This window comes from Anopheles ziemanni, chromosome 3 (assembly GCF_943734765.1).
Source record: "Anopheles ziemanni chromosome 3, idAnoZiCoDA_A2_x.2, whole genome shotgun sequence".
In the NCBI taxonomy this organism is placed as follows: domain Eukaryota; kingdom Metazoa; phylum Arthropoda; class Insecta; order Diptera; family Culicidae; genus Anopheles; species Anopheles ziemanni.
Window position 1 is genome coordinate 87,473,295 of NC_080706.1, and position 71,139 is coordinate 87,544,433.

The 71,139-nt window shown below is 43.5% G+C and overlaps 6 protein-coding genes across 6 annotated transcripts; 2 read left to right on the forward strand and 4 right to left on the reverse strand.

Moving 5' to 3' along the window:
* The first annotated feature begins 13,839 nt into the window (after positions 1 to 13,839).
* Positions 13,840 to 15,132, forward strand: LOC131285729 (uncharacterized). Its single transcript, XM_058314585.1, has one exon. The coding sequence runs from the start codon at positions 13,840 to 13,842 to the stop codon at positions 15,130 to 15,132; it is 1,293 nt and encodes a 430-aa protein (XP_058170568.1).
* A 713-nt stretch (positions 15,133 to 15,845) lies between these two features.
* LOC131285730 (uncharacterized) lies at positions 15,846 to 17,138 on the reverse strand. Its single transcript, XM_058314586.1, has one exon. It carries the CDS (start codon positions 17,136 to 17,138, stop codon positions 15,846 to 15,848), a length of 1,293 nt encoding a protein of 430 aa, XP_058170569.1.
* Positions 17,139 to 18,991: 1,853 nt separating this feature from the next.
* On the reverse strand, positions 18,992 to 20,209 carry LOC131285731 (general odorant-binding protein 45-like). The gene has a single exon (XM_058314588.1). The coding sequence runs from the start codon at positions 20,207 to 20,209 to the stop codon at positions 18,992 to 18,994; it is 1,218 nt and encodes a 405-aa protein (XP_058170571.1).
* Positions 20,210 to 23,039: 2,830 nt separating this feature from the next.
* On the forward strand, positions 23,040 to 35,392 carry LOC131285732 (reversion-inducing cysteine-rich protein with Kazal motifs). Its single transcript, XM_058314589.1, has 7 exons — positions 23,040 to 23,175; positions 24,057 to 24,112; positions 31,341 to 31,824; positions 31,892 to 32,302; positions 33,405 to 33,826; positions 33,881 to 34,529; positions 34,602 to 35,392. Exons 1-7 carry the CDS (start codon positions 23,040 to 23,042, stop codon positions 35,390 to 35,392), a joined length of 2,949 nt encoding a protein of 982 aa, XP_058170572.1.
* An 815-nt stretch (positions 35,393 to 36,207) lies between these two features.
* Positions 36,208 to 38,707, reverse strand: LOC131287547 (digestive cysteine proteinase 1). The gene is made up of 4 exons (XM_058316605.1): positions 38,548 to 38,707; positions 37,766 to 38,086; positions 37,419 to 37,676; positions 36,208 to 37,341 (listed from the first exon to the last, which is right to left on the reverse strand). Exons 1-4 carry the CDS (start codon positions 38,588 to 38,590, stop codon positions 36,320 to 36,322), a joined length of 1,644 nt encoding a protein of 547 aa, XP_058172588.1. The 5' UTR covers positions 38,591 to 38,707; the 3' UTR covers positions 36,208 to 36,319.
* A 1,292-nt stretch (positions 38,708 to 39,999) lies between these two features.
* LOC131287565 (large ribosomal subunit protein mL39) lies at positions 40,000 to 41,343 on the reverse strand. The gene is made up of 5 exons (XM_058316625.1): positions 41,207 to 41,343; positions 40,956 to 41,138; positions 40,642 to 40,884; positions 40,132 to 40,577; positions 40,000 to 40,059 (listed from the first exon to the last, which is right to left on the reverse strand). Exons 1-5 carry the CDS (start codon positions 41,265 to 41,267, stop codon positions 40,000 to 40,002), a joined length of 993 nt encoding a protein of 330 aa, XP_058172608.1. The 5' UTR covers positions 41,268 to 41,343.
* Positions 41,344 to 71,139: the final 29,796 nt, after the last annotated feature.

Sequence of the window (71,139 nt, forward strand, 5' to 3'; positions counted from 1 at the left end):
TAAATAAAGTCACTTCTACCGTCCCTCCGTGGAGGCTTGATTTCAGATCACTAAACAAGTATGTTACTTTCCAGTACGCGTTCCAGGATGAGTGAATCGGACAACGCAATGCGTTGAAGTGTCCGAAACAATGTGCCATAAAAAATATTTGAAATAGTTTCCACTGGAAACGCCAGCTGAATCACAACGACGACTTGTGCCTAGTTTTGCTTGCATATACACGCTGACCATCGCGAAAAAAGGTGGAGTAGAATGATCGCATGTACGTGTGTTGGAAATTTGAAACATAAAATTCCAAAACCAGTTAATTCAAGTGCCGTAAATCAAATGGCTGTTGGTGCATTGATTGCGTGAAGGGTGGTAAAAAGTGCACGTTTCCATTGTGTGTGTGTGTTGGGTGGTGCAATCGGGAGCCAAAGTGCAAAAGGAAAAAGGAAGGCCCATCCCACCTCCGGTCCGAAGCTGAATTGTTAAATCATTAGTAAATACGGCACGCCATCATTGTGAAGCTACCTCCGATTTTGTTGCTTGTTGTTGTTTTTTTATGACCAAAGGATTTCCGTCCCGTTTGCGAATTTGTGTCCTCTGCGCTTTTTGCGCTTTCGGGTCGGTCGTAAATCTTTTTCCTTGACGCGCGTCCGTGTGTATGTAGCTGAGTTCCCGGAGGCTCCCCGAAAAACACACCGAGATGGCGATGGCGACGTGCCGGTGGCGTTATCGGCTGACCATTGTTTGCGGATTATTGCTGTTCCGGTCCGATCAGCCACTGGTTTATGCAAATCAACACCCACCGACGCTGGACCCGGCCAGCCAGCAGCATAACCTTGTAGACGGCGCAAATGGCGGCGCCACCGTTGAGTTCGAAGTAAACGGTAAGGATGGCATATTCGTTCGATTGAGTGGTATAATCACCCCGAAAAGGTGTTCGATTGAAAAGACGCGGTATTAAAAGCTTAGCATTTGTTTTCCTTTCTTACCCTTTCTTTCGAATATTACCTTCCTGAATAAACATCAGCAACTATTAAAACCGGGTGATTCCATCGATAGAGTTATAAAGTCAGATAATTCCACGAAGGTAAAAAATAAATAAACCATAAAATTTCGTACGCATCCTTTGATTCGGTTTTTGTTTCCGATTGTACGCTTTTGGGTGAAGATTGTAAATCGAACACGAGTGTACCAGTTTCTTGCCGTGACTCAACCTGAACTAAAGCTGTTCGTACCCTTCCCCATCCGTAAAAGATCATCATGTATGCATTATCCGAGCTTTCCTAGTTCTAGCATGCCGGACCGGTTTTATGGCAGTTTAAAATAAAAGGAAAAAACGTGTCTCCGGGTGGACAGATTTATGCTTTAATAGAGCGTAATTAATAGCCAGCGTTAGGCAAAGCTGTCAAACGTGCGGAGGCGCTTTGTCTTTCTCTAGGTGATGAGTGTTAACAACCAGTTAAGCCACATGGTAAATAGTGTTGCGATGTAATTAATGAATCTTAAAAAAAAAAACATTTGTATAAAAAGCATTTTTTCCTTGGCTATCCATATACAAATCTTCTGTTTTTTACCCTGTTTGATAGAGCATTCTTTTCATCAATTCTACTGTATCTATTAAAAATAAACCGATTTAGCTTCTAGGTGGATAGATTCGATTGTCTGTGGTAAAACTAAATTGTACCACGGTGCTGTTTTTCTTCCACCAGCTACAAAAAAGGCGAATGCTGTCCGGATCATATTTGCATAACACGTCGATTAGTGGACGAATTTTGTTTCCCATGCGTGCGCCTTTCCTACGGGGTGATCGTCATCTTTATTTATTCATTATGTATTCTCATAGTCCTTGTTTCTCTTTTTTTCCATCTCTCTTTTCCACATTGGATGAGTTTCAATACTTTTTTTGGTAAGGATTTTTTTTTTCATATTTTTTCTCCTCGATCCCCGCAAAATAGGTGCGTTATATGTTTACCTTCACGAGCACGAGCATTTATTGCGGGTAGAAGTCGAAGGAAGCGGCCGGCAAGAGAGAACTGACATTTTGCCGCCCGTCCGTGGTGTGGTTTGCTATCGGTTTCGTAATTAATACAAAACTGAATTAATTTACCCATGCGTTGGATGCGAAAGGATGTTCGGTGTGTGACACCAGGTTCGAAACTTTTTCGAATCGTACCGATCATTTCTTTGATGTTCCGCCGTACGCAGTTCGGTTTCAGTCCACCGGACCACATCGTAGCATGAACTATCCAATTGGCATAAAACTTATCTCTTCGGGCACCATTTTGGAGCATCGGCGACGGTCGATAAGAAACTGATACCGTGCACGATCCCGGTCGATCGAGATTGCCTGTTGATCCTATTTGATTGCAAATTAATTTCGCCTTTATTGGCGTCCCGTGGATTTGGCGCACAACTTTTCGGCTATTAATTAAGTCCCCTCGCCTCATCGGCATCGGTAGGTTATCTTTTATAGGCTTTTCGGCAAAAGATTTTATGATCATTTTTATCACAGAAAAAACTAAGATAATTTTTTTACTGTAAAATGTTTGCCCGGGGAATTTTTATATGCATTTTATTTATAGTTTGCTCAGCGTCATTGGTATGCAGTTATAGAGGAGAAATAAAAGACAGGATACGATAAAGCAGATCTTTGGCAGGATGTAACAAAAGGTAAAACTGGTTATAAGAAATTCAGTTCAGAAACTTATTCCTGTATGGATATTAATAGAATTTTGCAGGAAGATAACCAGTTGTTCAATGTTGATCCGGTTGTTAAATTTGCTACATATTTTTCTCCCGTAAATAAGGCAACATAATCTACATCGTTAACCATAAGTTCGATTGCGTTTGATTTGATTAAAATACATTTCAATTATTAATGAAACCACACTAAGGACAGTAATGAGAGCGATGAGCATCGGTATTAGCATATATTTTAAACCACCTTAGGACCTGTAGGCTTTGTTTTGATCGCATTATAATCATGTGTTTAATAAAGCCACCGCAAAGCGCCTTACGTGGTGGATTATTTAAACAAACACCTGTGAATGATTCCAATCCTATTAGATTGCATGGAAAGGGTAAAACCCTGGCCGTAAAGGCTGCCAGCCTAAAACGCTACAGCAGCATAAATTGGAAACCCATGTCGTTTGGCTCAACAACGGCGTTCATGGAGGAGTGTGATCTACCCACACGGCCGGAATCGGACTCCCACAGCTTACGCATATTGCTTCTTCAGCTTTGTTTTCCTTCTCCTATTTGGTTTGGCTTCCAAGCGCCTAATCCGGTTCCGACGACGACATTTACATACCGCTCCGTTGTGGTCGGATAACGTATCGGCATCTTATCCGTCGGCACGGCACTCAAAACAACAAACCTTCATCATTAGGTCGCGTGAGCATAGTTTGTGATTTGCATGTCTTTCTTTTTCTCGAGAGTTCTATGCGGCGTGGAGGTGCGTTGTTTGGGGCAGGATCCGGCAGGCTTATACTGTTTTGGGAGGAATTTTTGGAACATGCCATCATCTAAATATTTAGGCGCAATTTTGTCACGGAGAGCATCGTTGTTGTTGAACGGCTTCAAAAGAAGATTTATTTCTATATTTATGAAACCTGAAAGTGTCCTAATGAATCGCCTTGAACAGGTTCATCTTAAAACTCTGTTCAGAAAAGAGGCCCCACTAACGACCACCGCTACGTAAAGCGCAACAGCTTTTGCTCGGATGCCAACCAGGAACATAAACAACTCGAAAAACAGGTTGCATTAAGTTATCATTTATCTTAAACACCCGTCGATATACGGGCACGCCGAGGCACGCACATCTCGCGTTATGCAAATACCTTCCGCCGCGGGGCGCTAGGGAATCGGCGGCGCTAATGTACTTATCAGCTTAGTTGACAAATGAACGTCCTGCGGTGGTCCGAGAGCAAGGGTTGATCGTGATGGGTTCCGGCGAGCGTGGTGCAGCTCAGCCGTCAGCAGGGTGATTAGAACGTCGCCGAAAGCGGGCGTTTGCCGCCTAATGATCCGAAACCGGATCAATGAGAATGATCCCGACCCGAATGATGGCGAATGATGAAGGTTGGCTTAATTATGAGCTTAGAGGGTTCGCACGCAAAGCCGACCGAGAATGATGTTGTTTGTTAAAGCAATTTGTGAATGACCAATTTTTGTTTTTTACTAAAAACATGCTGTTCAACTATGTTTTGGTCCTAATTATAGCTATCAACTATCTACTACAACTGAAAATCTGTCAAAAGTAGTTTTTCAAATGTTTTCTAATGTGTAGTTTGCAGCTAATGGACAGTTTTTTAAAACAATCTTTGGATTTAAGCATGTTTTATTGTTAAACACAACCAGGTTTCGAGATCTCTTGTACTTTTCGTTTATTTAAAAATGGCTTACTTGTTATTTTCATCGTATAAACTCGAAATTAAGAAAAAAAAAGTAAGAAAATAGTGTTCAAAGTGATACCCAACTCGACTAAGAGAATTGGGTTCTATATTTTTAATTTAACATTAATTTTGTTACATCCATATACATTTTAATTTTGTATAACCAATTTTAAAGACAAGGAAAATAATAGCTGGCAAGTCCTGACTTTATTAAACGTTGTTTTTTTTTCTAACGTACAATTTACATTTTATCGAATTTAACATTAATGTAATGCACAAATTGAACAAATATTATCAACATTATCATTATCATTATTACCATGGTGCAAAATATCATTTACAAATTAAAAAATGTTGTACCTAGTGTTCTGCGTTATGAATTTTAATGCGAGATTCATTCATCTGTATCTTTCACATAAGATTTATTCAGATTGATACATGAATGTTTTGGGTTTTTGAATCGTCGATGAATCTTTTGAAAACTTAATGGTTTTTTCTGGAATCATCATGATTTTATGATTGGCGTGGATCAAGCGACCAAAAATAAGAATATCTCTCTTCCTAGTTTGTAGGTTTTACTTTTTTAGTTATTTTTTTTACTTCCATTATTTTATTGAAACTTTCAGAATCATAAATCCTTTATTAGAAGATTACATAACTCTAGTTGTATCTTCTTCCCGATAACCCCGAGAGCTTACACATCAGTTTTTTGTGAACCTCCACTATGAATAAATCAAATTACTACGTAGAATAAACTAGTTCTTTTTGATCGTTTCTATTAATTTCTAAAGTGTCAGTCTAGCAGTTGGCTCACGCAAAACAAGTTGTGCTTCTTTTCAGTGTTTTTTTTTACCATTTTGTGTGTGTTGTTTTATTGTTCGGTCCTTACACTTTTGCGAAAATTGAACAATAATAATAAAATCAAGCCATAAAATAAACATAAGTAAACGATTACCACTCAGATTACCACTTTTGTCTTCTGCCTACACAAGTCGGGCATTCGCACACGCATCAGAGAAAAGCCCAGCCCGTTCGACGCAACGGAAAAAATGTGCATGAACGCCCATCTTGGACCGACCCGGGCCAATCCTTCCTTACCCCGCTACCCCCGGCCGCATACTAATGGTGCACATTTCTTTTGTTTCACTTCGGATGACACGCGTCACGATAGGCTATTGGCATGGGTTTTACATTAATAAGCCATTCATATTCCTATCGACGCCTAGGAATGCACTCCACGTCCCCGTCGGAGCCGGAGTTGCGTTTCGCTGGCCACTTGTTTGCCGATGGTGTCGGCTTGCTGTTTTTTTGTTGTGTGTGTATGGCGTATTTGTTGTGCTGATGGTGCCCGTTCCTGTTGCATGGTTCAGCGGAAGGTTATCGGTGTTGTCTGGCCATCGCCCATCGGCAGGAAGCGACAGTCACTTCGTTCGAGAATGCGGCCTCAAAGAGTCCGTCCGATGGGAAACGTTATGAGTGGAAAAAAACAAAACAAGAAACATCTCGAGAAATAACGGTAGCCATTTGATAAGGGCGTTAGGCAAAACGGCAACCTACAGATAGCTTGGTTAGGTCGTAAAATTTGAAAGTAATTGTCGAGCTCCGAGACAAAAAGTGGAATAAAACGAGTCTTAAACCTTGTTTTCAGGCCTGAAATAAATAAAACTCCTGCTCTTCTGTCAATTAGAGCCTTCCTCTAGACAGCTAGATTTATATATTCACTTACAACATAAAATCCAAACTGGTCGGCAGATCAAACTCCCGGTGCCAACGGTTCGATTGGCAGCCGAGAAACCGATTTGTTAAACTGGAAAATCTGGCCCCGGAGCAAAACAAAAAACCCGTTGAAAGGACCACATGCTGGGGGGCTCACATGTTTATCCGGTGCTACCGGAATTTTGCCCAAGCCAAACTCGACGTTTTAGTGCAATCCAGTTGCAACCACCGGTGCCATCAATTGGCAGATTGGAGGCTCTTAAATGCTATCGACCAACACCCGGTCGAACAGGTTTATTTCCGCACCACAACCAAGTGAGTGGGTTTTGCGCAATGGAGTGGATTTATTTTCTTAAGTGAACAGATTTCTGGTCCGGCTTCGAACCGGCGATCGACGTAGGCGAACGTACAAAAGCGCGATCGAAGCAATCCGGCGAAAACGGTTGGCAATTTTGACACATCTTTAGTTGCCATTAAATTGTTGCTGCTGGCCCCCGAAGTGAAATGTTGTTTGCCATTTGTCGGCCATTGTCGGTGCGATGTAATCAAGGATGTCAGGAGTGGAGCCGCGGGACAAAGTGGTGCAAGTTTTCCAACGATTTACTTGAAATTGAAGTAATGCGGTGTGTCCTTACCGGGTGCTACTTCTTGCCGGACTCGTGAAGCTTTCGTCAGCTGACAACCAAACGAGGAGTAAAGCTCTGGCGGGAGGTTGAAACTTTAATTAAGCTGTCAAGGAAACGGCTTGGTTCGCGTAATCCAACGTGAAGCGCTTAGCTCCGGCTTAGGCTCCGGTAAAATTAGGTTTCTGCGCAATATCAGCAATACTTCTTCGGTTGGTTTTCGTGTGAAGATGAAGTGTAATGTGGGGCAAAGTTGCGCACTTTGATGTGCATTCGTAAAAGGTAATTTTAATTTGAATAAAAATGGCTATAGTTTTTGCTAGCGTTTGAAGCTTTTTTTTCTAATCTTATTTTAAATTAATATGATACGCTGGAAACCTCAGGGAATCTGAATAATGTTTCGGTATGTTTTAAAGTGGTATTCTACGTAAAGCTTATTTACCGAAATATTTCCCACTTGCAGCGTTTTATTTTAATTTTTCAAGAAGCCTTCCATTTTTTTTAGTTGATATAAAATCATAATATTTTACGATGACACTCTGGGATAAATACTTTTTTTTGAGTGATTGTTTTGAATTTTGCTTAAAGGGGTAACATCTCTTAAATTGTTACTTTATTAATTTATTTGCTAAATAAAAAAAAATACGGAAAAATCTAGGAACATAAAATTTTGATAACGGAACGATGGGATCGACAGATAGTAATGTTTTTAAATCAATAAAAACTTTAACCTTTTCTGAACATTTGTTTCATTTTTGTTAGACAGACAACTGATTAAGAGGTTTGATTTATGCACAGGAAAAAAAAAACTATGAGCAAGTAAGGTTTTATATCTACTCACAGAGCTTTCTGTTAACTTTTCTCAACGAAGAAAGATTGCTTTCAAAAGTTGCTAAAACTGCAGAACTTCACCTCAATATTCACTAAATTTCTTCACCCAATGAAGCCTGCTTCCCACACCGTTGTGTTCGCGTGTGCGAATCGTTCCATTTACGCCGGAAACCGACCGAGAAGCAGGGTTTTATGATTGTTTACGCCACATTTTGCGGGCTGGTGACGGTCTTTTATTTACTATCGTTCTTTTTTTTTCTTCCCTGACCCCCCTTCATCCACTGGAAGCAAGCGGCGTGCCTCCGAGGGATCAAACGCCAACGTTCGCGGACGATTGCGCGCCGGTCGTGGTAAATCACACCTTCGGATAAAAGTCGGACCGGTCCGAATGGGCTGGGGGAAACAAATTACTCTTCCCAGGTCCAGAGTTTGGAGCATGCGAAAAGAAGAAAATAAAAACGCTTAAGAGAAGCTGTGTGCATAAGAGACGACGAAATTGGGGCACGGAATGGATGGTTTGAGCTAATTTCTACGCGAAAAACCCTTCGACCAATGGACCGCTACAGTTTGAAAAGGGGCCTGACACTCAACGAGGCGACTGACGGAAATAGAAGTTGATCTCCGCTTTGACTCCTTCAGCTGGCCGTGGTAGAAGTGCTGTTTTAATTGCAATTGTAGCCCGTGCTTTCCAAAGTAATCCTATGATTTCTGTCCAACTTTTAATGCATAAGAAATGCGAACAAGTAAAAAGTCAACTGGAGCCAGTCGTCAGCCAACTTCTTGTGATAAAAGGAAAACATTATGAATGAATTAGCTGCTCATATTTTTTGTACTTTATGAAGTAAAAGCTATGTCTCTATGTTACTTTAAACTGATGTCCATATATCTATGCAAGAAAACGTATATTTAAAAAAAAAACATAAAATGAATAAAATAAAATAAAATATACGGAACAGAAATATTTCTGCAAATATGGAAAACAATTAGTCAAACTTATAAGTAAATTGAATGTCAATAAATCAAAGGTTTTTATATGAATAGATGATAAGCACACGCTACTTTAGCTGTTAAGCTGAACACGTTTCAGCTAAAACCCGTACGCACTACGGGAATTTCAATAAGGTACACAGTGTCTTTTTTTAAATAAACTAGACACAAAATAAATTGCTTCTGACACGCGTCATAACGATGGCTGCCTTTTCTTCCCGTCATAATCCCACGACAGGATGACGCGTGGGCATGTGTTTGTGCGAAAATCATTTTAGTCCGAGACCCCCATTTATAGCTGTCACGATGAATTGGATTCACTTACGGCATTCATGTTTCCATCTGCCTGGTTCGATTGTGCGACCGGCCGGCAGATTGCATTAGCCACCCTTGGAGCGACCTCCGAAACACCCCCTCCCACTACACAGGCCCAGTTTTCCTCCACGGGGTGGGAGGAGGTTTTAATCCGGCTTAGGGCTTCGCGCGTTTTCGGTGCATTGTAGAACATTGTGTGGAAGGTTTACTTATCGCTTTTTCTTTGAAATCATCCTCCGTCCCCGGGGTTCGGATACAGGTTGGAGGCTTTTCCCTTGGTGAAGGTTTACTTTTCTCTCCCACCAACCGGTGCACATTTGACAGGCGATTTATTTTAGATTTCTCTACCACCAGCAGACCCCTCGTATGAGCATGTGCTAAAAACGCAGTCCGTCTCCGATCATCGGGAGTGCAGCGCGCAACGAACACGACGGTGTTCTGATGATGATTTTCCCATGGGGAAAGTTAAAACTGCGTGCCGTTGCGAAGAGCTAAAGGAGGTAAAAAACCAACAAGAACACACAACAAAAAAACCCCAGGAGAAAGAATCCTTCGCAAATCGCAAAAACGCACGTTGATGAGAGTTTATAGGGGATGGTAGGGGCATACGCACTTAAGAAGGAAAACTATTGAGTTTTCAATTATTACAAATTTTAACACAAAAAAAAACATGAAGTTTAATTTAAGATAAATCTGTATCTAAATGAGACAAAATTCACCAGTGTTGGGTTAAAATTCACCACAGCAAAGTGGGTAATTAGCATCAAAACAAAGAAGCAAAATACACCACTCCTAAAATAAACAAATTTCGGGCAATGGAAAAGATAAAACATTTCATGTGATTAGACCGGAAGTGAATGCATTTGATAAGAATTCGTTTTAGTTTGTTTACAAACTGATGCATTTTGCCTCCGATTATAGTTGAACATATTTTTGATTACGAATTCGAATTAAACTGTATATTTACCGAGATTTTTGTATACAGTGTGAATTTAAGTTAAATTTGCAGCTTGGATTTTAATTAACAGAACTATGTAAGACATGTGTAAAAACTATGATTTTTGCACTATTGATTCTTTAGTAGAGTGGTCAGCAACATTACATCAGAACATGTCCGAACCGATTATGTTTTGGTTCTGTTTTTATTTCACTTTCTGCTGATGAAGAACTGTCAAACTCACAGGGGATTCATACTTTAGTTCACTGTTGAAGGGTCACTTCTTTTTTGTGACCAAAGCGTGTTTTTGATAATAAAATAGAAAAGGTACATTTTTCCTCAGGGATGCATTTTACCCCAGCCACCCCTATGATGCCGTACTCTCCCGATGCTTGTACTCGGGACGAACGTCTCCCGATGCACCGCGATAAAGCGCGACGTAGACGAGGGCTCATAAATTATTTTTGTGCCTTACAAAAATAAATCCCAAACCGCACCACCGCAAGTAATCTCTTTTCTCAAGTCGTTTTTTGATTCTGCTCCCGATGCGAAGGAAGGGACCGTCCGTCGTGCCGGGAACCACATGGTGACAAATGTGGTAAGATTCCATAGGGCCCGATTGTTGCGAAGTGTTTTTTTTCTGTTGCAACGTGTTGGCCTCCACACTTCCTGTTGATTTTTGAAGTTTCTTTACTCAGTCAGCATGGAGCAGGTTTGAAAGCGTGCGAAATAACACCCCGTTGGAACTGGAGTATGTTCGTCTTTGAAGACGACTGTGATTGTTAATGAATTAAAACACGAAAACCTTTGATCCCAAATCAAGCTTGCCGAACGAAACCTCAAACAATCAAACCCGCTCGTCCGGTAGAAGTAGCTTAAGCTGGCGAATGGCAAGCAGATGAGATTAAAACAAACTCCTTGAACAAACTCCTACCAGATTCCGGCTGGCTGGCGAACATGTGTGATAAATTAATGTTTTGCTTCATAAAAATATGACTCGGCGGTGTTGCTGCCCTGCAGACATAACCTACGCGGGATCGTTTTTCTTCTGTCCGGACCACGAAACGGTGTGTTTAATGTGACAGAAGATCGAGATCGTGAGACCGAGCGTCTCTACGACTTGGCGAATAAATTTACGACACTTCCGATTGGAGAATTTTCTCGTCTCTTTAGAATGGTGTTAAAAATAAACCGAAGAACGGGATGTTGGAGACTCCTTCGCGTGGTAGAGGTTAAGTTTTACGAACGATCGTTTGTTTTACCATCGTTTATGAGTTTATGTTGACGACCCGTGGCATCCTAACTAATCCCGTGTTGCCCACGGTTCAGTTTCTAAACAAATGGGAAACGTGCGTGCACAGTGTTCGCCTTCCGAGGAGGATCACCGGGAACCTGCTTGACACTTCACTCAAGTTGATCTCTTCCCATCCGACTTCGTCCACCGGTCCAGTGAAACACGTTCGGCACGGTGTTCCCTGTGGTGGAGGTGGCGGTGGTTATTTATTCTCCTGAAGTTAATGACGGTTCATTAGGCGAACGCGCGTGGAGTGGCCAGTTTTTGCTTTGTTTTAACGCTCGATTTCAATCAGCGGTAATAAAATAAAGCGCTTCATTAAGTGCGTGATCCTGGCGCGCGATGATCGTGATGATCGTCCAAGGGTCCAGGGCCCCCCGTTTTTTTCTTCCTTTTTCGCATTCCGTTTTTCCCTTCCAACGGTCCTGTCGCTCACGCCTCGCGCGGAGATCTCTTCTGGGCGGAGATGTAAATTATAGGGGATGGCCAGTTTCCGTTTTGCTCTTTCTTTGCACTGTTTCAGCTTTTGTTCGGCCCGTTACCTTAACGAGCCCGTGGGTTCGCGGTGGTGAAACGACGCACTTCTCGCATGTGGTGTGCAGTTGCAACGGACGGAAATATTGTCCACAGTGCGTGTTCGTTTTGTTTGCACTTTTCCATTCCGTTCTTCGGCTCCGATCCGGGGTGGATTTAGCTGAGTGATTTTTATTTCCCGCTGTCACCGCACATTTCATGGCCATTGGTTTATGATGAGAATTTAATTAACTGAACCATCGGTTTGGTTGCTGCGCGTGTGTGTATACAATTTAAGCTGCATATAGTTATGAGCTTTTTCCACACGGCCCGACACGGTTAAAAGAGCAAAACAATATTGGAAAATAAAAACCTCCGGAAAGTTGCACCGGAGGCATTCAGTTGCAATCAGCAGGCAATGTAATAAAGTTGTCACAGAATCACTGCACCGAAATTAATGGGAATAAGTAATAACATTATTACGACGAGCTTCACATGGAAGTCGTAAAACAGCATCGGTAATTTTTCTGGATACATGTTTCGAAGAACAGCCTTGTTTTTTTTAAGTCAACGCGAGTTGGAATTAAATGAATCACGAATCGACCGAAGCGTACGTAGGTGTTTAATGAGCAAACTCCATGTTTCGACTGAACAAGCAGAAATTAACGAAATTGCTTCGCATGTACTGCGACTTTTTATGATTTTCGTTCCTCGCCAACCATGCGCCAGTCGATGGAAGTAAAAACAACAATATATCTGTATGTTTTGACGACGGTTTGTTTGAAACAATGTGAAAAAGGTGGTTTCCTATTGATAACTTTACTCTTTTTTTTAAGGGAAATGTATCACCTGAAAAACGTGTGTGAATGTATCAGGGGCAGCTTCAAAGAACTGCCATTTCATACAAAAACAGAATTAAGGAAAAACGATAATATCGTCGTCAAAAGCAATGACAACTATTTTGTTACAATGTAGTAAATGGATGTGGAATTTCGAAAAACAAAAAACATGTCTGCGTGAAAACATGTAACAATTAAACAAATAATGTAGCCAACACTAAAGTGGACGGGGACTAACATTTAGCATCATAAATTAAATTAGGAAATGATTTCAATAATGAAAATAATTACTCTTGACGATATACAAAGTTGTCAACTGGTAAATGTTAAGCCGAGATAAAGAGAATGAGAACCATACAGTCTGAATGCAAGCAAAACTTTATATTTTTAAATTTCAATAAACATAAAAACATCACTAATTTTACTCATTGCTTTGCTAATAATATTTACTTTATGCAGAGCAAACATTTTCAAAGGACTAGCAAAGAGATTTAATAGAATCTGAAAAAGAGAAGAATCTAAGAATATTCAATTAATATTTTAACTGTTGAAATTTCCTAATTTTACTTCTACAAAAGTAAAGATTTAATTTTTCCGATTAATTTACTAACTACGCTGATACGTTTAGTTATACAAATTTGAAAGCGTAGTTTTCATTAATTATACTTTTTACGGGATTTACGAATAAATATTTCATACCTCAAGTGATATTTTTCATCCATTTTCTCAGCGTTTTATAACTTTGAAACTAAAATTCTAACTTCACAAACTTTCGCATTCTTGTGCGTTAGAATAAGTAAGTGTACGCTCTCTATCGAGCGGGATGTCCTGCCGATTGGAAAATGCTTTCTTGGCGAAAAACTCTTTCCCACGGTTAATGTCAGTCTCGGTAGCCGGGCCGACCTCGTGTCGCTTCTTGGCGCGATTATGTCACATCGCGCAGGCACGTGCAATTTGGAATCAACATACCAGCACAGGCAGACGCGGCCTTTCAGGCTGGCTGGCTGGCTGGCTAACTGATCAGCGATCGGACACGAGCCTACCTTTGACGATGGGCTGCCGGCGGACCGCTCCGGAGTGGCCTCGCAACTTTTGTGCGCAAAAATGGATAGATAAATGGATGCAAAAGGACCACGGTCGAGCACGGTGCATGCCGTGAAGCGGTGTATAAAAGCTCATCCATATGCATGGCCAGCGTATCAGTACCGAGGTTTGCGTCGGGCCAGTGAGAGAGAGTGACAGTACACCGAGAGAACGGGCTTGAAGCGGTCGCGTCGGAAACTTGTCTTTAGCGCCTCAGGGTGAGCGGAACGTCCCGTGGTGTGTTCGTGTGTGTGCGCGTGTAATTGGTGTACAATTATTGGTAATTTCTCATAATTTCCTGCGTGTGACACATCTCCACATGGGGTGCGCGAAGCTGCTGACACTGGTGCTGGCACTGGCGGGCTTTGCTGTGGTGAACAGTGCGTCTCAAGATGGCGCCCATCTGTACCTCGAGAAAAGCCTCACGCAGGCGATGCAAGAGTGCATGGACTATCTGCGGATACCGGCGAACCGGTACGACGATTACGCCTCCCACCGGTTTCCGTGCGATGCGGAAACGAAGTGTCTGGTACGGTGCGTCGGACTGAACCTACGCTGGTGGAACGACACGACTGGCGTGCAGACGGCCTTGATGGCCAACTTCTTCCGCCCGGACCCGACCGACACGGACTACGCACGGCGTACGGCCAAGTGTCTCGAGCTGCGTCTAGCGCAGAGCGATCCCTCCGAGTGCTGCAGTTTGGCGTACGAAAGCTTCATGTGCTACCTGCAACACTACGGCAATCTGGTGCCCAGTCCGCAATACCTCCCGGAGGATCACTCGCGGTACGTCCGGATGGCGCACGATTGCATCAACATGCTGCAAGTTCCGGAGGCGCTCCTACAAAGCTACAGCACCGGGTTCATCCGGGACGCGCCGGAAACGCGCTGTCTTCTGCGCTGCTTCTACCTTCGCTCCGGGGTCTTCCAGAGCGACACCGGGTTCGATCTGAAGCGGTTCTACACGCGCGACTACCAGGATGCCGACGACGTGCGATACTTAGCACCGGATACCTACACCAAACTTGCCAACCTCCGGGCAACCGGTTGTGACGAATGTACCGAAGTGTTCCTAGCCTACCGAGATCTGCTGGGTGAGATGGGCAACGCCTACTACGAGGATGGAGTGCTACGGGATGCCGCTGTTCTCGCGCTGAACGATGGATACTGCGGCAAGCGGAAAGAGGAAAAGAAACAAATGCCTAAGAAGTACCACGAGAAGACCCCCACGAAGGCGCCCTATCCGAAGCAAGATGATGAGGATGAGCCGACGATGCGCTATCCTGAGAAGACGTACGAAGAGGCCACAGCTACTCCAAAGTACTACGAACAAGCAACGACTACTCCCTGTCCAGCGAAGGACCATGAAAAGTCCGAGACTTCTTACCCGGAACCTAGGACGACTGCGCACTACGAGGAGCCTAGAACAACGCAAGCCTTACCTCGTGAAGAACCTACAACGACCACCATGGAAACCACGACTCCGGTTGTGTTTAACTATAAACAGAGAAACTGTGAGAACTGTGGCAAAATGTTCCAACCGGGCGGTTGCAAATTTAACTGTCCGAATTGTAGCAAGTCCTTCACGAAGTACGGCCGATTCTTCTTCTAACGTTGATACCGTCAGTCCGTTGGTTATTTATTTGTTTCCCGTAGTTTTGTTTTCTATACCTAATATTTATCCAATAAAAAACCTGTTCGTTGACAAACCACAACCTCCGCTTACTATGTTTAAAGTGTTCCGACCTGCCAATGAACCTGAACGGTCGATCTTAACCGCGATTTATGTAATCCACGGCTCAGATGTTCCTCAGGTGCCATAACTTCAAGCGCTTTGCATCACACACGCCAAAAAATTGCGTGCTCTAAAGGCATTAAAATGTTTTGTGTTTATTTGTTGCCGCCCAAACGGTCGTGGTATGTTACGCGGCTTTTTGCCTCTGCGTGACTTCGTCACGTACCGCCGTTGGCGTTCGAGCTGTTTATGAAATGGTCCATACCACCGAGGGGGTTTTTGTTTATTTAACAAACAAAAAACAAAACATGTGAAAGCATGCCGTTAGTTTCTTTTTTTGTTTATGTTCGAGAAGTAATAAAAGTATTGCACGTTCAAGCAATTTCGCGACGATGCAGAATTTTTTTAATCACGTTTCAATATTTTTGTGGAGTAAAAGAATAACCTCATCGATTGACAAAGAGAGTCATTAGATGTAGACAAAAAAAAAACACTAAGCGTCTTTCACTTATTTTCCATTTCGATTTAATAAATAAAGATCGCAACGTGTACATCTATTCTAGGGACTATACACTAAACAAAGGTTCAGACTATAGGGATTTCGGTTTATACGAACCGGAGAGATAAGGTCCATGGGGTCTCTGACCCATCGGTCGACCGGAGAACGTAGAGAACATGGGCTTCTGAGGGGATGGTGTCTGCGGGCAGGGAGTCACTTCTGGCGCGGGGTAGTACACCATCTGCTGCCTATGGTTAGCCGGTGGACGCTTGGCGAAGGGATCTGGTTTGAACGATTCCATCTCCGATGTCGGATAGAGTCTGGATTGTAGGACAGTGTTCAGTGGTTTGTCTTTACAGGAACAGGGTTGTTTCGGAGTGGGTTTGAAGGTCGTATGTTCCGGCGGTGGAGGAACGATAGCTACTGGAGCTTGCGAAGCACAGGCTTGGCAGGGAACCTCAACTCTTTGGTATGACGCGTAGCTGTAACCCTGCTCCGGACTCGGTTCAACATGCCCAGCACAGCAGACACCAAGGTTCGTTAGGGCGATCTTGGCCGCCTCGGTGATCAGGCCGGATGTGTAGCCGTTCTCGCCCAACCCTGCCAGACACTCCTGGTGCGTCTGGTATACTTCCGAGCAGACGTCACACCCGGACTGGCGGATGCGATCGCGACAGACTTTCGTCTCCTTGCTCAGATAGCGCAGATCGTCGGAGGCCAAATCGCGCACATAGAACCGAGGGAGCTGCAGGCCCGTCTCGGAGTTGTAGAGACCCGTGCGTAGGTCGATGCAGTGGTACATACAGCGTGTTTCGGGCACATCGGGTACGTTCCCACGGCTATAGCACTGAAGCAGATCGACCGGAACCCGGAGCATGGTCAGACAGTCCAGGGCGGCCTGGGTGGCCTGTAGCTTCGTTGCCGGGACGTACTGTGGGCAGGTGACCAGGTTCCCAAACTCCTTGAAGTAGCACTGGAACGTTTCGTACGCCTGGCAGCAATTGTTCAGTACTCTGCCCGAGCGCATCGTCCGCTCCACGCACTCCCTGGTGCGCTTCTCGTACTGCCTATCGCCCAGCACCGGTTGGAAGTAGTTCACGATGGCCGGAAACTGCAGCCCGCAGGTGTTGTTCCACCAGCGCAGATCCGTTCCGACGCAGTAGATCAGACACTTGGTTTCCTCGTCGGGCGGGAACTCGTAGGCGAGATACTGCGCCATCCGGTGTCGGGGAATGCGCAGATACTCCACGCAATCTTGCACCGACTGCAGGAAGCTCTTCTCGATGACGACCCCCTTGGTGTCGTTGGCGTGGGCGGGCACGGTACCCATCACCACCACCCCCACCACCACCAGCACGCAGCTCAGCAGCAATCGTTGTCTCATTGTGTCTTCCGCTGTTAGCTCCTCAGAGGTGGGTTCTGCAATCGGACCGGAATACTACTACCGAGTGGCGCCGTGGAACGCTCGCTAGTGATGTCCGGTGCAGCGTGATAAACGGTTTTTATATGGGCGTGTATCTCGCTTCCGACCGAGCGGTGTTGTACCGGCACGTATTGCCGTTCCCTGCCGACTGCTTGGTTGTGGAAACCGTTTTCTCAAACATATGATGACGAAAAAATCAACCAACACGCCGTGTACACCGTGTGCGGATCGGGTGGAAGATCATGCGAACACGAACGTCCTCGGTTCTTATCAGGGTTGGGATGTTTGTGGACAGAAAAAAACAGATCCTACACCAAGCGACCCTTCATCCTCGAGAGCAGTTAATCTTACTGTCGCCAATCGCTCGATTTCTTCTGTTGTGGTTGATGATGCACGGCTTGGTGTCAAGTTCGGCATCACGATCAGCCCAACACTACGTTGTACAAACACCGGGACGTGGATGATAACGATTGAACTCGGCATAATACGATGTTTACGCGTTTTTTTTAACGAAAATTGTTGGAAACAAAACACCATCAGATTCAAAGCGAGCACGTCGTCACCCGGTTGTATAGTGTCCGCGTACTAATTTCGCCACTTGATACTTTTTTTGTGCGACCTTCTCACTGAAGGGGATTACAATTTCTTGGACGTTTGAAATAATTTAATTTATAAACTTTTATCGAAAACTTGTACTGTTTAACATTTATCATTGCTTTGAATATTAATTATTCGTCAATTTTAGTTGGACTTTTTTGATTTTCCAATCTCCTCTTCTTATGTACAGTTTATGTTCCGGTTTTCATTTCATTCTTATTCCATACTATACCATTCAATTTTAGTTAGACTTTTTAAACATGTCAATCTCTTGTCCTTGTACAGTTTATGTTCAGGTTTATTTTCCGTTCTCATTCCATTCAATACACCTGAATGTATTTATTACTTTATTTAACGACTATTATGATTTATTTGAAGACTATTTTGATTTATAATCAACTTACATTTATTAGCTTGCTTACTAAACTTGACGCTACATCTGCCTTGCGGTCTAGGCGAGACGAAACCCCATTCGAAACCGCTCACGATCGCTCGCTAAACTGATCCAAATCTAGATCAAATTATTGGCGTTCGCTTTTCTTCCACCTCAATTTTGGCCTACCACACCTTCACTGTCATATTGGACATGGTAAAAGAAATTAACGAGCTGTTTCTAATTTGCTGTAAGACAGTAGAGTCTTTATATAACTCATAAAGTTCGCTGTTATCTCCTTACATACGAAGCCAATACTGCTGCTGAGCATCTTCCTCTCGAACACGGCTAAAATGGTTTCATTATATTTGGACAGACTCAATGTCTCGGAGGCGTATGTGAGCAATGGAACAATACATTTTTCAGCATAATCCCTGGTTCGACTGCCTTGACGCTGAATATTACATTCGAAAAGCTCACAGTTACTCTCATTCGAGTGAGGCTAAGTCCCGCAAGGAGAACTTCAATGCAGAATAAATAATATTCTGAAAATGATGCGATGATCTGCAAAACTCCTACAGTTCAATATTTATACTGTGCAGTATTTATAGAACAACTTTAATCAAGTGTACCTTGGCCACTTGGACAAACAATTCATTTTTCAATTCTTCAATAACTGTCGATTGGTACAAACTTTGCAGTGAATGAAAAAAGCAGATGATTTGGAATCGATACCATTGGTTTTATGTTTGCTTCTTTTCTTATACAAAAATTACGATTAGCTCAGGTGTTGGTTGGTTCATGAGATCTGCGCCGGTTGGAGTGAAAGGTCCCAATGATCTTATTAGTAAGACGACCGTGAGCATGCTTTGCAGCCACAACTGCTGCCGCGGCGGTAGCCATGAACCACCGGTTTGTTGTACATTCGGTCGACGGCGCCACAGCTACTGCAGGTCGATGGCCGAACATGGGAATAGGAAAGTGCTACTGAGGGAACGACGCCAGCAGCTGGCGATGGATAGGGGGATGCTGAAGAGCCTTGGTTGCCGCACACCGAGCAGCTGTGCTTTGGCACCGGAGGATGCGGCTTGGGAACGTAGACGTGGTTTGGTGGACTGGTCGGGTGGTAGGATCCCGGGCAGGGGGTGGTACATGGTACGTGCGTTGGAGGAGGATGAGGCTTATAGCAGGGCTTCTGTTCATGCGGTTGGGCGCAGCACACGCCAAGGTTGGCTAGGGCGAGCTTGGCCGCCTCGGTGATCAGACCGGACGTGTAACCGTTCTCGCCCAACCCCGACAGACACTCCTGGTGCGTCTGGTAGACCTCGGTGCACTTGTCACAGCCGGACTGGCGGATGCGATCCCGACATGCCTTCGTCTCCTTGCTCAGGTAGCGGCGATCGTTGAAGGCAGCATCGCGTATGAAGAAGTTTTGCAAACTGATGCCGTGCTCGTGCGTGTACAGTCCGGTACGCAGGTCGATGCAATGGTACAGACAACGGGTCTCCGGACAATCCTCCACCTGGCCACGAGCGTACACCTTGAGCAGATCCTCGGGGTACCGCAGCATCACCAAGCAGTCCAGGGCGGCCTGGGTGGCCTGGAGTTTGGTCAACCGGACGTACTGTGGGCAGGTGACCAGATTTCCGAACTCCTGGAAGTAGCACTGGAACGTCTCGAACGCCTGACAGCAGCTGTTTGGGGACTCGATGGCACCCACCCGGCGATCCAGACATTCTTTCGTGCGCCTCTCGTACTGCTTATCTCCCTGCACCGGCTGGAAGTAGCTCACGATGGCCGGCTCCTGCAGCCCGCAGGTGTTGTTCCACCAGCCTAGGTCGACACCGACGCAGTACACCAGACACTTGGTCTCATCGTCCGGCGGAAATTCGTTCGAGAGGTACTGCATCAAGCGCTCCTTCGGGATCTGCAGATACTCCACGCAATCGTGCACCGACTGCAGGAAGCTCTTCTCGATGATGACGCCCTTGGTGTCGCAGCCACTGGCGAGCAGCTGGTGGGGAGCCACCAGCGCCAGAAGTACAATGACCAGCTGTCTCATGTTCGCTACTGCTGGAGTGTGCGGATTGCGGTGTTGTGATGGTCAGCTGGACGGTGACGTGAGCTTTTATACACAGTCCCGTGTTTACGGTGAACAACCTGCGAGGAATGGCACGTTTTGCCGTCCGTACACCAGCGTCGGTTACGCTCGTTGCTTATCACCAGAAAGAAAGCATCAAATGTCCACTCCCCCGCTTATGTAACGTGATGGAGTTTTGATCTTTTTTACCATTCTTAATATTGTTATATGCTCCTTTTACTAGATGGTGAAGATCAATGAACCTCGTATATGTTTCGATCACACTACTTATAGTATTTCTTTCAAAAACCGCGTAATTTTAATCAATTCTCTATTTTAATCCATTTTAAGCGATAGAGACTCTTGGTTTCCCATGTTATCAAAGTAAAACAAAACATTCCCGATAAGCAAAAAATTAACAAAATACTTCACATCGTCAATGACTGAAACTTCCGAGCTCAATTTTTTTTAAATTAAAGACAACTCTGTGTTGTGACATTTTTTTGATTTTGAAACCAATTCTAAAGTTACAAAATCTTTCTTCTTGGTTGTAAGACTGTTCTTAAGCTTTAAGATAAAATGTTGTGTTTTGGGTGTTTTGGGGAACATAAGCCATAACGCCCGTTCTTGTTCCGTTTGTTTTATAACTGTGTTTGTTACTTTTTTAAATAGTGGAATTATTTACAAACGTAAACCTAATACCGACATTAGGTTCAACTACATTTTTTGTTAATTTTTGCTTCCAACTATTGAGTTGAGTATGTTACATTCTATACGTTTGAGTTGTACAGAATTTTACCTAGTTTTTGTAGCTCAGCTTTACCAATTAACATTATAAGTTGTTAAACTTTACAGAAATTATCATTAACGTTTTAAGAAATATATTTTCGTTATCTAAGAAATCGTTATAACACACTACGGCTATGTTAATGCACATTTTATTCTTTAAGGACATAGTGGTGCCTAATATGATGTTCAAGAATCATTTTTAAATGTGCTATTCTACTTTTTAAAATTATTGTCACATTGTTTTGAGGAATTGGGGGAAAACGGCTTCCTACTGAGTGTTTAGGTGAATTTGATTGGTTGATCATTTTCCTCACAACACACATTTTTCTCAACAACCTTGAGCCGTTTGTCGGCTACCGAGTGTATTGACGGGGCGTGTATTTCCCCCACCACCTGGTGGAAAACTCTGGGACGGCAATGCCGCTTGTTTAGCAAAACAACATATCCACCGACGGCATTATTTTCGCACTTTCGCTGATGGAAGTCAGATGTGACCGCGCCGGGTTTGGTTGATGAGTGTTTTACTTTTCGTGAACCGCTGGTGGGATGGTAGGACGCCAACTCCAGGGCCACTGTCACCGTCGCCAAGCGTGAAGGGAAGGCGAAAAACAAGGAATCCCATGGCATCCCTACCCTACCCGAGGAGGACCCCAAGAAGTGGGACGCCAAGATTTTTCGAGATGATAGATGACGGGCGTCAGAACCGACGGAGCTGACGGAGGACACATTCTAATTTTAGCGTCCTGTGTACGGTTGGCCGTTTCGTTTTTGGAACGTTGTTCCGTTCGCGCAGAGGAGACTTTTCGCGTCCCATCCGGTCGGATGGATATAGCGTTACCCAACGATAATAATCGCACCCGAGGCGGCTCGTAAGCTGTGAACATTTGATTGGGGAAGAGATTTGCGACACGAGCCGGCGCTACCATAACAAACAAAGGTGCGGTAAATAAACACGCCGGCGTTTATGGTGCCAAACTGTTTTCTTTTGGTTTCTACGCTTAATTTAAAATCCTCATTAAAAATCCAATCTACTGCCGGGCTTGTAACTTGTCAAATTTTGCTAATATTTTTTAACTTTATTCGTATACATACTGTCCATAATCGCATATCAGTCCCATTTGACTTTTCATCACTTTTGAGTTAATGTTCATTTTCAATATATTTTCAAAAAAAATATCTCAAAGTGGCCATCGCATGCAGTGCATGCTAATATGAAATGTTTTTCTTATTTTATTTGATATTTTTAAATTTTTCTTATTTTATTATAATTTTTTTTTATTTTAGAATTAAATTCTTTTATTTAATATGAAATGTCGCTCTCAACGAAATGTTTATGTAACAATACAAAAATTGCGATCAACCAATCATAAATGTTGTATTACTTATAGCAGCAAAACATAATCTTATGTAAACATTTTTAATCATTATTTTCTCAATATCGTGATTTTTCAAATAGGTCTCATATGCGAGTATAGGAAGTATAGTTCTTAATAAGGGGGGTCCGCGACAGCCGAGCGGTAGCGCCGGTTAGAAAATCGGCCCATGAGCGCCGGGGCTCACCACCTCGACGGCGTGGGTTCGAATCCCAACCGAGACCGGACCCTCCCCTGTACGAGAGGACTGACTATCCACGTACACATAGGGTAAAAAAGTCTCGTAAGCCCTTTACAGGGCAGGCATGACCAACAAGGTCGTTACGCCAAGAAGAAGAAGAAGAAGTTCTTAATAAACCTGACAAATTACATTTTCATTCATGTACACACTTCTGTTCATTCTGTTCTAGACATTATTGATAAAATTCGTTGATGTTTTTAGAACCTTCACGCTTTCATTTGGCACGTCTGCGATTTTCTTCTTCCTTCACAACATTAAAAACGTCTCTCTAGCGAAGTTAAGTAGAAAACAACACCTTACTCCCGCCCTTTATCTTATCTGCGCAGGATGTCGCAAAGGTAAAACGAACGAAACGTGATGGGGAAGCAAAAAAAACACAACCGTGTTTGTCTCGTCCACCCGTTTGACAATGGCGTTTGACCTGCCTCAACAGCAGCTTTTCCTTGCCCGACACCGAGTGGAAAACACTAAACCTGGTAATCTGAAACCGGTAACCGAAAAACTACGCGTCGGTAGTACGGTATGGCACGAGCTGGTGCAGACATGTGACTTGGATTCCGCTGATATCGTCCATGTCGGGGGTTATGTTTTCGACGGACGCGTCGATGCCTTTTTGTCTTATCGTTGGTTGGATGGAGTTTTGTTTCGCTACTGTGACTTACGAAAAGCAAAACTTCAGTTATAGGAGTGTGAAGCGTGCCTTTCCGTTCGTGTTCGACATCTAACATGAGTCCAACATACACGATTCAGTAGAAAATAGGAACAACGCGCTCCCAAAAACGACTACAAACTGTCCCACAACAAAGGGTTGATGTGGGTAGAGCCATCATAAATCTAACATTGCCGCATCTTGTGTATTGTTCGAAACAAATCGAAACCGGAGCACAATCGGGTGAGAAAAGGGTACGATCTTTCAAAAGCCATCGCCATCGCCCGTGTGTTGATGCTCATAATTGATTCGGTGTGCGTAGGCTCACCCACCCCACCCGAACCTCCCGATAGGTATGATACCTTTGGGCCCCCAAAAGGGAAGGGATTTAACAGGGCTGAATTTGCATAATAAATTTCCACCTTTTCGCGCAAACTGCCTCCTCGAGTCTCGGATCGGGGCAAGGGTTTCGCTTCAGTTCTCCACTGTTCGGAACCCACGCAATGGTGTCTCACGCGACGACCTGCAACCGACCTGCATCTCGTTGGAGCATCGTTCTACAGCAAAGGCCAAGAGGACTGAGGGAGAGACGGATGTCACGGCAGGGTGCCGGAGCGCTATACTAGTTCTGCACCTCTTGCCGCGTTTAATTCATTATCTTTCATCTGCGCCTGTCATGTTGCTTTATCTTTTCGACTTGTTAAGCACTTTCCGATCTTCTCCTGCCCCGAACGTGTCTAATCCGGTTTCTTCCGCTTGTTTTCTTCCCCCTTCCAGACGGCTTCACGTGCTGCACCGACGTCCAGGGATCCTGCAAGGCGGCCTGCGAGAATGTAAGTTCTCCTTTTCAGACAGCGTCCGTATCAATCAAACTCTCCGAAGGCTCTCCGAACCTCCCGGAGTCCCTGTTCCCGAGCGGGTATCCGCCTCGGTTTGCCTTCCGACTGCAGCTGTTGGTTCGACCCACTGCTGAGTTCCCGGACGGACTCCGAAATCCCAATCCCTTAGGCACCCCCTTAGACACCACGTATGATCGCATGAGATACGGTGAGCTCGGGCCAGGAGTTGGGCTGGAACATGCCATCAACGATCCCGACATCGATCGTTTTCCCCCTCCACGACTCTACGACTTACTTAAGACATACGTACGTACATATCCCAACCGCAGGGAGTTCTTGGGTTGTCCTCTCTGGTCCGACTCCCCACGGACCGGAGATCCAGACGGACCTTGGCGGTGTCGGAATCATTATCGCGAATAGCCATCTGTCATTTTATTAATTTTCAAAACCGAATCCCCCCGTCCCCCACCGCTACCCGCGACATCCCTCCAAGTGCGCATGAGGTGAATTGTGTTTTTAATTCCAGTTTTACGAACGTGAAAATGCAAATTAATACGCACGGATATTGGCTGCTGCTGTTGGGTGCTTTCGTGTGAATTGTATCGGGTCGAATGGGTGGAATATTAAAACTAAATGGCAAGACAAGGAACAAACAAACAAAACAAAAAACAACCCCGCACACAATTTGATTGTGATCCCCTCTCCCGAGATTCCGAAGCCCTCCAACCGGGGGACAATCAAACGGAAACTGCGCGCTTCCCAGAAGACGCGTATGTATGAATATGAATATGATTTATTTTGGTGTCCGCATGTTTTTTTTTTGCGGGCGCTGTAAACTGTCGGGGAGTTGCGCGTTCTCGGTATTCCAAAGAACTTCCTGCATACATGGTGATGTACCATGGAACTCCGTTGTAGTTTTTCTGTTGTTTTTTTTCCTCTTTTGCCACCACATGAGACAGTGCTGGCAAAGAATGTGTTAACCGAACCAGAAGGGGTAGCCACGGCAGTTTCGGCGGATTATCTTGATCTTCCCCCGCCCGACTTTGGCCGTTTCCTCCGCACCCGACTTCCCCGGCATCTAAAAACAACCTCAATAATTGAACGCTTCGCTGGGACATTTCGGGGCTTTCGGGTTTTGGCCCGGCGAGGTGGGAGTGTCATTTGAATAATTCGGCGGCAAAGTCATCAACGTTATTAATTTTTTTTAAGCCCGCACACTTATGGTTGCGTGAGCACGTTGAATATCGTTTCCAATAACTTTAACGGCGCAACATTGATCATTGTTAATGTCGTCGTTTATAAGTTGTCTGCTTCCCGGTAGGTGATAGAAATATTTATTTTAAATCGTCATTTTAGTCCATACTTTATATGCAGTTTTGCTAGCTTAGCCAAACTTGTTTTTCGTTTTTTTTTTTTACGAAGCCAAGATGGCAATCATGTTCTATCGTTTTTTCTTGCTTCCAACGCTGGACGTTTATTGCTTCCATAAGCCAGGATTATTTTTTGTTAATTAAACAATAAATTATGTCCCTTCGATCGGGGCCTTTATTAGTTAGCTAGCATGAATTTATCCTGTTGATTGCAACAAACCAAATATCTGCAATAAAGTTTTAGGATTCTGTTTGTAGTAAAGCGATGGTCGATGCTAAGCCATATTTATGGTGCACTAAAACAGATAATGCCAACAAATATAAATCGACTTAGTTTATCTTATCCACCCAGACATGTTTTCCTTTAGGCGTTTCTCTAAAAAAAGTCATATTTAAAACTTCGAACACTGAACGACTGATCACATTCCGACATTGATTTTTTACTTCCTCTCGGTTTTAGTCTGCAATTTGATTTGCTTATCCTAATGGTCCGCTTTTTTTAACTGCAAATGAGTACCATTTGTCAAGCGGAATAAAGTCGGGCAAAATTTCGTTTCGATTCCAACGGTGCAGAAAAATGTCTTCTTCGAAGGTCCAGATCGTGCTTTGCGGTTTTAGTTTGGCAAAGGATGGGAAGAACCAAAACGATTTCGCTACGACAACGACATTTCCTAAGACCTTTTGTCAGCGAAATCTTCCTCACGCCATCGAAAATAAATTATGAAACATAATTTAAAGCCTCTCTCGGTTCATTCTTGGCGTTTTTCAATCGATGTTTCTCCTCTCATTCCACAATCAACCAGCTGTTTGCCGATCTTCAAGCTATGCTCCCCTTTTTTTGCTACTTTTCTCTATTCGTTTTGGTTCACTAACGTCCTGCTCATGAGATTTGGTCGTTGTTTTGATTTTCCGCTGCTTTGTTGACAAAACGGATTTTCCCCAAGGTTTTTGATTATTCTAAAATCCTTTTTTTTATAAGTTAAGGATCCATCCTGGTTGAGGGTAAGGATAGGGTGAAAAAAACGTTAAACAAATCGGTTACCAAAACCACCGAAATACGAGTCGGGCCCAGGGGTGGGAAAAGGTGGGCCCGATAAGAATCGTTTGTTTTGCATAACTTTGAATTTTAATTGGTGACCGTTTGGGACCGTGGCGTCGGAGGGTCGATGTTTTGTACGAGGTGCGCTTAGGCTTGCACAATTAGTTGAGCTGACAGCGGAGACGAAATCCGATAGCCTTTCGACCGTTTTGGAGGGTTTGGAGAGGCACCGGGTCTTGTCCACTTCGATTGGGTTTCCTTTTTCCCAAAAAAAAACCTTCGTTTTGGGTCAGGTTATTATTATTACGCCTTTTTCCATCTCTCTTCCCGGGGATAAATTATCTGGGATCTAAATGTTGGGCACCTGACGGAAAGACTTGAGAAAGTAAGAGTAAAAAATGCGTCCACAGAAGAATCTACGCCTCGTGTAATTAATATGTATGCTAAGTTAAATGATCCGTTCGTTTTCGTTTACGATCGCAAACCGTTACATCAAGATGCGGTCGGTGTATATCGCGCCATGTGTACAATTTTAGCACGGATTTACTTTCTCCAGTGGTGGGTGCATTTCTGATGCACTGAAAACCTCGAATGGAAATCAACACACCTCGCGCGGGATGAAAATTGATTCATTAACGCATGCTGCAAACCCGTTTCCCTTTTCGAACCGAGGTAAACACATCATCGTCGCGTTGCCATGCGATAGCTTACATCCTCCAAGAGTTGACCGCAAATTGACCGCATCACGCCCAACGTGGGCCGAAATCCCCGGGCCGGGTCTGTGTGCCGCCAAAACGATGGGCGAAACGTGAAAACGCTCCCGATGACGGTTTAATGGTGCAGCTACCAATTAATTAACACATGCCGACGATCCGCGCCGTCCGTGTACCATCCGGACGAAAAGATCCAGGACGATGCAGCCCTCGTCCGTCCGTCCCGGGCGGAATGCAATTAGTCACTGACGACGACGACGACGGCGACTCGAGGACGAGAAATGGTCTATGCGTTCATGGTGTCGCCTACGAAACCGGTTCACCATCGGGGTTTGGATTAATTATGCCAAAAGAGAAAACGCAGCTAGCAAAAACGGTTTTAAAAAAATGCTAACCCGTTCAAGGTTGTACGAGCCGACGCAAAATAAATATTACCTTTGAATTTATGGTTATGCGTGCGTTGAAGGTTTTAGTAATAAAATTCCAAATCTAGTTCTTAAGAGATCGTGGGTATATTTTTAATAATTATTACCCCCGTTTCATTGTCCTCGAGGGTGGGATTCTGGTTGTTGTTAAAAGTTATGGCGTTTTAAATCAACATTGTTTGTTCATCCGGATGCTCGGAAAATAGTCAATAATAAAAAAAAATTTAGCTTTTCCCAATGAAGCGAAGCTCAACAGTAAGACGCATTCGACATTTGATTGAACTGTGGTTGCTGAACAAAATATACAGAAAATTGAAGAAAAAGATTTCTCACAAATTCAACAACTAGCCAGAATGTATTCAGTACGAAATGAAACATTAAAACCATGTAAAACCATGTAAAAAATTTCATTACACATTTTTTTAAAGTAAATTCACCAGCACAAAAATCTTTATCGAAATATCATGAAGAATTCCTGGTAGTGAGACAATAAAACGTAGCAAAGCTTATGTGAAGATAAAATGTCTAGAGAAAACGAGAAGAAAGAATTAAAAGAAAATTAAAGTGTCTAATATTGTGTTGAAGTATAAACTGAAACATATTTAAAAGCACTAAACGCAAACAAAGATGATCAAAAAAAGCTTAAAAATTGATGACGACATTAAATTAAAACCATAATTTAAAAAAGTAAAGTTGTTAAATATTCTGAACAGGGAGAAGAAGTAAATATTTTCTCTTAGTTTCTGGATAATGTTTTGAAATTTGTATTTGAATGCAATCACGTTTGTTATATCAAATAACTTTAAATTTATGAAACTTTCAACTCATACCTAATTTTAAATGTATAAAAGAAAGAAAGCTAGAATATTTCGATAGTTTGGTTACCGAAAGAATTTTAAATAATAATTTTAAACTTTTCTTAGCAAATGGAATCCGTGCGAAAGCAAAGGGTTTATTGATTCTTACTTGATTTCTTTTCTGTCCCAACAATGTAACAAGAACATGAACGTCGCTTGGACAAGCAGTAAAACTAAACGATCGACAATCGACGCATATTGCAAAGGCACATCCAGTGAGGGACCTCAGCAAGACCCAAGCTGTGCAAAGTGTAGATGTTTGCGGTCGTTGTTTTATTTTCCTCTTCACGGACTGCCCTTCGTTCCGTCCGCAACTTTGAGTTCGCCATCGATCTTTGCTGTCGTTGTCACCCGGTGCGTGCGGAAGAGGCGAACTGTCCACCCAGTCGCTGCAATTACTGTTTGCCGTTGGCAAATCGATAAATCAAACCTCCCCGCTCGGCCCGACGCCAGGGTTCCCCGGCAGGATCAGGTGCGATCTAGGGTTGGTCACTGCGCTCCGAGTAACGCCGTCAACGAAGGCTAGTTAAAGATCGTTCGCAAGCCGAAAGAGGAGCATATTCGTATCGACGCAGCATGTCCGGCGGAGCATCAGTCAGTCGGCGCATCGTTATCGCGAGTGCGATCGGGCCCTTGCTGTGGCTGGCAACACTGTCGGCGGCCGGCACTAAATCACGTCCGGTATCGAGCGCAGATTTCGTTGCAATTCGGACGGTGCCGAATCGGACCGTGCTCTGCTGGGCCATAAAGCTGTCCCCGACGGCGTACGTCGCCGATGCCGCGTGTGTCCGGCGATATCGCCGGCACCAAATTGCGATGATTTACGGTGACGGCGTCCCGCGAGAGCCCGAACTCGGATGTTTGCGGGGCAGGTTGGTGAGCCTGCGAACACCGCAGTGTCGCCACGGTGTACCCTCGCTGGCCCTGGTCACTGCCCCGGCCGGTAGCAATCGGTCCAGCTTGAGCGAGACGGTGCGGAACTTCATTGCCGCCTACGGAATAGCACAAGAGCCCGGGACTGAGTGTCGCGAGTGCGAGATCCTTGCCATTCGTCGTGTACTGCCCTGCCGGACGGTCGAGCCCGGCACGGTGGTACTGTACAACGACTGCCGCAAACAGGTGCCGTATGGGGTCGCCGGGTTCGAAGTCGTAATCTTTCCATGCAACTCCACACATATCCACACGTCCTCCACTTGCAGATCGAAGCCATCGAGCGCGCGGCCATGAATAGACAAACGGCGGAACTGGATGGCTGGACGTGGCAGCTACGGCGAACCCTGCAGAAGACGTTGTACGCACGGCTGGAGCAGCGGGGCAGGCAGCAGCTGGAGTGGCTCAAGTTTATCACCTCGCCACGCCGCTGAACCGGTCCCCGGGAACGGCGCAACGCTGGTCATTATACGTTTTTCGCATAAAATGTTGCAGATCCGTAGGATAGGGTGCAATAAAAACACGCTGCGTGCATGTTCGTCTTTCGTGGGGTTGTTCTGTGGGGGTGTGGGGTGTCGGTGCTGTCTTCCCTCCTCGCCCACCATAAGGATCACAGTTTGCCAAAGACAGGTGGAGAGGCTCTCAACAGCACGGGGTTTTATGGTTCAAGAATTAAGACGGCGGAATTAATGCCGGTTAGTTGAATGTTGACGGCTTTTCAAATCACTTTACGGCCCGGACTATAAACACGGTCTTCGATGGAGGCTACCTTAGCCGGTGGAGAATCTCCCAGTATTTAGCACCGAAGACCCGATGGGCAGAAACTTGCGAATTATCACAGATTTTCACAGAGGAGGGAAGAATTTTATACCCTCGCTAATGCGTGTTCGACCTTTATCTAACCTACCTCTAAACCTCTTGGTGAGTTCGCCATTGGCTTGCTCGGGATTACAGCTCCCGCTCGAAACTGCTTACCATTTTGCGCACGAATAATTCATAAAACCGGGCCCGTTCGGCGACCAGGCTACTGTTTGCGAACCCGTACGACAGTATTCCGGCGAGGCTACCGTCGCGTGCCACCACACCAGCCCCCGGTAGACCCTGGTCCAAGGAGAAGAACAAGAAGAAGGGAGACTTTTAATTCACATTCCTTTGATGGCACTCCTTCATTTGTTGTTTGCTGTCCACTCACATCGAGATTGTTACGGTCGATCGATCGATATTTCCCGACGGGCCGTAGACAAATCTGCTCCGCGCAATTGAACGAGGCATATTCTACCAGGCACACCGAACACTGTTGCACTAACACCGGGGTAATAACTTTACGGCGGGACGTCGGGGACGATATTCCAACCAGTGTGAGACGTTCTCCAACGGTGACGTCGTGGACTGCCCAGTTTGACGCTTGGGTACTACGACTACAGCTTACTTGGATCAGGCCGATGTTGTCGCTAAGGAAGTGGTGACTTGGATGTGGCTCAAATCTTTTCACCTGGCACCTTTGAGGATGCATTGATGTGGGGTTAGAACGGGTTGGTAAGACCACAGAGTAGTTTTTGATGTGGTGAGTCTCCCGAATGCATCCAGCTGGGAGAATGGCGACATCGGAAGTGATACTTAAAGCGTTACAAAGATGTTTGCCATCGTATACTACTGATCCAATGCTCGGAATCCCGGTAAAGTCCGCCATGGAGAACTTCACAATCACCAGACTGCACAGGGTGACTCCTAGAGCTGAAAACCTCATCGTTAATCGAGGATTGATCGGGAGGAACTGTCGCCTAGGACGCCGATTGAGCGCGTCTTTATAACCTAAACCGTTTGACATTGTTGTACTGACTCGCACGCATTTGTCTTTCTCTCTGTTTCGTCCTTCCTGCTGCCATAGCTGTCACTGGCACGCATCGCCTCCGAACCGGGCTCGCGGGAGGCCAAGCTGGCGGACGTGCGCAAGTACTGCCCACTGCAGCAGCAGGCCCCATTCTGGCAGTGCATGAACGAGACGCTCGCAGCGATCCAGCGCGGTGCGGCGTGGCCAGGTCGCGTCTGCTGCCCGCTGGCGATGTCCGTCAGGTGTCAGAACGTGTGCGCCACGGGGTCATCGCGGGATGAGCTGGTGACCGGATGCCGCGCGAGCGACGAACAGAGCCTGTTCGGGTGTCTGAAGCGCCAGGAAGACGGCCATCGATGCTGCAGCAGTGCGCGGACGTCGGAGTGTGTGCACGCGTGCAGCGAGGTGTTCCAGCGCTACCGAACACCATCGAAGGCGCAGCGGGAGGAAGTGCTAGCCGCCTGCCGCACCAACAACAGCAACGTGATGCAGTGCATCAAGGGATTCATCGATGTGACCTTCACGCCGAACCTGAAGCGCTGTAAGTGACACCTACTAACGAGACGTGGTGACCCTTTCTATTTCCCTCTTAACGCTCTCTTACCCAGATGTGCCGTGCTGTGACAGCTCACCGGAGCCCAAGTGCCGGAAGGTATGCCGGGAGACGCTCACCGCCGGCGGCCCAGACTCGGAGCCGTACACGGTCGAGGAGATCATAGACCTGCTGCAGCACCGGGGTGGCTGTGGGGCGCTGATGCCCACGCTGCCCCTCTGGAAGTGCTTCATCGAGGCGGACAAGCAGCGGACGGCCGGGCAGCAGGTCAACTCGAACGAGGTGTCACGTATCAACCAGATCGGCATGGACTCGGCCAAGCAGCACTGCTGCATGAAGGCCGAATCGCTCCGCTGCCGGCTTCTCTGCTCAACGACCTTCGCCAACGAGTGGACGCTGGACGACTTGGAGCAGGAGTGTCTGGGGGCGCCCGAGGAGCACGCGCTCCGCCAGTGCATCGACGAAGGTAAGGTGTGCGAGGTGCCGGGGCTACCGGATACCGAACGACTACGCTGCAGTGCGGTCGTTCACTGAACCTCGTCAGTATTTTCGGAGGTACTCGCAATTGAAATGCGAACCATCCGACCGTCCCCTTCCGTACCGTCCTTTTGCGAACCCTTGTGTGTGCGTGTGTGATGTATCCTCTGTTGTGATTTTGTTTATTTTTTTGTCTATATAACAAAAAGGAAATAATATACACTCATGCATGAAAACAGTTTACGCTCAATTGTGTTTTATTTCGCGCCGAGGAAGATTAACTGCATGTCAGCTGGCCATAAAAGTAAAGAAAAGATAACATGCACGAAATAGACATTTTTGCGTTGCTGCAAGGATATTTCAACTCTAGAAGTTAGTGACATAAAGTATTTCAATCGTCAATGTTCTGTAATGCGAACTCGTATGCTAGTTACCACGAATTCCTTATTTCTGGTTGCTTGTCTTCTTAGTATCTATAAGAGCAATTTTTTTTTTGAATTTTTTGATGAATTTCAATTGCTTATTTGCGAAATATTCCTTCTTCTGTATTTATTCAAAGATTTAATAATGTTCGAGTGATAAATTGACTTTGGAGAACAAGACATAACATCGCGTCAGGAGTTCGTGAATAATGCAAATCGTCGATCTTCAAGAATGTATGAATATTTTACGATAAAACTATGAGCCTTTCGGTAATCGTAATAAGGACCATTCCTTTGATGATTTGCAAATATCAAAATAGAGTACTGTGGATCGTCCTTCTACGAACTTACCCGCATGTAGCTTTGGAGAAATTCATCCTTGGAATTATCAGTTATCATTTCAATCATTTGTCTTAAATAAGTCAACTACTTGATAATTATTAAATCATTCCGTAAAGATGCAGAATATCGTAGACAGGCATATGGAAGCTATGGTTAGTGTTGGTTATTTGTAAGTTCACTCCTAAGTCGTTTGATCATTCATTTTGGTCTCATGGGCATCAAGGTCTCCCGAGTTGCTTCCCGTTCCTCCGCAATGAGGTTCCGAAAGGTTACCAACCCATACCATGTTTCTGCTTTGCTCCCTTTTCCCCACCGGTCCCGTTGCAGTGGACGAACCGTGCGAGCTCGGGTGCGACGGGCTGTCGTTTTGCAGTAACTTCAACAACCGGCCGACGGAGCTGTTCCGCAGCTGCCGGGCGCAGTCGGACATGGCGGCCCGGAGTGACGTACAGCAGTGGCGCCAGCAGGGCTACATCCCGTTCCCGGGCGGCGTTCAGCTGCCGATCCGCAACCAGACCGAGTGTTCGTTCGAGATCTGGCGCTCGATCGCGTGCGCCGCCCAGATCAAGCCGTGCACCAAGGACTACCACACGAACCACATCTGCCGGCAGGACTGCGCGGAGGTGCTGAAGAACTGCGTCGACTGGATGCGCATGCCGGAGGGTCACTCGGTGTCGTCTCTGTGCCAGCGTCTGTCGCCCCAGAACAGTTCCATGCCGTGCATCTCGATGGGTACGTTCCAGCTGGGCGTTCCGGCTGGTGGGACCGGGTCGCTGGTGATGCCATCGATGGCCGCGGGAGAGCCCACGGGTGAGGTTGTGCTGGTGTCACCGTGTAAGGGAAATCCGTGTAACTCCACTCAGGTGTGCGTCGCGAACCGTGACGGTACGCACGGGTATCGGTGTGTCGACGGGTGTCCGCTGGGTGAAGCATCGTCCTACCTGGTTCCGGTTGGGACATTCGTGCGCATCCCGGTGTCGGCCACGCAGAAGGGTTGCCTCAAAGTGTGCCGCTGCGGAGAGTCAGGCCGGATCGAGAAGTGTCAACCGCTTCCGTGCATCAGCTACAACGCGTGCAGTCTGGCCGGGCGTCGCTTTCCGCATCTCTCGCACTTCTACGTTGAGTGCAATGTGTGCAGCTGTTACGCCGAAGAGATCACCTGCACCAAGAGACAGTGCCGCGTGCCGGGTCTGACGGAGGATCGTGCCTTCACCACGCTGCCCTGCAACTGTCCGCCACACTACGTGCCGGTCTGCGGTCGAAATGGGGCCACCTATCCATCGGCTTGTGTGGCTAAGTGTGCCGGACTGTCGGATGACGATATCCAGTTTGGACCGTGCCGGGCGAGGAACGGCTGCTATCAGGTCGATTGTGGACCACTGAGTGTCTGCCTGCCCGAGTGGAACGTGTGCCTCTCGGGGATGCACAAACCGTGTCCGCAGTATCGATGTGGTAAGATCACTCCTTCCAAATAGTTGATGACCTCCTTCAGTTCAACTCCTACCTGTATTTGTCTATCCACAGTGAACCATACTACCACGAATTGCTCCTCGATCACCAACATTCGCGATACGGATCTCGTGTACCATGCGAACCTCTGCGAGATGGTACATGCGGGAGCCACCTACGCCTACCAGGAGAAGTACCGGAAGCACTGCGACACGTCCCCGCGCCGGAACCAGGTGTGCGCCGTCAACGGGATCACCTACCGGAGCGAGTGTGAAGCATGGAGCGACTACTCCACCGTCGACTACAACGGTCCCTGCCAGGAGGTTGGCCTCATCAACCCCCAGCTCGATGCGCGCTGTTCGTCGGTCAAGTGTCCGAAGCGAAAAGCGCACGGTTGCAACCCTGTCCTTCCACCGGGTGCCTGCTGTCCCGTGTGTGGCATCGCCATCCGGATCGTGTACTCCCGCAAACAGATCGACCGTGGGCTGTACGCCCTGAAAGGCACCTCGCCGGAGTACCTCACGCTCCGGTCGATCCTCCGCTCGCTCGAGGCACTCCTGCAGACGGTCGAGTGCCGGCTGGCCGGCCAGCTGACGTTTGAGAACGACATCTACGTGATCGTGGAGACGCTGGTGAAAAACCCTTCCCGGTTGCAGACGCAAATATGCGCCCGGGAAGCCGAACGACTGGTGACGCTCGTGCGCACCCAAAGCCACCGTATTACGAGTGAGCTAAACCTCAGTGCGCTCACGGTGGCCACCCTGGCAACGGCCGGGAACGCTGGCCGCACGCTGTACAGTAGCATAGTGGTAGTAGTAGTAGCAGCAGCATTAGGATACTTGGTCGGTGGTGCCCGCGGGCACTAACGACACGAAGGTGAATTCGCATGTGCCAAACTATAGGATTTGTTAGGTTAGGACTGCACGGAGGACTTGCTCGGGCGGCTCGTATCCCACGCAGGATGTGTTTGTCTGTGATAGTTTACGCTCCTTTGTTTTTAACTCAATCCGCAATTCTACGCTCAGTTCGTTGAGTTCGTTGCCAAAGCATAAAACCACTAGAAATGGGAGACACAAGATGGCAATACTCTCTACGGTCTAGTCTAGTAAAGAATGAGCCAGCAATATCCGTACGTGCCAATGTGCTTCCACAAAGCAAGTTGAAAGACATTGTAAGGTTTTGTTAAGATTACAAATAAACGACATACTTTAACAATAAATTAAACAACATATGTGAAAAAGTTTATGGTAATAAGTGAGAAATCAAATAACGAACTTAAATTCAATATCTTGGTATTAAACGGTAGAAAAGGTGCTGTAAGTTAAAAATTCCATTTATTCGCCAGAACTGAAAATCCGATTACAAAATTTGTCTTGACAAGAGTGGAGTGAATGAATTTATTTAAAAACAAATAAAAACATTCCAATACAGGCGAATCTAGGAAACAGGTTGTTGCCACCACTTGCCTTGTATCCTCAGGGCAATCGTCGCGTTCATTTGAATAAGCTTTATCCAGCATGCATGCAAGATCATCTACAAACGAACGGAAAAACAAACAGACAATGGAGACATTGGTTTATGGATCAGTTCCTGACATGCAAAATGGGCATTGCGAGATCATTTCAATATTTGCATTTCTTATGTTTACACGAAGCAGGTTGAAAAAGTACACACACAACGCTTAAGACTGAGCATTTTTTATTGAGAGTTCATACAAAAATTCATACACAAAAAACACACTAAAACGGAAACCATCTCGAATGGTTCCCGAAGGGAACTTGCCCCGTTCCGTTTCACATCAACACGTACGTGGCGTCGGTGGTAAGACCACAGTTGTTGTCCTTTACCGCCATCAGCGCGTACCCATCGTTGCCCCAGTAGTTCGACCACGAGTTCTTGATCAACCAGTAGTCCTCACCGTTCAGCTTGCCGTACCCGACGGCCAGCACGGCATGATCGAGCCCGTCCAGCGTGTTCTTGCACTCCGGCTCGTAGTACACGCCGTTCGAGTAGAAGCTGAACGACTTGTGGCCCGCATCGATCGCGATCGATAGCGGTCCGTGCTTGAACAGTGCCACCTTAAACGCATTCGCATCACCGGACGTCACGTTCACCCAGCCGGTGATCGGTGCGTAGAGCGTCATGTTTTGCACGTGGCAGTATCCATCCTGGCCGAGATAGCCCCCGTATTCGTCCTCCATCGGAACGCCACCGACCTCCATCATCCACTGGTACGCACGGAAGTCCTCACCACCGTCGCATCCGTTGTTGCCGTAGCCCCAGGAGCAATCGATCAGCGCCTGCTGCGAGAAGCGCACCAACTTTTGCGTCTTGCGGAAGTACGCACCCTCGATGTGTCCGATCGTACCGAACGACCAGCACGATCCGCACACGGATTGATCCTTGACCGGGGTGACCGCACCACTGATGCGCCAGTCCCAGGTGTCGGGCAGATCGTCGAGATAGTCCTTCGGGTCGTAGGGGAACGGACGGCCACCGTTGTGTACGCCGGACGAACGGAATCCACGCAGCGCTTTGATTTCCTCCTCGGTCCGATCGGTTAGATGGTTCACGGCCACGGTGAAGCCCCGACTGGCCCGGTTGTGCGAGTGAATGAAGCGTAGATTCTGGCGGAACACGTTCAGACGCTTTTCGTGCTCCAGCTCGTTGCCGTACGCTTTCTGGTGCTTGTTCTTAAACCGACTGAATTCGTCGTGCAGATGTTCCTCCGAGCGTGGATGAATGAATTCCTGCATTGGGTTGAAGGTGGCGTAGTGGCCACTTCCGGGACCCGGGAAGCCAACGCACGGATCGCCTAGATGGTGGAGAGAAACAAGCGTTCCGATCAAAATGCTTTCGTTCCAACTGTATTTACCCAAAATGGAAACTTACTCAGCTTAACCTCGAACACATCCTCCGGAATATCCTCATGATCGTACGACTCGTAGTCGAGATAGTAGTGATCGTAGTGCGATCCGAGCAGCGTGTTGTAGCCCTTCATCTCGTAGCGCACCGGAATCGGCATGCGGGCGGCCGGATACTTCGGCGACTTTACGTACCGCACCCACAGCTTGTAAACGTTGCGCTTCTGGCCGATGACCTCGGTCAGCCCGAACATATCGCACTGATACCCGGAACACTCCTCGGTGCCTGATAAGCGGATCAAAACAAGCGGAAGGAACACATTAGTCACCGACAAGGGACGGCTCCAGTTATGTGGACGCCACGGATCCACTTACCGAGCAGCGTAAAGTCCTTCACGTACGGCAGGATGCCCTGCACCTCGATGGCGTTATCGGTCGTTCCGTTGACCTGCAGGCAGGTCTCCTTGTTTATCTGGTCCTTCGTGCTGACCGGTGCCAGCTTCAGGCTGACGCCGAAGTCCCCCTGCTTTGTGAGCTGGTACGTCTTGACCATGCCCCCGTAGTAGTCGATGCGCGATCGGCCATTCTTTTTGTCGTACCAGGCGTAGAACGGTTCGCTGATTTCGGCGTACGGAATGGTCAGCACACCGCTCACGGCGTACACTTCCGGCCATTTGGGGGGCTTTGTGGCAAGTGCTGAGGTGGGGAAAGGAAAACAGGGGGAGTATGTGTTAATATTTCACGGCTTCTAAAACATACAATGTAAATTATATATTATATTGGAAAGATAAAGTAGAAATAGGAAACACAATTTGTCTGTAACGTCCATTTTATGTTCTCCAAGTTCATGACCTTAAAGGTAAAATGGTGGAACAGATGGAGAACCATTTTGTATGAAGCGCCACAATTTTTTTTTCGGGTTAACGGAACGGCGCTTAACCTTCTTTTTGTTGGCGTTCGTGGCGTAAATAGGAACACAACCGTCGTCAACAACCGTGCCGGGTCATCGAGGGTCAAGCCAAGCGTCCGATAAGTGGATGCTGGTGCTGGTGAGCCTTTTCTCAACCGAAGCGAGATCAACTCGAGGCGATTAATATGTTCCCCGTGGCGAATGCAAGGTGGTAACGTTCTGGTGCGTCCTTACGAAAACTACTTACCACTTGCCGCAAGGCAGCTTAACACTAGCAACAGAAACTTCATCACAAAACGTAGTTAAACGACACACTTAAAAAACCAAACTCCACCTAGCACCACGGAACGGAACTTGCAGAACCTCAAACTAAAACGCCCTTCCTGCTTGGCCGTGCCAGCACAACTGACCCGATGCCGATGGGCCGGTTCGTTAAAAACCTTCGTAATGAACACGCCGTAATGCCCGTTCGTGTGCAACGGAACCGAGAATCAGAATACAAAGGCGCAATATTCGCGCCGTCCTATTCTTCCGTCGGAGGAATTGATTTAAAGGCATCACGTTAGCTTAGTGAAGCGTGGGGTTCGGAAAGGGTTTTTCAATTTGTTGGATGTTTCTAACGGCGGCCGATTCGAAATGCACGCAAACAAAAATCAAAAGAGACCAAATTCATAAAAAAAACTTCTCAGCGGGAGGTGACTCGTAAACATCGGGATTCTTTTCTTCAATTTCTTACAAATCCTTTTCCTATGGTTCATTTTCTCTCGCCCATCGGAGAACGGAGCAATATGAAGCCGGTTTTACTTGTTCCCTCAATCGTGGGCCCTTTCGTTCCATGTTCACACACGTGTTACACGGTGCTGGGTGGAGGATTAAAGTTCGTTCCGTTTGCCGATGGTCGAACGGTTACGTGAAACATGACAAACTATTAGATCAGCTGTGGCCAGATATAAGAACCGAAAACGGAGCATAAAAGAAATCATAACAAAGGGCAGTAATTTTATGTTGAAGTGAAAATAAAATGATGTTTGAAGTATAATATACAATTTATAGGTTGCTTTTGTGCATTTGTTTTTGTTAATATTACGAGTTTTATATAATCTATTTTCTTTCTTTGACAATGGTTTTTTTTAAATTACACTTATGTTATTCATTGTTTTGTAATCTAATCCCTCTAGTTAATAGTATTTCAAATAATCAATATAACAGACAGAAACATTCGGAATAAATCAGAAACCAGTCCTTTCAAAGGGTTAAATTACAATAGAAAATATTATTTAATATAATTGTTTAATTTGAGCTGAATTATATTTAGAACCACATTTTCTACAAATCTAAAATGTTTATCAGACATGTTTGAATTTACTCATGAAAAACATTTCCGTCAAAAAGGTAAGAGCTATGCTGCTCTTTAATCCAATTAGATCTGCTAGTTTTCACTTCTCAGAGTCGATATTGGTCGGAATGGCAAGAGAAAGTTTAAAAATTCATACCTGTGTTCAGGATAAATATATTAAACCAGACTAGTGTGTGAATCGTTTCGGATGGGTTTTAAGCAGAACTTCTAGCACGGGTTTGAATACGTTTTTAAAAAGTTTTTTACAATTGCACAAAGCGAAATTTGATGGGTGAGACATTTACCTCCCCACATACATGTGTTGATTTATTAGCCGTAAAACTACTATAACTTACATACACTCTAAGCGACTTGTTCTGCAGCCGCATCCTCAAATGGTTCGTTTGGTAACTTAGCAGAGTTCTAAAAGAGACAGAAAATAAGAAAAATGTTGAGAAAAATGGAATCAGCGTTAGTTTACCCCATTTGTCTTACCAGCTTTCTCGATCGGTTTTCCAGCACGTTGTACGCAAAGTGTCCAATACGGAGTGCAGCCGGAAGCGCTACACCCTGCATCCGATAGAAAAACTTTGCATTTTCATTCGCGTCCCGAATGGGATGCGCCGCCGAGATCGTACACCTCCCGAGAAGGCCCGTCGAGCCCATCATCGGACCCTTGCTGATGTCGAGATGGTCACCAACGCGGTACACCGTCACCTGGCCATTGTTTCCCGCGGCCACACTCGGAATCTGCTCGCGCTTGAACGGATTATCGCTGAACATTTCCACCGCCAAATCGCTGCTCACGTCCAGCCGCTCGATGGGTAGGTCTTTCTGGGAAAGTTTGATCATTTCGATCGAGAGAGTCCGAAGCTCTGACACAGTTGGGTTCCAGTGTTCTTGTGCGAGCACGACGTCGTGCACAAAACTGCCAGATTTTACTACAATGAGGAAGAAAGCGTGTGTCATTAGAAGTCACTGGGAGAATCAGCCCGAATCACTTACTGTTTGGTTTGGGGAAACTGTGAAGGTAGAGACCCGCTTCCGGTTTAAAGCTCGCTTGCAGAACGGCACCGAGTAGAAAAGAGCAGGATCGCCAAAACACTTTGTTTGCCAGGTGTGGTTCGGGTGAAGTGAAGTTTAGCAACTGAAGGGTACACGAATCTCGCAGCGGCCGTCGCATATCCCATGGGGTTTTGTTGTCCAGCAGGGCCAAAGCCGATTGGCGACAGTATTTTTCTCCAATATCTGGGGGCAAAGTTGAGAAACAAAACTAAGAATAGATCTTCACTGGTTCGCTTCTCCGTCGACAAACTTACGCCGGGCACAATCGTATGGTGTGGAAAGTTCTCGGTTCATTATGAGCGTTGTATCGTTCGGTAGGCCAAGATATCGCACCTCTATTTTCTCAATGCGGCCAACATTTTCCCGCTGCCGTTGCTGCTCTTCGGAAAACAGTTCACTAGCTTTTGTTGATACTTGCGATGATACCGAAAAATGCTCTGCAATGCGAAAGATGTAGGAGTTATTTATCAGGTTTTAAACCCTTCCCTCACTGTTAGTGTTTTACTTTTCACTAAATGACGTAGTTGAATCGCAGGGGACCTTAGTTTACCGATGTTTAGCGACATTTTGAGTGGATTTTAAAGAGAATATGGTATTTTAATGTTGTGTTAACCGCGTGCCGGGTCAGCCAGCTTATGTCACATTTGTTTTGATTACAAGAGTCAAGGTGTCACTAAGCACTGTAGGTTAAAGGCAACATTACTTGACATTTAGTTGACAGTTTCGTTAAGATAACCAGCTATGCACTATAAACCGTGGTATTTTCAATTTCAAATCTGTCCAGGAATCGCTGTTGAAAATGTACAAAACATAATAAAAGAAATAGAAAATGCATCAGAAACCTATTTAAATCGTAAACTACATTTTTCCAAAGTGTGTTCATAATCTGCTTTTAACGAACGTTGAAAATTCGTCCAAATTTTAAGGTTACGACAAAATACACTAGAGGACGTTTACGACATTCAATTTTAAACTAAAACCGTTAACGTCGCTTTTCTGTTGTGTTAATTTATTTTTCGTATTTTAAATTACACAACCAAGATAAATTCGTTCATGAAAAATTGAAGTAAACTTGTCTTTTGATTTTCCTTATGCATGTTGTAAGTTCGTTATAAGTTCCTTGAAAAAAGAATTAACTAGAACGGATACAGCGATTGTTCATCCACTGGAAATGGAATTATTAAAAATAAGTTAAAACTTAAGTTTTGTGTCTTTCTAGTTATTATTTGGTTTATTTTGTAGTTGGGAATGGATCAGTAGTTATTGCACATGTTTAAGGAAATAAATGCTAGTTGATTTTTCAGTTCTACTATCTGTTCAGCTTCACGCATCCTCGCTCTAGCAAACTGACAATCATCGGGATGCATTAAATGCGGGAGTCAATTTGCTGCCTCTTTCAAGTTAAATGCATTCTGTTATAAACATAATATCCCTCGCTCCGGATAAACAAACTCACTTACCATACCTTTCGAGGCACACGTACAAACACTAAACGGTCAACAGATACGGTCATGCGTGCGTAATTATATCCTTTTTGCCAACCGGACGGCTCGTTGGACGGGATGACCGCTCCGGTGTGGTGTGGGTAGGAAAGTGTTCGTTATTTGTTGATAAATAAAACACATTCAGCAAGGATGCGTACCGAGGGCTGCATGCAGCTAGCCAGAATAATATAATATGGCGGCCGGGCGATTCGCGAGCCGCGTGGCTGAATGTGGCGCCAGTTATTTTCCACAAATGGCAATTCGACCAGTGCCTTCTTGCCCGGCGCCCAGGCCAACGCAAATACTTACGCCGCGCAGCCTATTTTCAATAAGTACACTCGCGAAACACTAGCTCAGCGACGCGCTGGCATTTGAACGGATGTGGTGGTATTAAATTATGCTCCCACCGTGGACGGTCGCAAATTTATGTACGGTTTGGAGATATCGATCTTTTTTTTGGAAGCTGTTTACTTCGGCGGGACACCAGCCACCGCAGGTCCGAATTATAACGTCACCTATTGGACGTGAGAAGTCATTTCCGAAACTCCAAAAGCACTGCTTGCAAACAGGTTTAGATAAACGCTAACCCTTTCAGGGTTTGTTTTAGTTCTAAACCAATAGTTTTCATCGTTTATTGTTGTTTAGAGAAACATATTTATTCTTAAAGTTCGTTATTTAAATACAGTCAAAATAGAAAGTTTGAAGTCGGTTTTCCATGGGTTCGGAACATCATTTTAAAGAGAAGATCCAATATTCTGTTACAATTTTTATAGACAAAAATCATGATACGTCTAACGGCTTTGTTCCTTTAAAAATATTTATTGTGTTAGTTTTTTTTTATAAGTTTCTATTTTTGTGGTAGAGGAAAAAGCGTTGATCACCGAAAGGATTAGTTAGTCTATAGGCCTACAGGTGCAAACGATAGCTGCGTCTGGCAAACTCTTCGGACGCGGATGCTCCAAATCCGGCCACCCAGTAGTGGTTTAGAAGATTTTTATTATTCTCATGGCACGGCGGCCACAACTATCCTGCCATGAATGCACTTTGGCATGATTAGTGACCTTTTCGGTGGTATCCACCGGAAGTGCATGTTCGTGAGAGTGCGTACGCCCAAAATAGTGCTGGTGGTCATTGAGAGTTGGATAGATTTTTTCGCTCCACATTTATTTGAACGCTTATTAACCTCGGATTTTCGACTGTTTCGATACTTCCCGCCAATACTAGCGTTTGGGGATTATGTTTAGTGAAGCCGCATCCTTTGACCTGGAATGTTTAGGGTCCAACGGGGAAGGATATGTATTTACCGAACTGCAAGTAGATTTAAACTCACGAACGGAGTGATTATTTTAGCGGATTGTGGAGTGAATTTAGTGGTCAGCTTTTAGAAGAGGGCGTTTTAATTCCTCGCTAAGCTACCGGTTGCGATTGATCGATGGGAGAGAACAGATTCCCTAAACCTCTGTAGTAGCCTTTGAGGGGTGGATAATGGACATTCTAGCACATATTTAACATACGTTCGTCATTCACCAAAATGGCCGGAAAAGGATATAGGAATGCACTTTAGATGCAAGTGTATTACATTTAGCTTCGGTATGTCCTGCATAGTTTAACAAACCAGTTAATGGAATGATAAAATAGCTCGTATTGATATACATTTTAAATTGAAACAGATCGAAGCACCATTAGTTTTTCGCTGTATGTCAAAAAGGCTAGGCGAATAGTGTTGGTTTCACTGTTACACTCGGAATTAAAATGTCTTTTTATCAGCTATAATAGAGATGTTCGAGGAAAATGTATAATGGCGAACTAAAAATGTACATCGCATACGAAACAAACATTAAACAAATTGTTTCTTTTGTGAAATATTATCAAAAGTTTCCGATTTTGTATTTTTGTATATGTGGTAAAATATGTAAGTGTGTTAGGAATCAACATTTACAATATGACGATTAAATGCACTCAATGAGTATTCATTGCCCACCTTTACTAGCCAAAAAATGGTCCATATATTAGTTTTAAACTGCTTAAAATATGGCCATTTTTCTCAATTTCTATGCACATCCTACTGATTCAATTATTTATCTAGGCAGAGTAGTTAGAGAAGCTTGTCTTCAATATTTGCTGATGCCGCTCTAAACGCACTTTTTCACTTTTTGTAGATTTTAAAGGAGATTATTTCGTTTGATAGAAATTAATTTATATTACGTTTATAGAAATTTCTTTCAGTCAGTAATCTTTTCATATAAATTTGTCACTGCTTCAAAACGGATCAAAATCTCTAATAAATATGTTCAAAGGGCAATTAACTTGTGAAAAGTTATACAAAACTTCTTTGACCAATAGTAAGTTGGTAATATAAAAAGAAAATGGGGTTGCGTTTATAAGAAATTTATCAAACAGGATAAATTTAATACTCTGTATATTTTAAAACATAAGCTTGCTGACTAACACCTTTTAAAACTGATACTCGTAATGAGTTGCTCATGGTAAAGATAAATTAAAACCAAGAGTGTAAATTATCAGATAACCAAAACAAGGAGGAGTTTTTATTCACATAATTATATTATTTTATTCTTGTTTGTCGTCTCAACTACCAGATGTTTTAGGTAGATTTGTTGATCAATCTTTGAATAGAAATCTGTTAACAAGAGTTCTACAGCTGAAATTGTATTAAGCAAGATGATTTTATATTTATTCAAGTACCTTCAAGCATTAGAAACAAAACATTAAATGTTTGCTTGCATAAAGCGTTTAACAGATGTTTAATCCATTTTTCATAACAACATGGTCTAAATGTAGAAGAATTAAAAAAGGCATGTTCAGTACGTTGTTGGTAAAAAATCAAATAATACAGACACCAACTAAGCAACCGTACTGAACAGTTTGCACGTGCTCACGTCTGGTTGCAGATACCAGCGAAAGCATTCGCAGTTTGCCAGAGGAAAACTTTAGCCAGGTCGGTCTTACCCCATCCTGGATGCCGCCTGGCCCGGCCTAAAACGAATCCTTCTCCGAGCTTCCGAGCGGGATGACCTCGGTGTCAATCAATGTTCTGGGGTCTCGAAGGAACTGCCAGCACTCCCCCCGGTGTGGGCCTTTGCGAGAACATTTCGAGCCAACTCAAACACCGTCCCGTTCCTCCTTTCGTTGACCCCTTCCTCCTTCTCTTCGATCCATCCAGCTGCACAATCCACATCGTGCGGTTAAGCCTCGTTTCTGCTTGGCTTTGATGTCGCAAAATGTTATCGCCTGCGGCTTGGGCACCGTTTTAGGTTCAAATCCCGGACCTCGGGCCCCGGTTCCTCCAGCTTTTGAGACAATAACACTCACTTAGTCCCCGGAGAGATGACCCCCATCCCCGTTCGCCTCCTCCCGACCGGTCGTCGGTAGCTTCGTTCGGCGGCCTTCTGCTATCTCTGGCGACACGACCAGACTCTCGAAATGTTGCAGGATATTTCCTTAAGGGGGTTTGTCCCGATTTGGTCTGCTTGTTGAATTGGCCGACTTCTGCCCCCTCCTCCCTGGTCACACGGATTGCAGGACGGAGGTCCAAGGAGAAATAGTTCTAGACCGGCCCCGTTGTACGATTAGATGCCGAACTGGCGAGAACCTCAATGGTGACGGAAGTGACGCTGGGACGACGTTGGGTGTGTTTTTTGGTTTCCACCCCCTGTTCCGAGCTGCCTGTTCTGGCTCGTCATGGCTATCCTCGCGGGAAGTTGCTAAATCTCTGGCTTACGCCGGACGATGTTAGGTTTTACGATATTAAGCACTACTTGGGGTAGGCACTAAATGGGGTAGGCTTAGATGAGTGCCTGAGTGGGTGGACACTGATTAGAGGCGAGGAACGATGAAGCGCTTGCCAAAGGGGTGGACGTGTGGTGTGTGGCAACAAACAATCTAGGAGCATTCTGGAGACGTACCGAAAACAGATCCTCAACGAGTCACGGAGTTCTTCTGCTATTGGGAGACCTACACAAACGCTTTAGGTGGAATTAGGGAGTGAGAAAAAGGGCGGTGGAAAGGAAAAACTATCACTCCAGACTGAGGTCGCCAAAGTTTTTCAATGTACGATTCCTCCTGCGTTTTAGCAATGATTCGTGCGAAGCCATTCGCTCCATTTCGTTTGAAGACCAAAAAAGGAAAATTCGTTGCTTGCTTGTTTTTTCATGTTTTCGACTCGGACTCAGCATGAGTTTGGAATACTCCGACATTCCCACAGATCAAAACCGAATCCATGACCAACGGCCAACGAGGTGGCTGAAGCGGTGGCAAGCAACGGTAAGTTCAGAAAGTGAACAAAACTGACCAAATGGAATACACACACACACACACTCGCAGACCGAAAAAAAGAACAAAAAGGAAAAACCTAGACAGATCTGTGCCGGGGATCATTCGCAACGGGCGGTCCAACCGTTTCGAAAAATGTGTCCTTTTCTGGTTTCGGTGGGTTTTTACCGCTTGAGGCTTCCCAAAGTCATCCCACCCGGGGCGCCCACTGAAGCGTGAAGGCTTGCGGGAATGTCCCCCGCTCCGGGGGGGTGGGCGAGTCCACCCCTACCCTCACCCCATTAGCAGACATTACCCGGTACCGAAAATGGGAGGGAAATTTTGTTTCAAATCAAGACTAAATGATTTTACGCCCGGGACGAACGAAACGGACGGGCGGACGGGGGAATGGGACGATAAAGGGTTTTGTTTTATGACAAAAAGTATGCATAAACTTTGGCAGCGAGCGCACCCGAGTGGAGTGATTTTATTTAAATTATGTGACACGAATAATTTAAAAATGTGTTTCTCCGTCTCACGGCGCCTCGGGAAAGTTGTAAAACGAATCCGGTCCCATTAATTAAGCGATCTGCTTGGGGCATAGGAAAAATTGTATTCTGCTGGTAGTTGTGGTTAAAACGGAAGGCGTAGATGTGAAATGGATGTGGAATTGTAAATTACTTTCACGATAGTGAAGTAATGTGAAGAAAAATCAATATCAAATATAATGAAAAGCACCGTTTTCATGTTTTCCAGCAAATAGTTATAAATAGAATAGACCATTCCAACAAGTTTACAAAGCGTTCCCCGTGTAAATACTTACATTGGAAGCTGTGCAGTTGGATGGTTGTACCAATATAATCCAATACTCAGAGCCAAAGCGGATTTGGCTGGGTTCGGAAAATGTTTGAAAATACCCATTGGTGGGTTTACACTTATGGGGGCTCAATTCGAGAAAATGAACGGGGACGTTTCTGGTGGACTCTTCGAAGCTAGAACTTATTAGTTTTGTCCAACAATTCTTATTCAATTCATATAATATAAAAATTATATAATTCTACTTTCCTTTTTAGATTCGCTTGAAGTACTAGTCGAAACATGTCATCGTTTTAGAAGGAATAACGATTTTCATTTGAAATTATAAGTTGAGAGTAATTAAAATTAGACATTGATTTAAAGGAAAAACAAGCAGATGAGCTGTTTTGAAGTAAAATGAGGAAACTCGCTATATTTCAAAAGTAAAAAGTTTAAGTCTATTATTCAAGTAGTAGTAGAGTGCAAATTATCTGATAAGCCAATGGAGTAATAGCTTATGATTAACTGTTTTAAAACACACAGATAAAGATTGTTGGATTGGGAAAAAACAACAATTCATTGACAAAGAGGATTTGCACATTTAGTTTAAATTAAATGCAACTGTAACAACATAAGAAACATTTGTGAACCTTCAATTTTAATGTCTCAAGCCTGAATGTGACCTTTCAATTTAGTAAATACCATACAAGTAATAATTCATCATCGGTTTAAAGTGTATTTTAAAGTTTTGTCTGTTTTGGAGAAGGCTTCTCCGGGAAAAGCGGCAGAAAACGGCCCCAGCCCCATTTAAGGCAAGTTCGCCGAATCGTATCGTTGCGTAAATGGATACATTAATTTATACATTCCCCCAGCCGGCCAGAAGGGGCTTCCTGCGGCTGGGAATGGGCAATGAATTAAGCCCCTCAACATACATTTGCAATCGCATTAATGTGTGCCCGCTAGGCCGGGCTACTCATAATCAAATTGAGCATGCAGCTCCACTTTCGAGCGAAACTTATTCAAAAGCATCCGGGCTAGCTCGGGCTGGGAAATTCAGCGATCGCTGGGAACGAGAACGAAAGAAGTCCCTCCTGTGTGAAATATTTAATTTTTCCTTTGTGCCGGGAGAAGGTTGTTGAAATAAATTCGTTGCCAATTTTTCCATCCACCGCCACCTTCGAGGCGCTCGATCGGGTACGCTTTCTGCTCGATCCCGTGTATTGAGGTGAAACTGTTTCCGTATGTCTTGCTTGGTCCTGCGAGCGGTATGGGGAAGGATGCGAGTGTTGCGGTGTCAGTGGTAGAGAATGAAAACCGGCATACAGCCCTCGAAAAGCTCTACTGAACCGACCGGTGGCAGAAGAAAGTATGGAATCCGATAAATTATTGGTGCATATTAAATGTCACCGGCAGCTTTTGCAGTGGAAGGGAAATTTATTAAAATGCTCCAATCGTCGTTACAGGCAGCCAGATAATAAGGGTGGCCCGCTTTTCGTGAAGCGATCGGCGGCGGGTGGGAAAGCGAAGGGTGCGTGGTGTAGGATTTGAAAATCTCCGCCCAGTGCTTCGGTTTCACTCGCAGCGTTAAGGTGAAAGAAATATTAAAACGGAACCGGGATCGGGGGGAAAACTCAACAGGGGTTGGAAGGCCCGGGGAGGGGGATATGCGGTGCTAAATTTGCAAGTCCCCACTGGATCAAGATGGAGATGAAACAAATGTTTTAATACAAGCCGAAGCGTTTCCCACGTGACTGTGCGAGAGAACTTGCGATGTGCCCGAACCAGATGCACTTTTTCCGGGGCGGGGGGGTGTTGCACTCAGCGTTGGAGCATTTTTCGCATTCGTTTTTCCCGTTCGGCGCACGCTGCAGATGCTTGGTTAAATATAGTGGAAATTGGATGGGCCCGCCGACGGCAGGCTTGCAGCTGCACTGGCAATCACTGACAGTGAACAATCGAAATGGAAAGAAAATAAGCCAAGCTACTCCGCGCCGGCATCAGCGTGAAATCTTGCAAAACTAAAGTTGATCAATCGTTTGAAGGAATGATAAATATTATTTCCACTTTCGTAACGCAAAGAATATTGATAAATTATTCATAGTTCACATTTTTCTTCTGCCAACTACTAAAATTAATCAAGTGTCATTTTACTTCCAGACAATTTCCTTGTTTGTAAAATTACTTATTTTTCTGTTATGGTTTTGCATGAGCCTTAACAAGAAGACAATAACACCCCGAGAGATTTTTGCCTGCTTTGGGCTTGATGTTTCAGTCTTCCTGTTAATTTTGTTTCTTTCGATTGCTAAGCAAAATATTTTCATTAATTCCCCTGATTATATTGTTTCAAATTCTTGCATTAACTTTATTAGATTTCTATTATGCAAATTCAAATTTGGTCATCTTTTCGTTGTTAAGCTGTTTGACTACTATGTTTTTATGATCGTTTTTACTGTTGCTATCCACTTGCTATCTTGTTTTTAATTGGTAAGTTACTTCGTTTTCTTGTTTACAACTTTTGTATTATCATCAATGCAAATGATTGCAAGGTTGTATTGTAACCAATTGCAAGCAGATTCGGTAACAAAATGTACATGTTCCAAATGTTTTCCTTATTTCTAAAATGACTTATTTCACTTTTTTGGATTAGCATGATCTTTACCGTGTAGACATAACACTCTGAGAGGTTTTTACCTGCTTGGGCTAGATGTTTCACTCTTTCTATTAACTACTATCATAAAATTTTGTTTTCTTTTACTTCTATTGAGAGATTTTCATTATTTTCACAAATAAAATAATATCAAATTTCTTGCATCAAATTTATTACATTTTTATTATGCAAATCCAAAATTGATAATCAATTTGTTATTAAACTGATTGATTACTTTGTTTTTATGATCACTTTTAACATTTTTAGATTCTTTCTATCAAATTTTCCATTGTTAATTTGTTTTGCTCTCTTGTTTGCAACTTATATATTATCATAAATGCAAATGAGCAATCAAAACCATTGTTTCAAAGTTGTACTGTTTTTGCAACTTTATTTCACCACTTGTTTGAACCAATTGCGAGCTGATTCGGTAACAAAATGTACATTCATTAGACAGCTAATTATGCAATAAAGAGTTGTTTGCATGGCAAATGAACAGTTTTTAATCTCCACTCCGCTGACACCAGATCCACCTCACCGTGGGGTGTCATATGCATATGCGATTGGAATTCCGTAGTCCCCACCGGAAGCGCCCTACCATCCCAAAAACCACACGCCAAAAAACTAATTTTGCCAAACGCCAAATTTCCTCCAATCGAACGGCCCCTCGGGGTTCGGAAATTTTCCGAATTTCCCAAAATCACTCTCGCACACACTAATTTGTCGCGGCGAATTGAAATTCAAATGAAATTGTCACCTTTAACTCGATAAAGCTAATTTTGCGCAGCTCGATTGCGCTTATGCACCGGAATGATAAAGCGAACCGGGGCGACTTTTTCTGCCGCTTCCGGTTCCGGCCGCTTCCGAAACCCGAGGTAAAAGGTGTTCGCGTAAGGGTTTTCTACGCCGTTATTAGCCACCCCTAGGGGAAGGCACACACACACACGCTTGGGTGGCAATTTTCCCGCGGGACCTCATTATGACCGCATTTAGGGTGAGATTGTAGGGACTCTTTGGAAAAGAAGAGGATACCGTGTTATGCCATCGTGAAACGAAATGGAAACCACCGTCTTTTTCATTAAAGGCTACAGGAGTAGATTGCGTTCTAAAATTGTAATGAGCGTTTTTTCCCAAATGGGGGAAAAAAATACCTACACTCACGCGCTATCAGATTGATGTCGCGCTTTTATTCAATGGCGGTCGGGTTGAGCCTTTCGCATAAGCGGGGCATAACAATTTCAAAGCTGTGCCAGTTTATGTCGGTCCGTTTTGGATGCGGTTAGGAAAAGGTCGTTCTCTTTTGCACCCCGAGATCCGTGACAGTTGAACAGTGTCACAAAAAAAATGGCACGAAATAAAATAAACACCAACAAAAAACAGTAAAATGGAAGTCAGCTCGGCTAGAAAGCGAGCGTCACCGCAAAAAAGGGATATCAAATAGCAACAGCACCGTGTGAAAGCGAGGCCCCTTCCTGAATTAACACATGGTAAGTACGCGTGTGTGTGTGTGTGTGTACTTGTGTGGGAAAGTGAATGCAATAAAGAAAATAAAAATTATCTGCGGCCTCGATAGCAACACGGCGAGTTAAGTCCATCCACGAGCCGAAGTTTGGAAGCGAATACAACAAAGTGTCACACCGACGCACGGTGGTATCCGGAATATGCAAACCATCCCCCCATTCTACACACACACCCCATCCCATCCCAGCATGGCCAGCAAACAAAGGTCCGTCTGGCGCCGTCCAATTAAAATGCTGCGGTTTTATTCCAACTTCCCGTTTCTGTGCACGTTGTGCCTCTTGCCGGACTTCCGGTTGTCATGGCGCCTGCAAAAGGATGTTCCAGAAGGGCGTGCGCAACGTGTGTGCCGGATACGGCAGTGTAGTCCATTTTCCAAAAGTGTAGCACACGGGATTTGTGATGTCGCTAGTAGTGGTTACAACATTCCCAGCCCTTTTTGGGTGCTCGGGAGGTGAATGGAGCAGTGTGGAGGGGACAATTTTACACCAAACGATAGAGAGCGTTGGTGCTCGGTTAACACTGTCCGAGTTTAATTGTGATACTTAACTTGTAACGCTGGGATTCTTCGCAACTCGTAGGAAATATAATTAAAAATTAAAAATAGCTTTTTGGTCACTGTTCTTTGAGAAAATTTAAACTGAAATAGTATGTAATAGATTTAAAAAAGTATAAATAAACTAAAAATAAAACAATATGAATAAGTACAATTGTACAGATTGGTAAAGTTGAAAAATTGTCAGAAATGATTCTTTTTCCTCAAAAAGAGCTGTTTTCCTATCATATCATTGGAATTGTAGAAACATATCTTGGTTTTATATATTTTGAATGTTTGAAAACGAATTTAATACCCTTTGACGTTTGTCTCTTTGTCATGAAATAGAAGGAAAACTTTGAATATTTCTCATTTTCAATCACATGAACACCAAGTACGGAGATAAAATATAGCATTGAATATATCTCTTTACAATAAAAATAAAAAAAAAGAAATCTGTAGAAGAAAAACGAAACAAACAAAACGAATAGCTTCGTGCCGATACCTACGAGAATTTTGAATGATGTTGGTTGTGTAAAACTCTTACAAGAAGTTCGTTATCTAGAACTAAAAAATGTTGCATTTTGTTTTTTCTTCTTTTAAAATTTTTATAAGAAGGTGAGTTTTAGCTTAAAAGAAGTGAAACTGCATTGAAATAATGGAACGTTATGAAGGAAAAAATAAAAAATTTAAAAGATGGAAACTGTTAAAACCTGGGAAAGTAGAAGAATTGAGATAGAACCTTTAAACAAAAGAAAAAATAAAACAAAAACCAATTAAATGATTTCAAAAGTCAAAAGTATAGTATGGAGAAAACTGAACAACAAAAAAACCTACAATCTCCAAAATAAAACACAGCCTGGCTGGCCCAATGGGGATATTGAACATGACATAACTCTTACCTAACGACAGAAGCAAACTGTAACACGAACATACAACCCTTATCTAATATTGCAAACAATTATGTTTGATCGGTCACAACCAAGGAAAAAACTGGGTCTAAACGATTGAGAATGATTTGATGGGGGCAATTTTTGTTGCAACGAAGCATTCGATATGCAGCACAATTAAATAAACATGCAGTACAAACAGGACTAGGATTATAAAAAAAGGAGAAAACAAGAGCACACACCTGATATAAATTGCGGGAGAAAAATCTAACTCAGCGTCTCGTTTGCAGTGGAGGAGAAAACCAAAGAAAAAAACGGGGGGTGTGTGCGCAATGCTTGGCGACAAATTGGATGAAGTCATTCGAGTGGAAAAACGCTACACGCTTTTGCAGCCTCCGGGCATTGTGGCGAACTTTTTTTCCCGTGCCGTGCCTATTTTTGCCGGCTGGAAAACAAACAGTGCGCTGGGCGCGATAACTGCCGCAGACATAAACACACACACACGAACACAAAAAGTTAAACAAAAACACAAACAAATAGGCGAACAAAAGCATCATATCGCATTTCATGTGCGTTTTATTTCCAATGCTATTATTTTCACTTGGATCAATTTACTTTTTCCAGTCCGAGTGCTACCTATTTGTTTTTTTTTTCCTGCTCCCGCTTTCTATCGCTCTCATTTAATGCTGCAGATCGGTTACGTTTCCCGGCGCGTCGGTTTACCACAATTTATTTAGGGTACCCATTTAGTTAAAATTAAACCATCAATTTCGAGCCGCGTCCGGTGGAGTCGGCTCGCCGGCGGGAGATAAATTCAACACAACGCGCTCATTAGCATAGGTAAATTGAAAACGCGTCAACACCAGCTGAAAAAGTGGCTCATTGTTCGGAGGGAAAACTTCACACGTTTTGACGAATGGTTGGCGTTTCGCGCATGACGCACCTGAGAAGCCAATTTCAGTTTTCTTTACAGCACCGTATGGGCAAGCTCTTACGGCAGCTTTCCCGACGCTCTGAGGGTGCTTTTTCATTCCATGAATTAATCAGAATCATCGCCATACGCAGAGGCCAGTTTTCCAAGCCGATGCATTTATGGGAAGATTTCAAGGTTGAGTTGTCATTCTAAATTAATTACATTATGTTTACGGGTTGCGGAAACACTGAGAAACATTCGTAAAAGCAAAACCCGTTTCGGTTCGTTTGGGTTTGTGAGGGGCGGGATTAGTTCACGGCATCGGTCAAATAACTTTGCCTGACCGATCGTAATATGTTTCAAAGTACCCGTAATGATTTTAATTTCCATTTCGAACCGGAATGGAAATAGGGGAAAAAATTCTCCCATTTCTTCGGCAGCACCCGGTTCCGTTCCCGGAATTAAGGAAGATTCTCTCCCGGTAGCTCCCCACGAAAGCAGCTTTTCTTTGCCGCTCCAAAACCCTGTTTTTCCTCCGTTTTCAATGGAACACCCATGGATCCCATTTTGCCGTCGACAGGGTTCACTGCGAATGGGTGCCGGTAATGATTGCAAACATTCTAGTTACGGGTTCTGCTTTTAATCTTACACCCGGTCGGAGGGAACTTGCGGGCTGCGAGGAGGAGCGTTTCGAAGAATGTTTTTGATGGAATTATTTTTACCACTTTCGTCAACCGGTTCAATTCACCCGAGCCCTTGAGCGCCATCGCCAATGGAACTGAAAAGCTATCGGAGTTTTCGATTTCTTTTCCCGCATGCAGCCTTTTTTCTCTGCGTTCTGCCTTATGCAAATATGCAAAAGAAGATTTTTCGCCCAGCCACGCGCTTCGGTGTCCTTCGGGGTGGAAAGGGCAGGGGACGAGGCATTCTTACTCACACTCGGTGAACCGGTATCCGCTTTTCGGATCCCCGGGATGAAAGCAGCTGGAAGGAGAAACGGACGAAGTGGAATAAAATAAAACCCCTTTTACGAATCGGTAGCTCGTTTTTGAGGGAGGTACTTGTAAATTGATTTTCCCGAACCGTGCGACCTGCCCGAAGGATAGGGGGGTCGGGTTGTGATTTTGAGTGAAAAAAAGGATTGATGATTGAGATGGAAAAATAAAGCGCCAGCACCAGGGGGGCGGTGGGAAATAACCGGCCCGGGAAATGCTTTCAAGTTGGACGCAGGCAAAAACATCAAACACTGGCGCCAGTTGCAATCCTCCGGTGGTGGCGAATGGGTTGCATGCCGTTTGTGTCGGGGTTTTTCCACTTTCTCTCTTTGAGACTTTTTTTTCCAATCAACTCTACGTGGACTCATTACCTCATCTGTTCAATGAGTTGGGGTGTGGTTATGATGGTGTTAGGTTTTTACATTCTCGTACTACTTTTTTCTTCTACGAAACATCGCAATAGTCCTTTGAATAGGAGTTGCAAAAATCCGTTCCATAGTATAAGTTAATGCTCCAGTGTTCAATACAGAACGCGTTAAGCGTTACGGAAAATGGGGTTCCGATTTATAGGGTAAAGTGTTCCAATATACAGTTGTAGGGCATAATGTCTATATTTTCTTTCAAATCACGCAAGTGAAACTAATAGAAATAAAAATAAATTGTTAATTTTAGGGTCTTAGGTGTCCATCGTGAGTTTTTAATTGCCTAATTTATTAAATTAAATGGAGAAAGCCGATAAAAACATTTTAAACGCTTTTCGAAGCGCTTCTTCCAAACTGAAACGTTTAAATAAGAATAATACTAAAATGTTCTACCATAAATATGTTAAGCTTCTATTGAAACGAAAAATTAGACAAGAACGTCAAAGCAAGATGGTTCAATTTCTCGCTGAAGCTTTCTTCAACACACAAACAAATTGTTGTAGTTGGAGTTGTTATACATGCTTTTCGATTTCAACTTTGTGGATTACCGGTCGGTTTACATTTGGACGTCTCGAGACTGGTTTGACAACTGTGTGTATGAAATATTTGTTGAAAACTGATTTATTTGTTGTTGATTTTTGATATTCTTCTACAAAATCGCTCAATTTATGCAACGCGCCTCCAACAAAGAGAATTGTATGTCCAATTTCAAGAAAAAAGTGTGAAAAAAAGATTGAAGAAAGAAAACAGATTGAATACGCAAAAGTGAATGAAAATCTTGTAGCAGAGAAGCATTTTGGATCAGCTCCAAACTACGATCATAGAGTGAAGGTTAAAACAGGAATATAATTGTTAAAACAGGTGAAAATTAGAAAGAAAAGTGTTTTTTTTTTATAAAAATTGAATATGTTTTTTAAGCGGGACGTTATGCACGGAAAAATACGATACTCGATTTTATGTGTCCAAATCTAAGGTTTATTTTATTAGAATCACGAAAATCGATTTTTTCTTTGTATGTCATGCTGTCCCAGCCTCCCTTATTGCTTTCCTATAGTAGATGTATCGATTGCTTTGAAATAGTATGTCAAATGATATGTATTTTTTCTCATGAATTGAAACTTACCAATCTCCTTTTTCGAAGCCACATCTGCATGGTGTGGGTGTGTGAGGTTTTTTCCAAAGTTGAAACACGCCCAAACTCATCCGTTGCGTCACACGCTGCATCTGCTCAATCGGTGCGCCGGAAGTTCCGAGCATCTTAGCCCGAAATGTTACTCATGCCAGCTGTCTTCCGTATTCTGACACTTCCACTCGAAGTGACAACGATACCTCACCAGTTGACAAACACGTAATGAACATGTTGCCGGCACCGGAAGCGATCCCCCGAGCCCTGCACGGAATGCATTATCAACCCGGTATGAACGCTGCCGAGCTGAACGGATCGGAGAAGCGGATCGGAGTGCCAGTTGCAAAGGATATTCGAAGAAGCACAGCCCAAGATTTGTTTCGCACCGGGGCTTGGCAAACATTTTCCAATCCCGAGCGAAAGAGCGGCGATGAGTCGATGCTCGGCTCCTTACAAAATGTTGAGTAAAACAGGGATTTTAAAACATGCAACACAAATAGAAGCTGCAAGCAGACTGGTGGGGGAAGAGGAGAGGGGATGGAGTATGTCGGTGTTAATTTGTGCAGCCGCCACATGAGCAAACAAAGTCAGTTTCCGTTCGCATCCGAAAGGCATTTGCATTCGCACACGCAATCGCTCACCGATGGCGTTTCCTTCGTTCGGAAAACGTCGGCCGAGAAACTGGAAGCGCCCCGGAACGGGGGAAGAAACAACAAATTGACAAACACTCCAGAGCATCCGGTAAATTTTAAGCCTCGGCTTCCCCTTCCACGTAAGACGTACACAAGCCGTTCAGTTCGTTAGTGCTTGGCGAGATTGCATTCGATGCAGATGCAACGAAGATTGCTTGTGGAATCTGAAAAGGGGAAGAGAGGGAGAGAGAAGAGGGAGGGTGTGCCTGATGCACTTCTTCTCGGTTACATTCGTCGGAACGAGCGAGGAACGCTAACAATGCACTCGGCAGAAATATCTTTCGGCATTCAGCTCCAAGGTTAACAAATTCTCCAATGCCAACAGGGATAATGAAGGAAAACGGGGGTGATGGAGCAACTTTTCGTGTTTGAGTTAAATATTAACAATTCTACAAGAAAACATCTTCCGAATGATAGTGTGATGTTCTTTTCCGCTGGCGAAAATTTTCTTTTAAAAAAGGTCCATTATCGGAGAACTTGTTTTTCTCTTCAATTGATTCACGAAAAAAACGGTAAATATAATTTGCAAATATGTTTCCGGAACAAAACTGATCCGAAAAACAAAAACGGCATCGATTGGAGTAATATAAATGGCACCCTACGGGAGTGGGGTGGGTGCGGGAGAATTTTCGCATTTTCCATTCGCCTGCGGGACGGTTGAATAATCGACATATTTAAATTCCGGTGCTGACCCAATCCATTACTCATCGTGAAATAAATCACCAACCGATGGAAGCTGGGTGGCCGTGCCGCCGTGAAATGTGGGTCAATCAGTTGATTGGAAGAGAAAAGTCACGGGGAAATGTGTATACAAAAGTAGGGAAAAAAACCAAAAAAAAATGAACCACACTGAGCATAAAGAAAGGTAGCAGCATAATGTGAATAAAAGAAAAAGAAAAAACGAAATCTCACTGCGGAACATAATGGTAACAAAGGGAAATTTATCGCTTATTGCATTACCGTCTCGCAGATTCACACATACGACGCATGTAGACAGACACACGCAACGGGCAATCAGGCTATTGTTTGGCAAATTTGCATTGATGTGTGCTGCAAAGAATATAGTTCCCGATCTTCATTTGTCCTTGTTCGGGCGAACAGGATTGTTTGATTTCTGAATAAAATTTCATAGTTTGTTTTTGATAAATAACTCAGATGCACAATAAACAAGATGTGCATGTTTGTAAAGTATTTAATACTTACTAATATTTGTGAAAAAACTCTGAACATTTAAAATATGAGTAAAAAAGTACGTCGTCCGAGAAAAGACGCAGATTGTACAAATAAAACGAAAAGCGGGAAAAACTTTTCAACCATTTAGTTGCAAAAGTTTGCGGTTATTTATCTTGTTGGTCATTTTGCGTCATATTCATAATATTATTTTATGAATTTTGATATTTTTGCTTGAAATTTCACAAATGAGACTGAATTATAACACGGTTTTTATAGTTATCAAAAATCGTTTTCAAACGAAATAAGATTTCTAATAATTTTTATTTGTTTCATCTATCCAAATGCCACAAAAACCTCATTTTTAAATGCCAAAAACCTCATTTTAAATTATGTCATTTATTAGACAAATTTCTCTTATTATAAATAATACATAATCAATCACTTAAAATGTATGATTATGATATGTTTGCAGAATGTGGGCGTTATTTTTTAAGCTTGTAGTATTCAATTTAAAAGGAAAATAATTGCCACAAAAAGGTAGGGGTAAGCAATAAGTGCCACAGTAAAAATGAAAAAAAAAGTGAAGCGGAACGCTAACGCAATCCCGCACTTCACAAACAACGACACAATTTATATAGCACAGGAAACGGACAAACCCGGGCACTCATCATTTCCACTCGGGATGACGGACGGTGTGACCTGATTCTGCTAAATCCACGCACCAAGGGAAACAATACGCACCGGTAAATTAAAACATTATGCTGGCACACGAGGGTTGAAACCGGGTGGATGGCCGTATCCTGAGCCGTTGCATCCTACAGTATCGCCCCCTCCCCCCGCTCCCACACTCCCGGCCACGATAGAAAATTGAAAAGCAATGATCATAATTACTGTTGATGAAAATAATCTATTTCACCGTCCCGCACCGGTCGCGCGCGTGTGTTCGTGTTATGTTTTTTCGTCTTTCAATTAATTAAATCATAATGGCGTACAAACACACACACGCTACCTCACAGCGCCGGCTGGCTTTCGTCGGCGCGAACGATGGCTCACATTTGCAGGTGACGCTTTCGAATCCAAGGCTTCCGGTTCGGCTCGTTTTGGGGGCGGGCCGTTGCCTTGCAAAAGCGGTGCACTTTACGGTGCACTTGCACGCAAGCGAGCGAAAGCTGCAGTTGAGGTGGATTATGTCATAATTGTAGCGACGTCCCGGCGACGTGCGTTAAACTCGGTGCGTGTTTATGGGGGCAGATTGGTGATGTATTTTTAAAAACAAGTTTTTCACTTCACACACTATGGTCGCAAGTTGGGGAAAAGTTGGGAGAATGTTTGCTACTCCAGATGGCTTTGAATATAAAGTTAATAAATATTGTGTACCATGTTATACATTCATCTTTGTTATTACCAAATTCGTATCGTTGTTGTCTTGTTCTTGCGTTAACTAATAAATTGTAAAATAAACATTTATTGTTAAAGATTACCCTGCATTATAGTTGCCCAAGGTTTATCACACACCAATAATGATTTCCTAATATTTTATTCGTTTTTTCCACACACAATAAAAGCCACCCATTTTCCCACCGTGGCTGGAGGCACAATTTTCCCGACTGCAGCGGCTTTCGGCACGGACAGCACCGGATGCGACAAGCAACGCCTGTGACCGCAGCCATGCATAAGTAAAATGCATTTATATTTTGATTAAGTAGAGGTTTTTTTAAAATTGCTTCATCGCGGTGCCGTTTTCTTCGAACCTGGGAGCTGAACCGGGGAGCATATGGAAAACCGTGGCAAACAAAATAATATGTCAAGATGCGATCGCGTAATGAGTGAACGTTATTAAACAAGATTGCAAATGGGCAGTAAAGCAAACATAACATAAAATGGTGCATAAATAAGTAAACACGCGCATGCATATTGTATTGATTGATTTCACGGGAGGAAAATTATTAATGGAAATTTGATAGGATTTTTCACCCGTCCTTTTGACTGTGAAACATCTTTTAAATTCAGTGGAAAATTGTGTTTATCAATATAAAAAAGGTTGTTTTAGTAATATACTTATGCTGCACACGAATTATTTAAATGTTTATATGGAAGAACACATTTCATAAATAAAATGAAAAAGTTGTGCAATGAATTATGGAAATCGAAAGGCGTTACAATAGCCAAATTTGTATACATTTCCGAGAAAAGTTGATGAGTAAAACAGTTTTATTTGCATCTCAGACACATTTACTTGTAATCTATTCATAGGCTGGAGATTTTATTACAACCTCATCCTCATCGTCAATCAACTCATACCCTGTTCAATCAAGTTGGGCTGATTCGCATTGCCATTATACCCTTATTACTCATGCGGCAAAATTTTCTCCAATTGCTGAGAAAGCTTCATACATGTTAGAAACCTCAAACTTGCTTGAGAAGGACTGCATTGAAATTATATTTTAGTTGTCAGATTCGTTAGGTTTTAATTATTGGTCCTTTTTGGTTTTTCAAGACGACTTTTGGAATATGAACAACTCTTAAATCTACTTTTTGTAAAATAATTTTTTTTAAACTTTAATACATTAATCAAGTTTGATGACTTACAAATGAGGGTTGGTTTGTTTGAACTCGTGAAATTGCAAATTGCAGGAATTCCGAATATGCTCAACATATTTGAATACTACTCTTGGGGAAAAGGAAAAATGAAACCGATCAAGTTCTTGTCTGCGGTGAACGGGAAAATGGAATTCCTTCGTTTGAAAATCCGGCCCGAGTTATGTCCACAATTGACCTACGCTTGTGTGCGTGTGCTTGACACTTCGCAACAGACCGTACCGCCATGACGGTTCGAACAAGCCCGTCGATCGAAGTGGTTATAAATTTCCATTTTTATTTGGTTTTCTAACCCGATCGTCACGCGCGTCCGATTGCGTCCCGGGCGAAGGGAATGGGGAATGCATATAAACTTTGGTGCTCCTCGTGTGAATTCCTTTCCTGTCCAAACGGGCGATATTCCGAGGAAAAGCGATTGTCATCAGGATACGTACATTTTCGCCTTACAAGTGGGTTTTCTCTTCTCCCAACACTTTTTCTCTTTTGCAACCGTACTATTTTATTTTTACCCAAACACTCGCCGTATTGAAGATTTCAAATATGTTTGGACTGGTATGCTAACACGCGCAGAAGAGACGAATAAATAGAGGAAGAAAAAAATAGCTCCCGTCTGTATATCTAGCCGCTTGAATTGTATTTGCGTGTGAATAATCTAATTCCCCGAAGCGTCCCCCCAAGTGCTGCTTTGCTGGCATTCGATGGCTGGTTTCAATTTAAATTTAAATTTTTATCAACACTACTTTCCGCCTTCGATTGGACCCGGCAAATTCGATTCGCTTATCACGCGCGAGAGAAAGGATCTCCTGAAAGTGGGGGGTAAAAAAGGATCCGCGAATGAAGTGGTTCTCAACCGTGCTTTTCTTATCGCACCGGCTCCGAGAGGAGGTCCACCGGTGACGTACTAGCAGAGGCTGAGGAAGCGATGAAAGATTTCCATCAAATTGAAAATAGTTTTATGCTTCCTTTTGCACTAAAGTGTCCTTTTGATAATCGAACTCGGGAATTTTGCTACTTGTGCTGAATAATTACGGTTAATATTGAATCCTGGAACATTCCCAACACATCACATCAGTCTTGGTTTTTCATGTTGCACAGTTCTTTTTCATAACAAACGCTGATTGATAGATGGTAAAAATATATTTGGCTATAATAACATTCATTTCAGGTTCGAGGAAACCCGCTCAATTTTAGAATCAAAGTCAAATAAAACGTGTTCCTGGGGGCTTTTGGAGCTTATTACATTTATTATTTGCTGAATCGGATGGCTAAAAGGCAATATTAATATGGCTTCATAATTTTACCTAAAAATCTGTTCAGTTTGATCCACCGTAAAAACAATGTGTTTACTAATATATAGCACATGCAACGGTAAATACGTTCTTCGTATTTAGAAACGATTCCAATGAATATAACACATCCACTGAAGTGAAGCAAAAAAACAATGTGTTTTAATGGTTTTCTGCTATGGCAACACCAAAATTGGTAAATTTCTGTGATGGATCCTGCATGAAATGAATTGGGTCTTAAAAAGAAAAGTAAATTATAAAAACTGTCTTTGAATGTACAAAATAAAAAAATCCAAAAATGGCTTTTGGGAAAGTATATTTTAAACATTAGAAACCAATGGGAAACGTTTGCGTTGAGAATAAGAGTTGCAAACAAATGTTAAAAGTAAGTTATTTGATGAACATAGTATCTCTAACAAATTATGAAAACTGGAATTAAAAAACGATATCTTTCCATTGAAATTTAATAACATTCCATTTAATCTGTTTACTTATTGATGCAGAAGCATGAACCAATATTGCTTTGATTTGATTTCATCATGATAAATGAAATGTACTTTTTTTTGTTTCAGTTTTAACCAACCTGTATTGACTGGTTATAGTTAACTTGTGCCTTCAGAAGAAAGATTAAACAAAATAAATAGGACACTCGCCACGGGCAGCCAAGCTTGAAAGCGAACTTTATGAGCAAGGCAAAAGAGCAGGCGCCCGGTGATGGCCCCTGACACGTAACATATGGGGCAAAATGTGAAAATTTGTTATAAATTTCACTATAACCGGCGCTGTCCGCCTTCGTCTTCCTCAAGCAACATTATCGTCCTTTTCCGTTGTCACCGTCGTCGCCGTCGTCGTCGTCTAATGGATTGCCGACGACGTCCCGAACCCATTTGGGCCGTAGACCCCGGGTGCTTGTAAGTGGATTTTTGATCTTCCATCCGGCGGTGGGTGGTGGGAAAACCGGGTGGAGAGGCTGAGGGGTGGAAAGGGGGTTCGGTGCCGTTTTGCAAAACGGGATAAAGCAAACAGATTGCGACCAGAATGGATGTGTTTGTTGTCGGTCCCCTTGACGCTCGCACCACAAACGAAGCCCGTTAGCATGTGTGATGTAATCCATTTTCCGTATGATGTCACACCCCCGGACTGGCGGGTTGGTAACGGGGAAGGGGGGCACGTTTGGAGGCGCGTCTGCTGTACGCTTGAAATGGTGGAATTTTTCCTAAAGACTGGACGGCGGGGCGACGTGTAAGATATATTGGGATTTTCTTCTCAACTTTCCCTTTTGTCCTCCTAAACATTTACTTCCCGTTTTCCTTCAACGGGCCTATTTCGGGCGAAAGTAACTTCACTCCGCACTTGCACGGTGCTTCTCGGGAGTCTTATTTATTTATTTTCGGTTCCTACCCATTTCATACATTTTACCACCACCAGAACTCTCTCCCTGTGGAACGGCATGGAAGCAGTTGAAAGGACTTTTTTTTGGTTTTTCATTCCTTGTTTTCCCTTGCAAGGAAAAGTGGAAACGATCCCGCACGGACTGGAGAAGGTTAAACACTTTGTTTCACTTTCTTAGCACCTACCACTTTCAACACGGAGCTGAAAATGTTCCATTTTTTTGTTCCCTCGGATGTTCCTCGGCGAGGAAATGCGGGACGGTCCAAAAGATTCGTAAACCCATTTGAGACGTCCTGCCAGGGTGCGTTGAGTGAGGCTTGATTTGGGGTTGGATTGTGGCGGATATTTAGCACGAAAAGCCTACTGTTGGTTGGATCTTTTTTCCTGTTCTCCATCGGACACGTGCGAACGGAGCGCTTTAGAGTTTTCATGCGATATTTTATATCTTGAAGCGGAGGTGGACGTAAATGCCGACTGAAAGTTGGGACGCACTGGTTTCAAACAGCGTGATTTATATCGGTTCCAGTAGATGACATCTGTATCACGTGTGCAGGTGTTGTTTTGTTGAGTTTTCATCCTTTGGATAATGGTTAACTGATAAAAGTTTGACGTTTGGTAGTGAAGCAAATTCAAGTTTATTTATAAGAACATCCGGGAGAGGGCAACATGTTGGCGATATAAATCATTACAGAAATTATAAGTTTAAGCTATTATAAGTTAAAGCACAGTTGTAAGTTATGAGTCAAAGTACAATTGTATTAATTGTCCTATAAATCTAAAGTTATCCGTTTATCATTTTTCAAACTTAACAACATATCATAAAATACAGATAACATGAGATGAATAGGACTAAATAAAGAAATACGTTCATAGCGCAAAGTATTACAAAAAAAAAGAAAAAAAACGTAATATGTGTTGAAGTTTTGTACTATTTACGTTGAGTATTTAGTTGTTCGTGATTTGATTAATGAAAAAGCAATAAATTTGTTTTAAAAAATCAGACAAACCAACAAATAACCACGTCGTATTTTGCTAAAATTAAATTCGCATAAACTAATATTCCCCTGTACGAAAGGATTGACTATCCACGTACAACAGGGTAAACAAGTCTCGTAAGCCCTTAACGGGCAGGCATGACCAACAAGGTCGTTACGCCAAGAAGAAGAAGAAGAAACTAATATTTATATAATGAAATGATCAAAACTAAAACTGAAATAAAAACGGAATAAATACACAACTCAAATTTCCCCGTAAAAAATAGGAAACTAAAGGAAGGTAAACTTTTCTCTTTCAAATTCAAATTGTTTTAGTTGGACTCAAAAAGGTCGAACTTTTTTTTTATTTTTTCAACATATTTTTCCCATTCTGGTAACTCTCGAGTGCATTAAAAAAAATGCAAACACTCCTCGAAAACTTTTTCCGACTAGAATCACATTCATCGGCGTCCTTGTCGAAGTTAGTTTTCCGTAGCAACCCGGGGTACATACCTTATAATTGGGCCCTTTTTTTAAACCGGTTTTAAGAGAAAACTTTTCCAAACCGCTCCGTCACTCACGGAGGAAACATGACGAGTTTGGCATATAAAAGGGAAAAGGTGAGTGGTAGAGAAAACCTCCGCTGTTTGAGCACCCTTCGTTATCCGAGGATTAGCAATAACTATCGACCGGAAATTCCTTTCATATTACCTGTTGGAGGGAGGTTGTGCGTTTGTGTGTGTCGTCATTGTTCCAATCCCTGGTCTCCATTATCGGTAGTCCTCGGTCGGACAGGTCGAACATGAAAAGTTGCACCGCCGGTCGGGAAGTTTTTAATTAATCCTTTGGCCAATTCATCGGCCACACCGGACGACCGACACTGGTCCACTTTTTGCCGACAGTGAACTTATGACTTAGACTGACTGTCGCTATGTGACGCTTTGTTGGAGGGTGAATAAAAGACAAATTAAAAGAGAAAAAGGCTTTGAAGTGCAAACGGGAAAGGTTGGGGGTGGGCATTATTTAAACATTTCTAGGTCACTTGATGTATGGGGAATTATTTCCATCCCAAATATGGTATGTTTTTCTATTTTTAGTAGTTTAATTTTCATGTCTATTTTCATTTTTAATATTCTTTCTTGTGTTCCTTTGTTTCGAGCGTTTTATCATCATCTGCAAATCTCAAATTTAAAAGAAGAAATGAGCCAGGAAAAACAGAAGAAAAACGGTGGCAAAAAGGTTGAGCTATATTGAAAATCAACATCAATCTGCCTTTTAAAAATTACCACCACCACCTCATATCGTCTAGCCGAAGCAAGTGAAGCTGGCTATCTGTTAATGAGATAAGTTTTTCATCGCATAATTTATGCGTACCAGTACCTACCGGAGATGCGCTCGATAGGCTCCACTGGGCAAAAGAATAGCCTCTCGTGAGATGGTCTAACTTCGACCGATGCCGGAGGCAGCCGCTGACGACGGAAGATAGGCGAGGCTTAATTAAACGACAAAACATCAACCGCGACCGACGAAACATGACCTACATAAATCATCTAAAACCATCGATTGTGGCAGCAAAGCGAACCGGGGGATCGCAACACGGGCCGGGTACGGTGGGGTGAGGCCGGAGCAATCTCGTTTTATCGGTGACGGAAAGTTGACCAAGAACGCGCGACTTGCCCACGTTCGGTCGGCCGCCCGATACCCATCGTCAGAAGGGCCATTAATAACGCACCAAGAAGTAAACGGCCGCGTCTCGCACTTGCCGTTGATGAGGACGATCATGAGGTGGTGGCTTTTCGGCCGAAACCGTGGCCATTGCTGGCGTTAATTAGCCTGCTCGGGTTGGGTTCGGTTTTGCTCCCGATGACACTGATTTGTACTCGGTGAGCATAAACATCAATTAAAATTTATGAGCGCATGCTGTGGACGGCGAACCATCGAACAGTGGCGTCGCGAGTGGCTTCCACCGGCGATGGTCATGGTTCTGTCGGTTGCCGGTTGTTGATAAACGGTGGCTAAGACTGTTTACACAGTTTTCGGCTGAGCTAGCGCGGAATTAGTGATTTACTGAAGTGGCAAACTCTGGTTGGGAGAATCGGTTTACAACGGCCGGCATCGTTTGCAAAGGACACTTGAGACGCATGAGAGTACGGACGTGGAACTAAATCATACCCTGCTATGTAGAATATTGCAAATTTGTAAATAAAAAAATTAAATATCATAACTCACCATAAACAAATGTTCTGGTTTTGTTTTGTAACATTTTACCATGGATTATGATGTTCATAACTTGTTTGTACTTTGCAGAAATACTACCTTTGGTCTAACTGGTTGTCCTTGGACATAAACTATAGCATCAACCACTAAGTACACATTTCTCTCTAGAAAAATATAGATAAGAGCGTAATAAACCTCTTATCTTCTGGCTTTTGTTCCCCGCGCTTCGTTATCATCACTTGGGTAACTATTTTGTCGAGTCAGTAATTTGAAACAATGATCCGCAGTTTTGCGGAAAGTAAATGTTTGTAAAACAAAACTACAAAACAGTTGAAGTATATGTAAGGAATTAAAGCATGACGTGCAACATAGGCCAATGAACGGATAAAATATTATTTAAGGGCTTGCAATTTGTTCAATATTAATTTATCTTAAAGGAATTAATCATAGTAAATTTCATGCTTATTTAAAATCTATTGTAAGCTATACGACATAATGTAGTAATAGCATGTTTTATTTCCGAATTTCTTTCATTTCTTGCATTTGTACCAAAAAAATGTCAACTAACGAGCTTGACGTATTGCTTAAAAAAACCTTTAATAGCTAGTTACTATTGATTCAATTTAGATTTTGCCACTTTTTGAAAGGTGCAATGGAAAAAAAGACTTAAAATTACAAAAATCTAAGAAGATGTGACAAAACCATCAAATTTAACATCAAACTTACATCAAGTACAATACGGCCATCCAAACATATATAAAAAAGCCAAAACAACACATTGAAATTGAATGGTTTAATAATAATATAATAAAATAATAATATAAAAGAACTAATATTTAGTTCTTGTGAAAACAGAACTACAATTGTCCATTTAAAAACAACATAATAATTTTTTCTTCCGTGATGTTTTACCACAAAACATCTAATTTGATTGTTTTCGACACGTTTACGTAGTCGCTTAACATGACACAACTTTTAGGCGTCTGTATGGAGTTGTTTAGTCACCAAAAACAGTCTGGTCCTCTCCTAAGCCCAACCACATCTTATATGTGATTGGATGTCATGTGATTTACAAAAGGCAATCGTAATGAGTTTGCTTCAATGAACACTAATATCCTTCCAGAGGGTGCGCTGTCCGGCGTCGATGAGTCGACCCCCGAGCAGCCGAACAGGCAGACGCCGGGAAGGACAGTTAGTCGGAGCGACTGGTGTTGACTTTGGGCGATTCTGTCCGAAGTCTCCGAGATGCTGAGAAAATATTTGACAGCGTTTGATAGAGCATTAGACAAATTACTTCACCACAGCCGGACCGGCAACCTTCACGTCGCTGATACGTCCAACGGTCAATATTTGCTCAAACCAAACGCTGACAACTGGGCAAATAGTGGATGCATTGACGGAGACAGAGAGAGAGAGAGATATCGAGTGTTAATGAAATCTGTAGCATGTATCGTGTAAGAGACGTTTGTGAAACTCAATTATGTTAAAGAATAATGATCAAACTATTTTGAAATAAGGTGCAAAAAGAAAAGCAGAAAAAGTAACGAATTTTTATGTTTTGCAGCTTGTTTTAAAATAGTTTGATTGCAGGACAGTTCGACTGGATAGAACACATCCATTAAACTTTTCACACGATTTCCGTTTCCCGTGATAGTAAAAATTTAAATTAAAATGTGTTTATCTTTCACGTGCCAACAAAGTCGACCAACTGCATGTACTGATGAAAACGACTATCCTCTGACACAATAAACTTCCCTTTACGAGTTGGTCAAGGTGTGGCATGCTCACCTTCCGTTTCCGACCGTTTCATTTCACCTTCGGCTTGGAATAGTTTTAGATCGAGTCGACCAAAACTGTGGCAAACTACTTCCGGCTGTGGTTGGGAGTGTGTGTGTGTGGGAGGGGGGGCGAGTCGTTAAAAGTTAGATTTTTAGTTGCCATCGGGCAAATTCTCCCACAGCTCGAAGGTGTTGCGAGGAATGAGGACACAAATACGGTGTTCTCGTAAAAATGTGGGATGTTTGTTGGTGTCGGCAAACGCAAACTGGTTCGCCACCTTAAGCTTTTCCGGGAGCACCTTCAAATGGATGGTTCGGACGATTGGTAATGATGGCCAAGCTGGGCTATTGTAACCCTGTCAACAATGTAAGACTATTTGTTCAGAGCCATTTGAGACCGGGACAAAGTTATGTGGGATGGAAATATTTGAAACACTGTGTTCGTCGTTTTTTCTTGAGTTTATGATTCCAATGGTAAGTGTGCAATTGTTCAGATTGTCGAGAATACTTTCGGGATATAAATCGTTATGAAGGAAATTCTCTTCCCCCAACTACCAAATGTGTTTATCCACCTCGGTTTCGTTCGATGAATCTTCACATCGTTCACAATGATGGCCGATCATCATTAGCACACGGCGAGCGAACAGTTTATCGGTGACTTTGAAAAAGTCCGTTGTAAAAAGTTCTGCAACTCCCGCCGCAACAAAACCTTCCGAACGTCCTTTTCGCAAGCGCCGAGCGCAAAATGCCATCGGACAACTTTGACAACGTTATTATCTCTTCCCGGTGATGGTTTTGATGGCAGACGTGAAGCACCGTCCGGAGTTCGTATCTGCTTCCTTAGAGTTGGCTCCCTTTTTTTTGGCCTCGTCATCATCAGCGTCGTGCCAATCGAGCGTGTGTCTTTGAAGCATTTTCTGCCCCGAAGCCAATCCGGCACTGGGAGGCGTGATTGTTTGAGCGAAGGTGGGGGAGACAAAAAAAAATGTCCCTCGACCGTGATTTTCTTGTGGTCCACCACTCTTGCGGGCCCTTGCGGGTATGGGGACGTTTTTGACACTTAAAATGTCACCCGGAGGCAATGCCGGAAGTCGATGGCGATGGATTTCGCTCGGTAGGTGCTAATTTAGATTAATGATAGGGGGTCCCTTCCCTTTTTCGCCCTATCTCGGATGAGGACTGTCAGTTCGGTTGAGAACGCTAACTATCGCGATCGTACAAGACAGTGAACGATTATGATTGGACGTATCTGGCATGCTTTGAATGATGTGCTGGATGCTTAAGTAAGGTGAAACGAATGATAACCTTTTTTATAATTTATTTTAACATTTGTAACGGTTTCACTTAAGAAGGAATGAAACATTGGTTCTAATAAATGACAAGAAAAAAGCATCTTTCACAAAAGTGTGCTCTTTTTGTTTCGGGGTGAGATTGTTTCAGTGCATAAAACTTGTTGATTTTTGGATAGTGAGTTTTTCAATCAAAGACAATTAGGTCTAATGAATACAAAATTTTCTTATTATCTTTACTACGTAAGCTCGCAATGCATCAAGCTCGCAATGCATTTGTTTTCTTTCTGGAAGAGAAACATATTGTATGAACAATAAAATCGACTTTACACATTCCGTACCAAAAATAATACCATCAACGGACGAGTTTTGCATCTTTTTTACAAAACAAGAAGGAAATTAAAGAAGAAGTAGAAAAAAGTTACCAATAATTCAGCTGTAACATTTAACAATTCTCAATAATCAGCCATTTCGAAACTAACCATATTTTACAGGAAAAAGTTATGGATCATTAAAAAATCTATGTTCAACACGAATAATAGCGTCACCCTAAGAAACTTATATTTGCTTTCGGAATGGCAACACATAGTCAGAAATACAGTGTGAATCTTTAGATGAAATTTTTAAATTTGCATGCTACCTGCTTTTACAAAGCAATAAAACTGAGTTTGTAAAATCATAGTCAATATTTGCTTGTAGAGCTAGCTCATGTTTGTCTACAACTGTTCTTTAGCAATTTAGCATTATCTTAGTGTGTGATTGAATCTGCTTATAATCTTTAGTAACCTTACACTTAATCCTCGTTCCGTGTTTGGCAGATTTCTTACCAGATGAACACAGTTAATCGTTTCTGAAACCAATGAAATGAAATGATTGTGAAAAACAATATAAAATTACAAGTGTTTATAAAACCTCGCTGTTTGTAAGTTTTCATTCCGTGTCTGAATATTGTCACCTAATTCCAATAGTGAAGAATTGAAATTGAAATAAAAACAACCGGCAGGTTGTAAAACACAGCAGTAAAAACATCCAAAGCTTCACAAAATGGCCGCCGGGGGAAAGAATCCCAAAGTGGTGGAAGCGTTTACAGACATTCATAAACCGGTGCTTAACATTCAATTTACAAATATCACATCCATTCCCGCTAGGCATGTATGTATGTTCAACTCCTCCCCTCTCTTCTTTCCAACTACCTCAACCAGTAAAGTAAAGTGTGGAACCCGTAAAAGTGTGGGGCCGCTTTGCACCCGCAAAAGTTCATTCGAAATTCTGGTTTTAATGATCATAAATTTATGCTCATTAAATCGGGCCCGGCTGTAGGATTCATTTACCTTTGCCTGCCCCGCGCGCCCGTCGGTGTAATCTTCTCGCTTTGTTCTCCATTCTGCCATGTTTATTGTCTGTGGTGATCCGTTCGGTGTGCGGTGTCAGATATGGTATAAGTG

Excerpts from the sequence above, each read along its gene's own strand:
- LOC131285732 (XM_058314589.1), top strand. The coding sequence starts at position 23,040 with ATGGCGTTTGACCTGCCTCAACAGCAGCTTTTCCTTGCCCGACACCGA. Across the intron at positions 23,176-24,056 it reads GCACGAGCTGGTGCAGACAT|ACGGCTTCACGTGCTGCACC; the intron begins GTGACTTGGATT and ends TCCCCCTTCCAG. Across the intron at positions 31,825-31,891 it reads CACGCCGAACCTGAAGCGCT|ATGTGCCGTGCTGTGACAGC; the intron begins GTAAGTGACACC and ends TCTCTTACCCAG.
- LOC131285729 (XM_058314585.1), top strand. The coding sequence starts at position 13,840 with ATGGGGTGCGCGAAGCTGCTGACACTGGTGCTGGCACTGGCGGGCTTT.
- LOC131285730 (XM_058314586.1), bottom strand. The coding sequence starts at position 17,138 with ATGAGACAACGATTGCTGCTGAGCTGCGTGCTGGTGGTGGTGGGGGTG.
- LOC131287565 (XM_058316625.1), bottom strand. The coding sequence starts at position 41,267 with ATGTCGCTAAACATCGGTAAACTAAGGTCCCCTGCGATTCAACTACGT. Across the intron at positions 41,139-41,206 it reads ACTACGTCATTTAGTGAAAA|AGCATTTTTCGGTATCATCG; the intron begins GTAAAACACTAA and ends TTCGCATTGCAG. Across the intron at positions 40,060-40,131 it reads AAAACCGATCGAGAAAGCTG|AACTCTGCTAAGTTACCAAA; the intron begins GTAAGACAAATG and ends TGTCTCTTTTAG.
- LOC131287547 (XM_058316605.1), bottom strand. The coding sequence starts at position 38,590 with ATGAAGTTTCTGTTGCTAGTGTTAAGCTGCCTTGCGGCAAGTG. Across the intron at positions 37,677-37,765 it reads GAAGGACTTTACGCTGCTCG|GCACCGAGGAGTGTTCCGGG; the intron begins GTAAGTGGATCC and ends TCCGCTTATCAG. Across the intron at positions 37,342-37,418 it reads TGTGTTCGAGGTTAAGCTGA|GCGATCCGTGCGTTGGCTTC; the intron begins GTAAGTTTCCAT and ends TCCACCATCTAG.
- LOC131285731 (XM_058314588.1), bottom strand. The coding sequence starts at position 20,209 with ATGAGACAGCTGGTCATTGTACTTCTGGCGCTGGTGGCTCCCCACCAG.